General features: G+C 35.2%; 5 protein-coding genes across 7 annotated transcripts; 3 read left to right on the forward strand and 2 right to left on the reverse strand.

Moving 5' to 3' along the window:
• Positions 1-13,034: 13,034 nt before the first annotated feature.
• LOC108332841 (disease resistance protein RUN1) lies at positions 13,035-19,972 on the forward strand. 3 transcript variants are annotated; one of them, XR_008246195.1, is made up of 6 exons: positions 13,035-13,822; positions 14,201-15,302; positions 17,386-17,658; positions 17,786-18,004; positions 18,481-18,658; positions 19,338-19,476. XR_008246195.1 is itself a non-coding variant. In XM_052871025.1 (6 exons), exons 2-6 carry the CDS (start codon positions 13,605-13,607, stop codon positions 19,935-19,937), a joined length of 3,066 nt encoding a protein of 1,021 aa, XP_052726985.1. In that variant the 5' UTR covers positions 13,242-13,378; positions 13,461-13,604; the 3' UTR covers positions 19,938-19,972. The 3 variants fall into 3 exon arrangements, 2 of the variants coding, with proteins under 2 accessions (XP_017423631.2, XP_052726985.1); XM_052871025.1 differs by having other exon boundaries at positions 13,242-13,378; positions 13,461-13,822; positions 17,786-18,658; positions 19,338-19,972; XM_017568142.2 differs by having other exon boundaries at positions 13,042-13,822; positions 17,786-18,658; positions 19,338-19,972.
• A 5,800-nt stretch (positions 19,973-25,772) lies between these two features.
• On the reverse strand, positions 25,773-33,359 carry LOC128194637 (uncharacterized). The gene is made up of 6 exons (XM_052870180.1): positions 32,657-33,359; positions 28,595-28,813; positions 28,475-28,531; positions 26,976-28,339; positions 26,432-26,858; positions 25,773-26,191 (listed from the first exon to the last, which is right to left on the reverse strand). Exons 1-6 carry the CDS (start codon positions 33,357-33,359, stop codon positions 25,773-25,775), a joined length of 3,189 nt encoding a protein of 1,062 aa, XP_052726140.1.
• Positions 33,360-41,298: 7,939 nt separating this feature from the next.
• On the forward strand, positions 41,299-42,491 carry LOC108332844 (uncharacterized). Its single transcript, XM_052870181.1, has 3 exons — positions 41,299-41,469; positions 41,544-41,741; positions 42,459-42,491. The coding sequence occupies exons 1-3, from the start codon at positions 41,299-41,301 to the stop codon at positions 42,489-42,491; spliced, it is 402 nt and encodes a 133-aa protein (XP_052726141.1).
• Positions 42,492-42,519: 28 nt separating this feature from the next.
• LOC128194638 (uncharacterized) lies at positions 42,520-44,760 on the reverse strand. The gene is made up of 2 exons (XM_052870182.1): positions 43,463-44,760; positions 42,520-43,021 (listed from the first exon to the last, which is right to left on the reverse strand). The coding sequence occupies exons 1-2, from the start codon at positions 44,758-44,760 to the stop codon at positions 42,520-42,522; spliced, it is 1,800 nt and encodes a 599-aa protein (XP_052726142.1).
• Positions 44,761-51,050: 6,290 nt separating this feature from the next.
• On the forward strand, positions 51,051-52,508 carry LOC108332845 (scopoletin glucosyltransferase). Its single transcript, XM_017568145.2, has one exon. The coding sequence runs from the start codon at positions 51,051-51,053 to the stop codon at positions 52,467-52,469; it is 1,419 nt and encodes a 472-aa protein (XP_017423634.1). The 3' UTR covers positions 52,470-52,508.
• The last annotated feature ends 14,737 nt before the right edge of the window (positions 52,509-67,245 follow it).

Below are 67,245 nucleotides of genomic sequence, written 5' to 3' on the forward strand. Positions count from 1 at the left end.
TCAGTTTTTAGGCTCTTCTCACACTTAAGCACTAAAAAGAAGTCTCATCCATTAAAAAAGAATGGAAAAATTACGTAAAATGTCTCGGCTACTTATGTGCCCACAGTTGGCTCCTGTAGCACAACTTTTTGTACAAAACCATATTTTTTTTCGTGTAATCGCTTACAAGATCCTTGTAATCGGTTACAATGGCCAAAATGGCTTGCACTAGATTACCAAGGCATAACTTGGGCAAAAATGGTCATAGACTTCACCTACCTTGGTTCAAACACATATACGGGCTTTGACATTTGCTGACTATTTTAATCATAACTTTTCCCACAGACCTCCAAATGATGTGATTCTTTTTTATTAGAAAATAGACTCAAAATTATTTCCTTAAAGTGTAATATTTGGAGTCTAGATTCCAAAAAAAACAAGAATAAACTCATTTGGAGTTCGGTGAAGAAAGTTATAAGCAAAACAATTAGCAAAGGTCAGGGGTGGCAGGAATGTGTAAAACGTTAACTTTAAGGAATTAACTGCACCTACTCAGATGTCCAAAAATCACAAATTAGTAGTCCTTGGAAAGAGTTTTGAGTCTATTTTCTAATAGAAAAAAGAATCACATCATTTGGAGATTTGTGGGAAAAGTTATGATTAAAATAGTTAGTAAAGGTCAAAGTTGACAACATGTTTTCTCACTCAAATTGCCTTTGGCTACTTATGTGCCCACAGCTGGCTTCTACGGTACAAGTGTTTGTACAAAACCCACTTTTTACTCGCGTAATCATTTACGAGCAAGTTGTAATCGATTACCGGTGTGTTTTTTGCCTGCACAACTTCCAGGACTTCACTTAAATTGGTCATCTCACAAACATTGTTTCTTTCCTCCATGATGGGGTTCCCAAACATGACTTCACAGCCTCTACTCACACGTTAACACTAAAATCAAGTGAAAAATATTGGATTTATGTAAAAAAAGTTATAAATATTGACTATGGTCACCCAGGTTACCACAATTGGCTCTTGCAGTACAAGTTTTTGTACAAAACCCACTTTTTACTCGCGTAATCATTTACGAGCAAGTTATAATCCATTACCAGTGTTATTTTTGGCTACACAACTTTCAGGACTTCACCTAAGTTGGTCATCTCACAAACATTATTTATTTCCTCCATCACAAACATGACTACTCAATCAAACTGGCCACTTCATTCACATTCCAAACTACACCTCATTTCACAATGACAATAACGAAGGGAATAACAATTCAATTAACATTAACAATAATTAATGGAAGCAAAGATGCATCTTTTATAACTTTGAACAAAAATGGGTAAATTATACTTATTTGTTCATCTATGTACAATGTTGTATGACTTTCTATAAAAAATCAATACAAAAATCAATCACTCTATTTCTAGTGTACGGAGTCCTAAGTGCTCTGTTCTTGTAACGCTTTCGTGATCCGCTAAAGTGATAACTTTTTGGCAAGTATACCAAATCGTTCAAGTAATACAGTGAATTAAGTTAAGATTATCGTTCTCCCCAAGCAATTTGAGTCACGTTATTCAATTAAAATTATTTATCAAAATCAATTACTGATGATAACATTTATGGTTTCAATTCGGAAATTAGCATGAAATTGACAACGTAAAATATTAAGATTGTAAAATACGATAAAAGATCACTGGAAATGGTCTTTGACTAACATTCCTGTAAAGTCATGGACAACATACATTCTTTGTTCAAGCATTCACAAAAGAGTATCCTGGTTTAATCAAGTTCTAAAATTATCTATTAAATTATTATTTCCTTAATTAATTCAACAAATAATTTTGCATGAAGTTCAGATGTTTAGAATGACCAAAAGCACAAAAGTTGTTCCTAGCGTAGTTACTTTTAGTTTTTTTTCTTACATTTCTGATTCTAAAAATACTTCCCAGTACAAAAGAACCTTTAAAGAGATTTATACTTCCGTATAATCAAAAGCAAGTCAAGAAAAGAACAAGAACAAAAACATATATTGCACAAGAAATTTACATTAACATGTCGTCATACAACCAATTCCAACGAACAGAAAATTTAGCCTATCCTAGAAATATCAAATGTACTCTTTATAGCAATTCCTTGCAAAAAGTGAAGTCTTGATGTCTTGGAAGGTCTCCTGACGTCTCCTGAGTTCTCCAGTATTTTTCTCGCTCTGTTCGTGTGTCAGAAGATGGTTATCTGCCTTTCTATCACGTCTTTTTAAGCCACTTAACTCAATTAATTCACTCAGCGCACATGTGTGTGTGTACTGTGTGAATTTCCTTTAACTGCTGCACTTCAACTGATGTTATTCGCTCAGCGCACAGGTACTGGTGCGCTATACGAATTTCCTTTATCTAGATGTGCGAATTTTGGCTTGCGCTATGCGAGAATTGGCTGACAGACTCCAAATTATACACCCTTTCCTGTACAATAATTTACATAACAATCTACTTCCTATTACAACTTTTCACTGAGTAATAACATGAATAGTTATAAGATTCAGATAATTTATAAGTGTAAAAACAACTCTTTTTCACACTTATCATAAAGCACGCATAAAACTTTCTCTACGTTTTCTTTTTTGTATGTTTTTTGGTGTTGGTTGGTCCTCCTTCTTATCCTCTCCAACTTTAGTAGCTGGTGTCTTCACAAAAGAAGAAAAGGTTTCCTTGCTTGAAGTACCAACATCATTATCAACCTGAAATTTAACAATATATATCATAGTATACAACCATTGATATTCTCATCAAAGATCACTGAATATATCATAACATACAAAACTCAAACAAGAAACCATATACCAATCGAAAATGCAATCAACAAAATCGAAAATCCAAATACAAATTGAAACAAAACCAACAAAATGGAGAAACCCATGTACCTTGCTCGAAGGACCATGGTTACCGGACATTGACATTGCGCACGAAAATGGAGGGAGAACGAAGAACAACACCTTCAGCAAAGCTTCGACGATGAAAATGGAGAGAGAGCGAACACGAAATGAGAGAGAACGAAATCTGAAGAGAGAACAATGGGAAATATGACAGAATGGAGAGAGATGAAACAAGGCAAGGGGTATTTTTGGAAGTTAAAAAATCTGAACCAGAAGCCCCTTTCCACGTCACAATTATACATTAAAATTTATTTAAGAACGCATCAATCCTGTGCCGCCACGTGGCGTTGTCAAAAAGTTGGCAAACCAGCGTTGTCAAAAAGTTGGCAAACCAGCGTTGTCAAAAAGTTGGCAAACCAGCATTGTCAAAATAGCGGGATCCTATTGAAAAAGAGCAAAAATTTGTGGTAAATGATTAGAAGTGATATGATTCTTGTTACGAATGACTTGTTACGATTGATAATATATATATATATATATATATATATATATATATATATATATATATATATATATTATAAAATCTTATTAAAAGGATAATGACATTATAAATTTATTTTTTAATAATATTTTGACTCAAGCATGTCTTAAGTGATTAATGGTTCTGACCAAAATAAAGAAAAAGAAATATGAGGTGGAAAATCTAAAATTAGGGATTTTAGAAGTATCAGATTTGTCCTTTTTTTTTATTTAGATTCGAAATTTCATTTTAGAAATTGCGAGAGAGATCGTTGATAACGATTGAAAAACTGTTATTTTTATACTTAATTTTGATATTAAAAACACCCTTTTTGACTTAGAAGCTTGCTTGAACTCATGTTTTTGCTTTAGTTTTGTGAATAAGAGAGTTGAAGGTGAATTTAATGGTTGTGCTAGATTCCCTTGATTTTATAGGTTATTGGAATGATTTGAAAGAAGAGTTAAAGTACTGAATGGTGGGAATACAGAAAAGTCAACCAGAAACCAGAAAAGTCAACCAATCAACCAGAAAAGTCAACCAATCAACCAGAATGCAAAAAAGTCAATCAGAGTGCAGAAAAAGTTGCGCTGAGCGGTAATTTCCGCTGAACGCCAGTTTTCAGATGCCGAAATCACCCAGAGGGGCAAAAACAACAGCTGAGGGGCAAATTTGAAGACCCGCACTTACCGTTGAGCGACGTTTTTATGGGCCTTGGGCCATTTTTCTATAATTTTTATGGGCTTTGACCTGATTCCTGTTATTTTTATGTTCTATTTAAGGACTTGCACGTCCTAGGGATTGTATCTTTTGATGGCTTGAGCACAGAAACACATTTTTCACCTTTTGGGGGTAGATTTGGGGATGATGACGGCTCTCCTATTCTCTTTCTCGGGTTTTTCTATCTCTTTCATTCTTTCATTCCATTATTCATCTAGTTCTTCCATGACGATGGAGGGCTAAACCTTATTGTTGTTGGGAAAGATGTAACCTTCTTAAACTCTCATGTATTGAATTTGTTCTTCAAGATCTTCTATAAGATACATGCTTTCTTTCATTAATTGTTAGGGTTTTTCCTCTTTGCTCAAAGCATGCATTGTTTAACTCATTCGATGTCATGATTATTGGTTTTGTCAATATGGACACATACAGGGAAATCTAGATCTGGGGAATCTCTTCCAATAGTAGTATAAACCTAGACATAGGAGTATGATGATTGGTTTCCTGTAAGCTTCTATTCACTATAATGCATTATTAATTGTTAGGGAGACAAGACATTGTAAACTAGTGATTATGATTAGGCCTTCTTCGCCGAGACATCGGGTTTAAGGTAATTTAGAGAGTGACATTAACATTAATGAAAAGACGAATTCATAAATGCATGAGAGTAAATTAGGTGAAATCTAAACCCCAACAACAATATCATCAACTTCATTCATTCATTCTTGTGTTTAGCCTCAATTGATCAAATTGCATTCATGTTTATTTTATTGCATTTGCATTCAAAAACCCCAAAATATTTTCTTTAGAGTCTTAATTAGTTGAATAATCACATAATTGTTTAGTGTCGTGAGTCTCTTGGGAAACGATACTTGGTTTTACCATTTATTATTACTTGATACGATTCGGTTACACTTGCCGAGGGAAAAACAAGTTTTTCACTCCATTTTTGGGGATTGAAAATTTGTTCATCAATCGTGCGAGAGAGAACCATCATCGTTGCAATTGTAGTTTATCGTCATTGGAATTGCAATTGTCATTTTTCATCACTGGAATTATTGTCCGTCTCGTTTATTTCATTGAAGGATGAAACCATCATTGACATGACTTTTGAAGGTTTCCGCCGTTCGTTTCAGAGTTCACAATCCTTTACGGTTGCTGCCATTTGTTGAAGCATTAAACCACTGTTCATCTTTGTTTTCTTCTTATTGTTCAGTTATTTGGTTTTCTTTTCAATTTTTTCATTTATTTTATCATTTTGGGATTGTTGTTGGGTCTGTTTTTTGGCTCTTTCTCTAATTTTGGATTCGTTATTTCGTGTACTGTAGTATTCTTACAACGGAGGATGTTGGTAAACAAATTGAACTTTATCATGGTAGAATGAATCTGAAAATGTTAATTATAATATTAATCTAAAAATGTTAATTATAATGTTAATATAAAAATGTTTATTATAATGTTAATCTATAATATTAATGGACTCACTTTTACGTGAATGTTTGAATCTAAAAATGTTAATTACAATGTTAATATACCCCAAGTTATGATAACCAAAACATACATTAAAAAATCAAAAATAAATCTACAGTATTGGTTGGGGACCAATGGTCAAATAAGTGGCGACTTATGTTAAATGTTTTGTATAGGAAGGTATACTGACTTCTACAGAAATATTTCAAACTTGAAAAATTCATTACCAGGTCCGTACACCCTTATGTTAAACAACTTTGGTATATCATGACCAAATCATACACCCTATGTCACAAAATTACAATAAAAAATAAAAAATAAACCTATGGTATTCGTTGGGGACGAGTGCTAAAATAAGTAGGGACTTAGGTTACTAGTTTTTCACAAGAAGGTAGATTGACTTATGCAGAAATGTTTTAAACTTTAAAAATTGATTATCATGTCCATACACCCTTAAGACAAACAAGGGTGGTATATCATGACCAAAACATACACTCTATGTCACAAAATTACATTAAAAAATAAAAAAAATAAACCTGCAGTATTTGTTGGTAACTAGTGCTCAAATAAGTGGGAACTTAGGTTGCTGGTTTTGCACAAGAAATTGAAATGTTTTAAACTGAAATGTTTTGCACAAGGTTTATTTGAGCAACCTAAGTCCTCATTTATTTGAGCATTGGTCTCCAACTAATATTGCAGGTTTATTTTTTATTTTTTTTATGTAATTTTGTGACATTGGGTGTATGTTTTGGTCATGATATACCAAACTTGGTGTATGGACCTGGTAATGAATTTTTTAAGTTTGAAATATTTCTGTACAACTTAGTGTACTTTTCTGTACAAAAGAACTAACATAAGTCTCCACTTCTTTGACCTCTGGTCTCCAACCTAAACTGCAGATTTATTTTTGATTTTTTTAATGTATGTTTTGGTGATCATAACTTGGGGTGTATTAACATTGTAATTAACATTTTTAGATTCAAACATTCCTATAGAAGTGAGTTCATTAATATTGTAGATTAACATTAAAATAAACATTTTTAGATTAACATTATAATTAACATTTTTGAATTAATATTATAATTAACATTGTTAGATTCATCCTACCATGATAAAGTTCACTATGTTCACAACTTCCTCATTTGCAAGAATAACTACATTACACAAAATAACAAATCCAAAATTAGAAAAAGAGCAAAACAAAAACAGACCCAACAACAACCCAAAATGATAAATTAAATGAAAAAAATTAATAAAAAAAAACACAAATAACCTAACAAGAAGAAGAAAGCAAAGACAAAAGGCGGAAACCTCTAAAACCCACATCAATGGTGATTTCGTCCTTCAACCGTGCTTCGAAACCAACAGTGGTTGCAGAGATGGCAAACGGCGGTTGCAACGACAGTGGTTCTCTCTTGCACTATTGCACAACCCTTTCTCTCACAACTTCCAAAATGAAATTTCAAATCCAAGCAGAACAAAGATAAAGCACAACTTGAAACCCCTAAAACCTCTAATTTTGGACTTTTCACATCATATTTCTTGTTTTTTTTTGCCATATGGATCAATCATCACTTAACATGTGACAGAGTCAAAATATCATTATTCTATTAAAAAAGAGCATAAATTTATGATTAATGATTAATACACAAAATACGTTTAAAACATTAAGTACATATATATTGTACTGTAATTTTTCATCTGTTGTGCTTTGTTAATTTTATTTTATAGATATTACAATATCAACCTTTGTTCAAAAGTTTTTTATTAGATTTGAAAAATATTAAGAGATAGGAAAATATTCTGATAATTTTTCCTTAAAGATTTATATTTTAAACAAGTCATACAAACTAGCATTGATAAAGCATTGTTGTAATTTTCAAGACACAGTCTAGTGCATATCTTCGTACCTAAAGGTCACTTACTTTCACTAAGGTCAAATGTCTCAGTAATGAATATTTCTAAGAAGATGACTATGTAAAGAAGATTGGATGAAGAGAAGATAACAAGAATAATTATATGATTCTTACGTTGTTATTATCTCTCTAAGCTTATATTGTCTAAAGCTTTCTTTGGAAAAGAAAAGGTTTCACAAGTCTTCAAATTTCTTTATATTGAAAGTATCCTTTCTTCGAGAGTTTTGAATCTATACTTGTTTTCAAAAACACCCTTATTGTGTTTATAAATTCTAAAGAGAATAAAAATACTTGATTGTTTAGTTCAGTTGAGCTAAATGGTATAGTAAAGAAGACTAGTATGCAATCAGGAGTAGGTAAACTCGTCTATCCAGATTGGATAGTTTGTAACTAAAAATGGTTTAAATCGTTGTAATTTGAAAAGATTAGTGGAACCCCTTAAGAGTACTTAAAAGGGAGAACAAGATGTAGCTTAGTTAGAGTGAACCAGTATAAAAATACACTTTCCTTTTTTAATGTATTCCTAAACGTTGTCTGAAAACTTAAGTGTTTAAATATTTATTGCAAACTGTCTAACTCCTACAAAAGAGCTTAAACACTTATTTACGAAAAGTTTTAAAAACTTTATTCAACCCTTCACTAAAGTTTTGCATGTCTTTCACCTTGACCAAATGGTTAATGAACTAACTTTGTGTGTGGTAAGATGAAATCAATTAGTAATGGATCTATATAGCAGTAGAGACCACTACAAGTGCAAGACATTAGGGATTTCACATTAATGTTTTATCCGAATAATTGAGCCTAGAATGAGTGTTTATATGTGATATGGTTGTTTTTATGAATGAGTCATGTATGATAATATTTATATGCATTATGAAAACTGATGACTTGAGCCCAAGCCCAATTATCTTAGTTTAGTATTTCTTTTATTTGATTAAAGCATGTGTAAAATGTGTTAGACATGTGGTAGATAAGAGGAACTTTTAGACCTATATATATAGACATGCCACCACCTTTTGTAGATAACTTTTGAGCATAATGAATTGTTATTCTGTTGAGAAAGTAATTCTCTTTGAAAGTCCAGGCTAGAGAATCCCAAAGGATCTTTTCCACCAATCTGTGTCAGCCTTGTGGTTTGCTTAAGCTATCGCTGCCACGCGAGCTTATCTTCTCGCGAGATTCCCTAAGCATAGCAACACGTCTTCATTTCGCGTCTTCATCCGCGTTCTCTCTCTCGAGAGTTCTTCAAACACGAACCACATCATCACAAAATCTTCACCGTAAGCCAGTTCCACTGAACCTCGCCTCAGATCCTTTTGCTCCTTGCTATTTCACACTTTCGCTCCGATTGAACGCCCATACACTGAACCTCAGCTCATTATCTAAGGTTTCTCCCAATTTCCACCGATTAAACCTTCGCTTCAAACCTTTTACACTGTTTAATCGAACCATTTCACCGATTAAACCACCATACAACACCCGATCTTGAACCTCCACCGAACAAACCGCGATCCTAGGGTTTTCCTAAGTTTACTCGTTGTTTCGGTCTTCGTCATCCTTCAACTCTATTTCTGCTGCGTCTCCAGTTACTTCCGTGATTTGCTCTAGATTCTCCGACTCTTCTCCGATCTGCCATGACCAGGGGGTCATAAAAAGCTCTTTCATATTAGTTTATCCTATTGTTTCTTTTGATGTTTGTTTGTTTCTTTTGTGATAATCCCTTATTGGTGCCAACGAGATAGATGTTGAAGGATATCTAATGAAGGACATTGTTGTTTTAGAATATTCTTTCTGATCGTCTAGTAGTTTTCCTTAATCGTGATACTTCATACTAGTAATTTTCTTTAGTTGTCTTAAATATATATTATTATTACAGTTATTTTTTTAAAATTACATTAATACTATATTTATAATTTGAGATAATATATTTTATTTTATCAATTTTATAACATTTGAGATAATTTGAGATAATATATTTGAGTTAATATAAAAGTATTGAAGGGAGAATTAAATATAACTCAATTGGAATGAACCAATATAAAAATATGCTTGTCTTATTCGCTTTCCCTTTTGAACGATTTTCTAAACACTATTTGAAAACTTAAGTATTTAAAACCTTATTTGTTTTCCTTTCTGAACGTTTTCCTAAACACTATTTGAAAACTTAAGTGTTTAAATATTTATCGGAAACCGTCTAACCTCTACAAAAGAGTTTAAACACTTATTTGTGAAAAGTTCTAAAAACTTTATTCAAGCCCCTTTTAGAGTTTTTAATGTGTCTCACCTCTACCAAAGATGCTAACATGCTAACGAACTAACTTTGTGTGAGATAGGATGAAATTCATTAGTAATGGATGTGTATAGCAATAGAAACCACTACAAGTGTAAGACCCCCAAAATTTCACATTAATGCTTTATCCAAAATAATTGATGTCAACAAATGAGAGATAGATATTGAAGAATTTCTAGTAGACTTGTTTTTTATACCACTCTAAAAGGCCTATCTTACCATGAAAGGACGTACTTATCTAAGCCCAAACATCAAAGTTAAGTCCTCACAGATTTATTTTTTATATAACTCTAAAAGGCCTCTTATCTAGAGTTTCACCTTACCATGGAATGATGTACTTATCTAATCCCGAACACGAGAATCAAGTTCATTTCTTTTTTTATCTTATAGGAGACTTTGTTTATATCCTAACAGAGACTACATCTAATTATTTTCTTTAATTGTCTTAAATATATATTTTTATTACAGTTATATTTTTATAATTATATTAATATTATATCTATAATTTGAGATAAATTTGCTTTATTTTAATAATTTTATAATATCTTATTTCATCGATGTTAAATAGAATAATCAAATTATATATATATATATATATATATATATATATATTGTCAGAACCATTTAAAATGTACCCAAAATCCCTCTGAACGGACGCCAGGTGTCAAGCGAAGAGGATCCGGAAATCAGATAGTGGAAGACAGGTGTTGGTAGATGAGCGGACGCTCGTTTTGACGTGGGAAGGAAAACTTGATTTTCAGAAATTCACGTCACACTCTCTGCATGCACCCTTCTTCCCTAGATTCTGAAAATTCTCATTTTCTCCTCCTTCTCATTACATCTCCTTCATCTTCTCTCTAAGAAATCTTCATTGTTTCTTCTTCGATCTCCGTTCAGACACCGTAGAAGCACTTCCAGCGTCAAGAGCTTCCAGATAAATCGTTCGGTTTGTGAAGCTGAGCTGGTAAGTCCTTCTCTTCACCCAATCGTTCGTTTTCCTAGACATGCAAACCCAGTTCTGGTTTCATGTGTTGATCACCATTCTCCAAATGAGTGGTTCTGAGAGTGTTTTGGTTTTACTTGGTTTAGTTGGAAAATTGTCGAGCGTTGAGGGTAGAAGAACTGGTAGTGGTGAACTGTATTTTGCCTCTGTGAACGTCCGATCACGCTAAGAGGTAAGGGAAGCTTATTAATTTAATTTGTATGTTACTTGTATTGCATGAACGTTCGTTGAATTGACTAAATTAATATGAAATATGATGGTTGCTATGTTTTGATTGTATGAAGTAAGGAAATTTACTATGATATGAATGTATGAAATTATGAAGATATATGTTGAGAAATGAGTTGAAGATAAATAATTCTAGTATGAAATTTCCCCTATGAAAGTGTACGTTCGTCACTGAACGGTCCTTGACCGTTTGGTTTTTCTAGTGAACTTGGTTGGAATTGGATTCTTTCATTTGGGAAGAATTCTAGTTGAGGACGAGCGTCTTCATTTCGAAATACTGGGCATGAGCGTTCGGCCAAGCATAGTTGTTTCTTGGTATTTAGTTATAAACTTAAGTATATATATATATATATATATATATATATATATATGTAATTGTATATTTTCGTTTATTCTTAAGCACTACTCCAAATGGTATCTTATTATATTTATCAAGCCTTCTACTATAAGTTAGTAGTGCTCGGTCCTACACCAAGTGCTCGTACTGAGTAGTGCTCGGTCTTACACCAAGCGCTCATTCTCTTTTCTTTTATAATCTATCTCGATGAAAATAGCGTTCGTCCAACTTCAATAGAGTTTTTCTCTACCGTGCTCGGTCATTGACTTGCATTAGGTTTTCTTGATTTCTAAATTCAAATAAGTTAAGTATTTAGCGTACGGTTTCATCATGTGAATTCTTCTAAGTTTTATTCTTGGAAGTGTTCGTATTCATTGGTTTCAGCCTAGAGTCTTAGCACTTGTAATGGTCTTTGCGGTGTTCGGTTTGAGCTCTCAAGAGTCAATTCATTTAATTGGCTCACTTTGTAAGTAATGTTCGTTCTAGTCGTTCTTGTGATATATGATTGTACTCGGTTTCTTTCTCAACCCGATAGTAACCCTCTCGGTCTTAATCTGTTCTGGAACTGGAGACCTCTCTGTCTCGCTCCAAGTGTTCGTTCTTGTTCTGAGTTAGGATTGAACGTTCGGTATTTGGTGTCCTTAATAATCTTTGTATGAAGGTGAAATTGAGATGATTAATAATGAAAGATGAAGAGAATATGATATGGATGAAATGTTCTAGATTATGGACGAGCTTTCTGAGGAGGAATGACTCATGAATGTATATTGGAATTGGTAAAGTATGAATGTGGGCATGCTAAGCTGGAGGTTCATCCTGATGTTCCGTGATTACTCGTCCTCACGTAGAGGAGGGTAAGTCATGAGTGGGAACGACAAGAGGTCCTAGTCCTTATGGTTAATTTGGACAGATATGACTAACCTCGGGTGGCAACTGTTGAGGGTATCCCAATTACTACATCACCCTGGTGCACGAACATCGTAGCTACACAGATTTCATACAGTCCGGACAGTTAGTCTAGTATTAGGCTTTGCATGAACGAATGATGAATTATCTTGTTGGTTGATTGTGTGAAATATATGTTTATGCATGAATTAAATTACATAAGCTTACCCTATGTTTCCTGTCTTGTCTGTTTTGTACGTTCGGTTGTCCTTCTGTTGCAATGATCATCCATGTGGATGTGAGCAGAAGGAGACGAGCTGCTGGAAGAGGCGCTGGAAGAAGAAAACTTAGTCGAGGTAGAAGTTAAGGCCGAACAATAGAACCGTTCGGTCAGTAGTATAGTCTGATAGTAAGGTGATCGCTCGATCACCTTTTCCCTTTGCTTTTGTATGACCGTTCGGTATAGGTTTTTGTAAACCGTTCGGTCATAATTACACACTGTACAGCTTTAAATTTCTTGTTCTTCTTTGTAAGGTCGTTCGATCACAACCGTACATTCTCTTTTAATATGAGATTGATCTGTAATAATATTTAATGTGATTATTCTATTATATAGTTTTACACTATATTTTCGGGATGTTATATATATATATATATATATATATATATATATATATATATATAACATCCCGAAAATACAGTCTAAAACTATATAATAGAATAATCACATTAAATAATATATATCCGTAAAATTAACGTTTGGGTATATTATTATATTAATAAAATTATATGATAAGATATTTTTTTTAACATAATATTGGTGTCCTTATGATGTAAATTAACTAACTGGATTAAAAATAAAATGTTTGAAACTAATTTGAAGAAGAAAAAAAACTACAGCAAATACAGATAATATTCAAAGTTAAAAGGGAAAATGACTTGAAAAAAAAATGTGTCGTTTTGACTTCTTCTCCTCCCAATAGTGAGAGCTATTCTTCCACTGTTTTCCACTACCATGATGATGATGATGACAGACAAATTAGGGTTTAGAAGGTTTTGGGGCCTGTTGGGTCGTAGATCATCCTCTACCGATGTTATCTCATCAGAATCAGCTTCTTCTTCTTCCGGTCATTCCTCGGACACCATCCAAAACCAAGACCACAGGTACGATGTGTTCATCAGTTTCAGAGGTTCTGACACCCGCAACTCTTTCGTTGATCATCTCTACTCTCATCTTCTCCGAAAGGGTATTTTTGTCTTTAAAGATGAACACAAGCTCCGCAAAGGAGAATCCATTTCATCACAGCTTCTGCAAGCAATCAGAGGTTCTCGAATTTCTATCATCGTCTTCTCCCCAGATTATCCTTCCTCGTCGTGGTGTTTGGACGAAATGGCCACTATAGCTGATTGCAAACAGCAATCTAACCAAACTGTTTTCCCTGTTTTCTACGATGTTGATCCATCTCACGTTAGACGTCAGAGTGGAGCGTATGAGAATGCTTTTGTTTTACACAGATCGAAATTTAAAGAAGAGCCAAACAAGGTCCTTCGATGGGAGAAAGCTATGACGGATTTGGCCAATTCAGCTGGTTGGGATATCAGAAACAAGTATGTGTTATAATTAAGGTTTTTTCTTGGCTTACATTTTGACTTTGAATTGAGTTTTTCTTTATTTCTTTTGGAAAATATATTTCTTTTCTTTAGGTTAAAAGGGAAGCATAAGAATGTTAATAAAAATTTTATACCATTTTAATTTTATCTTTCATTTTTACATCATAATATATATAGAAATCAATTAAAGATTAATAGTATTGATAATGGAATAATTAATGTTACTTTAGGCAGTAATATTTTTTTAAAAATTCTCGTTTAGAGGTAATTTAGGAAACACTCTTTTAAGTTTTCTTTTTCCGAAATTTAAAAATAAAAATAAATGTATCATTTATTAAAGTTTTTTACTCTGTTAATAATTCTTTTCATCTCCAGGGCAGAATTTGGTGAAATTGAAAATATTGTTCAAGCTGTAATACAAACACTGGGTCATAAATTCTCTGGGTTTGTTAATGATCTTATTGGGATACAACCACGCGTACAAACATTAGAAGATAAATTAAGGTTAAGTTCAAAAAGTGATGATGTTCAAGTTTTAGGAATTTGGGGAATGGGTGGAATAGGAAAGACGACTCATGCAGCTGTGCTATATGACAAAATGTCTCATAGGTTTGATGCTTCTTGTTTCATTGAGGATGTGAGCAAACTTTACAGAGATGGTGGCCATACCGCTGTTCAAAAGCAAATTATTCATCAAACTTTGGGTGAAAAATGTCTAGATGCATACAGTCCTATTGAAATATCAGGGATTGTAAGAAATCGGCTACATAAGATAAAGGTTCTTTTAGTTCTTGACAATGTTGATGAATTAGAGCAATTGCAGGAACTGGCAATAAATTCTAAATTGCTTTTCGGAGGAAGTAGAATGATTATTATCAGTAGGGATGAGCATATTCTAAAAGTGTATGGAGCTGATGTAATACACAAAGTATCATTAATGAGTGATAAAGATGCTCGTGAATTGTTTTATACAAAAGCGTTCAAAAGTGAAGAGCAAAACAGTAGTTGTGTGGAGTTGATTCCTGAGGTACTCAAATATGCCCAATGTCTTCCATTAGCAGTTAGAGTGATAGGGTGTTTCTTGTGTAGAAGAAATTCTAGAGAATGGAGAGATACTTTGGATAGATTTGAGAACAATCCAGATAATAATAAAATCATGGATGTACTTCAAATAAGTTTTGATGGGCTACACTATATGGAAAAAGAAATATTTTTACACATTGCTTGTTTCTTTAAAGAAGAGAGGGAGGATTATGTTAAGCGAATTCTGGAGTGTTGTACATTACACCCTCACATTGGAATTCGAAGAATGATTGAGAAATCGCTCATAACAATTAAAGATCAACAAATTCATATGCATGATATGTTGCAAGAATTGGGGAAGAAGATTGTTCGCAACGAATATCCCGAAGAACCACAATCATGGAGTAGAATATGGCTTTATGAAGATTTCTTTCATGTGTTGACGACCCAAACGGTAACAAATTACATTATCCAAGTTAGTGAATATTGAAAATAATGTTCTTGTTTTCAACATGCAACATATTTAGGTATTAGGGAGGAATATTAATAGTACTTCCATCATTTTACTTTGTGTCATTTAAGCTTTTTTTATAACTTTTAAAATTATGTCATTAATTTCTTTCAATTTAATAACTATATTTTCTCTTTGTAATTTGAGGGAAAAAAGATCATGGACGAGAGCGATTGAAATCTAATGGTTTGAGGAAAAAGCTATGGTTGGAATTCACTAAACCAAATTTCACATGTGCAGTTAAATATTAGTTGTGTTTTAAGAAAATAACTCAAAATTGACAAAAATCCTCCGTAACTATTTATATAGAGAAATAATTGTGTAACTAACTTTTGTAAAACATGTCAAAACAGTTGGAAATGATAAGTGAACAATGCCTTGCATATGCTCGAAACGTCAGTCCAAGTGAACTATGATATCAAACGAGGAAGCTATAACTAATGTAAGGTAGACAATTTGATACCCTCCTATGCTCCAAAGACAGAAGCATGAAGAAGTCAGACAATTTGTTTAAGAAAGACGATCTTGTACCATTAGATGCCCTTAAACTATTAGACGATCTACTACTTCTTATAGTCAAGGACCTTTAGTCAAGATTTTACTAAACTAATCTTCACATTTTTTTCGTTAGCATAAACATTATATAGCTTGGGGCAATTCAACCCATTCTGGGCACCTCTCTACTCGATTCAATTTGGATTCTGGACGATTCAACTCAACCTAGATTTTGATTGATTTGATTTGACTTGAACTTAGGTTGACTCGGCCTAACCTGGACCTAGGCCGACTTAGCTTAACCTAGATCTAATTGAACTTAACTCGACATTGGCCTACCTCAACATGGTTGAACATGCTCCTCTTCAGTTCCAAATCAACTTGGGCACATGCCAACTTGGCTCAACTCAACCCGAGTCCAAGCATTTAGGCTTGACCTAGGCCTAGGCATCTCAGCTCAGCCTTGGCCCAGGAAACGCAGCTCGACTTAGACTCAGACTACTTGACTCGATCTTGGTGTGAGGCAACTAGACTTGACGTACTTGTGTCGTCTCAACTCAACTTGTGCCCAGGGAGACTTGACCTAGGCTTGACTCATCTCAAGTTAACACGGGTCCAAGTCTTCTTGACTTAACATGGGCTCGAACTCGATCAACTTGACATGGTCTGAGCCACCTCGGCTATACCTTTTACTAGGCTAACTGGTGCCCAAGCCGACTCAGGTTGACTTGGGTTTGGGTCGACTTGGCTCTGCCTAGGTCTGACCTAACTTGACACTGATCAACTTGTTCTTTTCTTGATTAGTCTAGGTCCGACTTGATCTTGATCGAACTAGGACCGATTTAGGCTTAGGCCAACTCAACTAAACGTGGGTTGATCAACATGAACTTGGGTAAACGTCAACTCATCCTAAGTCGAGTGAATATGGGCTCACCTAGATTTTGCTTGACCTGGATTGATTTGGCCCAACTTTGCATGAGTCTGACTTGATGTTACCTTACTTGAGTTTGACCCGACCTAACATTTCAATATTTGAATAGAACTTAAGCTAATCTTGATTTTGAATTTTCAAAATCTAGTTAATTATCAAATTTATATCTCATTCAATTCCAATTAAAAGTAAAGTGTACTAGAAATCTAAAACATGTAAATTTAGATTTGAGATAAATTTATTACATACTTTGTTCAATAATCTTTGTAGGAACAACAATTATAAGTGGTAATATGTATCAAAAGATAAAATTGAAGATGATTATGAAAGGTTTTGAAGATAAAAGAGAAATTAAATGAGAAAAGGATTAAAAGAGAGAATAATTATCCTATACATTTCTAATCTAACTCTCAGTATAACCAATATGAAAGATTGTATCATATCATTATATAAAACAATTGATTACATCAAATAAATTTTATCCCATCCTATAATTTTTCTGCGACATTGATATTATTAAAGATCTTATATTTGGAACAAAATAATACTGTTATTGAGATGATTGACTGCTTATACACATGTTTATTCCATGTTTTCCAGGGAACAAATGATGTTAAAGCCATAGTTCTAAATAAAAAGGAGGCTATTTCAGAATTTAGCATTGATGGATTGTCAAAAATGAAGAACCTTAGATTACTCATATTATATCATAAAAGCTTTTCGGGAAGCCTTAGTTTTCTTTCTCAAAAGCTGCGGTATCTTTTGTGGCATGATTATCCTTTTTCTTCTTTGCCATCAAGTTTTGCAGCTCCTGGCCTTGTGGAACTGAACATGCCTAATAGTAGCATCAATTGCTTATGGGAAGGCCGCACGGTATTTTAATGTCTTCTTATTCATTTTTATTAAAAAGAGATGTTAATATGTGGTTGTTTAAAGTGACATAATGAAATGTATGTTTTAGAAAGAGATGCTAATATCTGGTTGTTTTAATTCACCACAGCATTTCCCATGTCTGAAAAGAATGGATTTGAGTAACTCCAAATATCTTACGGAGACTCCTGATTTTACTGGGGTCCCAAACCTTGAGCGTCTGGATCTTTCAGGATGCACAGATTTATCATTTGTCCACCCATCAATTGGGCTTCTTCAACAGCTTGCTTTCTTGAGTTTAAGAAATTGCAGCAATCTCATCAGCATCAAATTTGGCAATGGATTTAATGTAAGTTCCTTGAGAATTCTACATTTCTCTGGTTGCACTAAACTTGAAAACACGCCAGATTTTACATGGACAACAAATCTTGAGTACCTTGACTTCAATGGATGTACAAGTTTGTCCTCGGTTCATGAATCTATTGGAGTCCTGGCAAAGCTTACATTCTTGAGTTTGAGAAACTGCACAAGCCTTGTTAGTATACCTAGCAACAATAATATCATGAAATCTCTTCAGACTCTAGATTTCTCTGGCTGTTTTCAGCTTACTGATTATTCCTTAGGGAGATCTTTCATTTCTTTATCCATGATCTCTTTGATTCTTTTGGACATAGGCTTCTGCAACCTTCTTAAAGTACCCGATGCTATTGGAGACTTGTTGTATTTAGAAAGACTGAATCTGCAGGGAAACAATTTTGTTTTTATACCATCTTCAATTAGCAAGCTTTGTAGTCTAGCGTATTTAAACGTGTCCCATTGCCATAGGCTTCAACGTTTGCCTTACCTTTCAACAAGAAGTTCTTCATCAACGGGAAGGTACTTCAAAACGGTATCTGGATCTCGTGATCATAGATCAGGCCTATATTTTTTCGATTGTCCGGAGATAAATTGGATTGATCCACCCTATTACCAAGAACTTACATGGCTTTTAAGACTAGCTAAGGTTCGCACTCTGCTCACCTCCCGTTTCTCCATCTTTGGATGAAATTTCAGTTTATTTACTAAAATGGTGCTGTTTTCATTGATTTTTATTGGATACATTTTCTAAAAAAATTACGAGATTAGTTAAGTTGTATGGGGAGATATGACTTTAAAATGAAAAAATCGTGTTTTATTAGCATGTTTTTAATTACTCTTTTTTACACAACTGCAGTTGTACATGAAATGGTGACTTTAGTGCAATATATATATATATATATATATATATATATATATATATATATATATATATATATTTCAAAGTATGTATGTATTCACAAGGTATGGCTTTTACACAACAAAAAAAGAAATTGTATTGCACTCATCATTCTAAGCACAACATCAATTATTCAAAGAAAAGTGAAAATGTATTAACAAGAACAACTTTTTGAGTTCTTTATTTCAAAGTCGTATCTCCTTATACAACTTAACCAATATAGTTTTTTTTTTTTAAAAATCAACCATATAAAAGCCTATTAAATCTGCACCATTTTAGTAAATAAACCTGAAATATTACCTAATCTTTTCATTCAGATTTAGAGTATCTTTAGAGATTAAATGTAAAAATCACTTTTACTTAAGCCTGCTTATTGTTATAATTGACTATAATTAAATTTGTGTTTTTAATTTTCCTTTTGTTGCAGAATCCATGTTATTTTCGGTGTGGCTTTGACATTGTTGTTCCTTGGGGTTTGGAACTTCCAGGTTGGTTAAAACAGAGATTTAAAGGGGATTCGGTTATAAGGATAGTGGAATTTAATGAGGATGACGACTGGATTGGGTTTGTTTTTGGTGTTATATTTGAGCGAAAGAATGGTCATGTGGTTGCGAGGTCTTCATCACATCCATTTTATCTGTCTTTTGAAAGTGAAGAGACAGAAGAATACTTCGACATGCAACTGAATTTGGAGCGGGACAAAGTGGATGGATCAAAGCATCTTTGGATTATTTACATCTCTCGAAAACACTGTCACTTTCTGAAAACAGGATCACATATCTCATTTAAAGTGCATCCAAGTCTTGAGATTAATGCATGGGGGATGAGTAGTATATTCCGGGAAGATGAAGAAATTAACTTTGAGTGTAAAGGCCGCCATGTGAACTTTGATTTTGTAGAAAAAAGCAGCACCAAGTCTGGTCCTAAATTCAAGCTTTCTTACAATTGGTTGGTCACAGATGAAGATGAAGTTGAGAATATTAATGCAAAGGCAAAAGAAAACAATTTGTCTTATGCAGGCCTTTAATAAAGGACAATGGAAAATTATTTTTTGATACCAAATAGCCACTTCACAATTCACTTTTAGAGGTAAAATAGTTATTAAAAGAATAATTTTTGTATTTGTAAAGAAAGAAAAATTAAAGAGTAAAATAATTTATTTCCAGTGGGTGTAAAAATTTACGAGTTTCAAAATAATAGTGTGCTTAATAAATACCCTAGCAAACACACCGGAGGCTTACAAGCATCTTTTCTTTTCTGTTTAATAATTATTGATTCAATATATTTTCATTCATAATTTATTATTAAAATTATTGATTCAATTTTTATGATGAAACCTTTTCAAGCTAAAACCAATGTTAACCTAACTATGATTTCATTTAAAAATTTGTCTTTTGAATTTGAAACATAAAATTTCTTGTTAAATTATCATAATCTTTTTTGTTTAACCTTTTTTCTTTTTTTCAATTGATTTTAGAGTGTATTGGTCTTTCGTGAAACATTACTAATTTTAGATGCCTCCCCAGATTTAAAATTTATGTCATTTGACAATATACTTATTTGAGGAAATTTATTTCTGATTATTATAATAAAATAATCATTTTATTTTGAAACACCATATTACAAGTGTTAATTGTAGATATTGAAATATGATTTTGAAAAAAAAAGGTTAATGGCTTCCAATTTTCTATTTTGACATTTGAAGTGAAATCATAAAACTCTCTCCCTAAAAAATGTGTAAGTTATGGTTGTTAATTTTTTATTTTGTATTGTTTTTAACTATCATTTTCGAGAAAATGTCACAGATCTTCACAAAAATATAATATGATAGTTTAAGAGGAATTGTCCGTCATTTTGTACCATGTATAAGGGCGTATTAAATAAGTAAATAACATCAATTAAAACTGTTGTAATTTTTTATTAAAAATCAAATCCAATGAAAAACACATAAAAATGCATTACTGTCATTGTATTACAACAATTAAAAAAAAATTATTATACTTATGATATTTTCTGCAATAGACATAAATTTATGTATGAATTTATTTGAGTGAACATATAAAAAACATAAATTTACACATATTGCATTATAGTATGTTTGTTTTCTATATATTTTTAAGCATGGAAAATTTCTATACAATAAAAAAAATACATCACAAAAAGTTTTGGAATTTTTTTTGTATAATATAGGTATATCAAATAAATAGGTAAAGCATAAAAATATAGGTAAAAAATACTAAAAAATAAAAAACATACGGAATCCCTTTTAGAATTGGTCATCTTCGTTTTTAACAACTTTAATTTTTAGATAAAAGATATTAATGGATTAATATTGTGTGATAAGCTCAAATCCATTAACAATGACTTTGTAAAATAGTAAAAATCATTACAAGTGTAAAATCTCGTAAATTTCACATTATTGATTTATTCATATAATTGAGTTTAAATAATTTTAGATGCCTCTCGATTTAAAATTTCTGTCATTTGATAATATACTTATATGAAGAATGAAGAAATTTATTAATTACTCTGATTATTATAATAAAATAACCATTTTATGTTGAAACACCATATTACAATATTGAAATATGTTTTTGAAAAAAAAAAAAGAGGTTAATGGCTTTCAATTTTCTATTTTGACATTTGAAGTGAAATCTTAAAACGACAATTAATTCTATCTCACTAAAAAATTGTGTAAGTTGTGATGGTTAATTTGTATTTTGTATTGTTTTTAACTATCATTACATATGTGTGGTTTGGGAAAAATGTCATATCACAAAAATATAATATGGTGGTTTAAGAGAAATCGTCGCAACATCCCTCATTTTGTATAATGTATAAAGTGGTGTATTAAATAAGTAAATAATGTTATAATTTTTTTTATTAGAAATCAAATTCAATGAAAAACACATAAAAATGTCATTATTGTCATTGTATTACAACCATTAATGTAACATCCCAAAAATACAGCAATAAACTATATAATAGAATAATCACATTTAATAATATTTCAGTTCAGTCTTACACTAAAGTGGAGCGAACGCTCATGGCCGAACGACCTTACATAACAGAGTTATAAAAGTAACTAAACAGGTTAAGAAAGTTTAACCGAACGGTTTACAAAACTCATACCGAACGATCAAAATGAAAACAAAAGGGGAAGTGATCGAACGACCACCTTTCTATACTAAACTACTGACCGAACGTCCTATTGTTCGGTCTTCACTTCTACCTCTACCAAATTTTCTTCCTTCAGCGCTTCTTCCAGCAGCTCGTCGCCTTCTGCTCACATCCATGCGGATGATCATTGCAATGAAAGGACGGACGTACAAAACAAGACATGACAAGAAAAACATAGGGTAAGCTTATGTAATTTAATTCATGCAAAAACATACATTTCAACCAATTCAACACACAAAGTACATTTCATCATACATATCATACGAAGCCTATTACTAGACTGACTGTCCGAACTGTATGAAATATGTGTAGCTACGACGTTCGTGCACCCGGGTGGTGTAGTAACTGGAATACCCTCATCAGCTGCCACCCGAAGTTAGTCCTATCTGTCCAAAGTAACTCTAAGGACTAGGACCTCGTGCCGTCCCTACACATGACCTATTCCCCTCTACGTGAGGACGAGTACTCACGGAACATCAGGATGAACTGCCAGCTTAGCATAACCACATTCATACTTTACAAATTTCAATATTCATTCATGAGTCGTTCCTCCCCGGAACGCTCGTCCAAAATCAACATTTTTCCATCCATATCATATTCTCTTTTATTTCATTAATTATCATCTCACTTAATATTTCACCCAAAATTTGTTCGGATACAATTTACCGAACGTTCAATCCTGACTCAGAACGAGATCGCACAATTGGAGCTAGACCGAGGGGTCTCCAGTTCCAGAATGGATTTAGACCAAGAGGTTTACTATCGGTTTGAGAAAGAAACCGAGTACAATCATACATCACGAGAAACGAATAGAACGATCGTAAATTACAAAATGAGCCAATTAGATGAACTAACTCTTAAGAGCTTCAACCGAACACCTAAATAACCTTCTTCAGTACTAAGGCTTTAGGCCGGAACCAATGGACACAGACACTTCAAGATATTCAAAGAATAGTACGTAGAGGAATTCCCATGAAAAAACCGAACGCTTATGAAAATTTAGATTATTTAGGTTTAGTATCAAGAAATACGAATGCCAGTTAAAGACTCAACACTATAGTGAGCGAACCCTAGTGGGCTTGAACGAACGCTCTTATTATGAAGTTTAGCTTGAGGAGTTAGAACGAGTACCTGGTGTAAGACCAAACACTTGTTTAGGACGAACACTTGGTATAATACCTAGTGCTACTAAACCTTAAAGAAAGGGTCTTGATAAATATACCAAAATACTATTGAAGTAGTGTTTAAGAATAACTAGAATATACAAATACATATATACATACATACATATATATATATATATATATATATATATATATATATATATATATATATATATATATATATATATATACACTTAAGCTTATCACGGAATATCGAGACATAACTATGCTTTGGCCGAACGCTCAAACATAGTATTACAACACGAAGACACTCGCACTTAACTAGGATTCTTCCCAATTGAAAGAATCCAATTCTAACCAAGTTCATTCAGAAAACCTAACGGTCAAAGACTTTTCAGTAACGAACATATACTATCTTAGGGGAATTTCATATTCAGAATTCATATATATTCAAACTCATTTCTTAACATATAACTTCATAACTTTACACATTATATCATAATCACTTTCATATTTCATATCATCCAAACATAGAGATTTCATACATTTCATGCATCATAACATAACTCAATCATTTTTCATATCAAATCATCTAGTCAACGAACGTTCACACAGTACATAATCATGTAAATTAAATTAATAAGCTTCCCTTACCTCTAGCGTGAACGAACGTCTTAAAGGCAGATTTTGGTTCAACATAAACCAAACAACATAAAATTAATAATGGTTTAGACCAGATGACAGCATGCAACCAGAACTTGGTTTGAATGTACCAGAAAACGATCGGCTAAGATAAGGAAACTTACCGGTTTCAGAACTCGAAACTATTCGTTTCAGAATGGAGCTTAGGACACCGGAAACGCTTCTACGGTGCCTGAATGGTGATCGGAGAAGAGAAAAGGTAAGATTTCTTAGAGAGAAGGGAGAACTTTTAGTGAGAAGGAGGAGAAAATGAGAAGTTCAGGGTTTTGGGGAAGAAGGTGCATGCAGAGAGAGTGTGACGTGATTTTCCAAGACTCAGTTTTCTCCTAAAACGGACGTCCGCTCATCTGCTGACACCTGCATTCCACTATCTGATTTTCGAATCCTCGTTGCTTGACACCTGGCGTCCGCTCAGAGGGGTTTTTGGGTGCGTTTTAATGGTTCTTACAATTAACACAAAAAAATTCTTTTACTAAAGATATTTTATACTTTTTACGTTTTATTTAACTCAAACGTGAGAGACTTAAATTGATATATGATATTTATTCGACTTAAATTTATGTGGGTGTATATATAGCATACGTAAATTTACATTGCATTATAGATTTTATATATATATATATATATATATATATATATATATATATATATATATATATATATATATATATATATATATATATATATATAAAATACTATAAAATAGTATTTTAAAACCGGTGGTAAGTTAAAAATAGTGAGACTCGGTTATTTTAATATTAAATAGGTTATTTATAAATAGTTTTGTTATAAATGAGTTTTATTATTTTTTAAAAGGTATCATCTATCTATAAATCTCTATCTTCTCTCTGAGTGTTCTAATTCGAATCTTTATCTTCTTTTTAAGTGTTTTAATTCCTGAGTCATCTTTTTGACGATTAGGAGGTGCCTAATCGACCACGACAACGATGTCTACATTTCTATCCAATCAGTTTATGCAATAGAGCAAGTAAGTTTCAGCTTCTTTTTGCTCTTCGCTCTTTAATCGAGTCAATGCATGAAAGTTTCCATTGCATGTGTCTTATGTTGTTCTTTGAACTTCTTGGTAAATTTAAGGTACTAAATTTTTTTTCCTTTTTCAATTTGCTTATTCACAAGTGTTTCTAGAAATTTCTTATGCAAGAAGTAATTGAGACGTTCTTAGAATTTTGTGTAATTGGTATAAGTAAAAGAAACTAGTTTTATTTAATTGATTTGATAGACGAATTCTAATTATAATCAGAATGTCGTCAATGATCTATATGACATAGGAAATGACTTACTCGAAAATAGGTGAGGATACAAGTCCCTCATGGCATCCTTCACTTCCCACGTAGAGTCGCTAGTCTTCTCGTCCCACACCACTCTCACCAACTTGATAGCTTTCCTCTTGTAGTATTTGGTGCGGCTGTCTTCAACACGGACTGGTTGCATCTCGAGCGTGCGGTCTTGACAAAGACAAACGTCCTTTAACTCCAGTACATGAGAAGGGTCTACTATGTACTTCCGAAGTTGAGAAACGTGGAAGACTGGATGAAGGTTGGACAGTTGAGGAGGCAAAGACAACGCGTATGCCATTGGTCCGATTCTCCTTAGGATTTGGTAAGGGCCAATGAATTTGGGAGACAACTTCTTAGGACGAACGACTCTGCCTACTCCAGTGGTTGGATTTAGTCTAAGGAAGACGTGCTCTCTTGAGTGAATTCCAAGGGCCTTCTCCTCTTGTCTGCATACGACTTCTGTCGGCTCCTTGATGTCTTCAATCTCTCTTGGATCAACTTCACCTTCTCAATTGTCTGCTGAATGAGCTCGGGTCCAGTCAACACCTTTTCTCCTTCCTAGAACCAACATAATGGCGTTCGGCACTTCCTCCCGTAGAGAGCTTCAAACGGAGTCATTCCGATGCTGGACTGGAAACTGTTGTTGTAGGTGAACTCCACTAGTGACAAGACTTCATCCCATACACCTACGTGATCTAGGACGCACGTCCTCAGCAAGTCTTCAAGCATTTGGATGGTCCTCTCAGATTGCCCGTCCGTTTGCGGATGATAAGCTGAACTCATTTGGAGTTTGCTACCCATCTCGCTTTGCAAGGATTGCCAAAACCGAGATGTAAACCTTGTGTCTCGGTCAGAGATGATGCTAGAAGGCACTCCATGTAAACGAACTATCTCGTTGATGTAGAGTTTAGCCAAGTTCGTCATAGACATCTTCAGGTTGACAGCTAGGAAGTGTGCGCTCTTCGTCAGCCGATCCACTATCACCCAGATGGAATCGTGATTCTTGACCGTACGGGGTAAGTGGGTCACGAAGTCCATGGAAATGTTGTTCCACTTCCATTCAGGAATCTCAAGTTGTTGTATTAGACCGCCCGGCCTTTGATGCTCCGCCTTCGCACGTTTGCAAGTTAGACATGATGCCACAAAACGAGCGACATCATTCTTCATTCCCGGCCACCAGAAAGACTTCTTGAGGTCTTGATACATCTTAGTCATGCCAGGATGCATGCTAAGACGGCTATGATGTTCTTCCTCAAGAATAATCCGCTTCAGCTCGCCATCGTTAGAAACGCACGTCCTATCTCTGTAGCGTAGGAGACCGTCCGTTCCAGTGTTGAAGCACTTTGCTTTGTCTGAACCGAGCGCGCCCAAGATCTTTACTAAGTCTTCATCCGCCGATTGCTTCTCTCTGATCTGGTCAAAGATATCAGTGGATACTCTAAGGTTGCAGCATCTAATACTGTTCGGTGCTAAATCGAACTGCAACTTTAAGTCTCTAAAGCTTTCCACCAAACTCAGCTCTTTGACCATCATTGCCGAGACATGAACTACCTTCCTACTCAAAGCGTCCGCTACAACGTTCGCCTTCCTTGGATGATAGAGTAGTTCAAAATCATAGTCGTTCAAGAACTCAAGCCACCTCCTCTGCCTCATATTCAACTCCTTCTGATCAAAGAGGTACTTGAGACTCTTGTAATCACTGAAGACTTGGAATGTAGATCCATACAAGTAATGCCTCCAAATCTTCAATGCGAAAACGACCGCTGCCAATTCCAAGTCGTGCGTCTGATAGTTCTTCTCGTGGATCTTCAGCTGCCGAGAAGCGTACACGACCGCCCTTCTTTCTTGCATAAGCACATAGCCCAAACCTTGATGAGAAGCATCGCAGTAGACTTTGAATGGTTTGGTCGTGTCAGGAATGACCAAAATTGGAGCGCTCGTCAACTTCTGCTTTAGTTCTTGGAAACTCAATTCACACCGATCGGTCCAGGCGAACGGGTGATCCTTTCGGGTCAGCTGTGTTAATGGCACTACTATCTTAGAAAATCCTTCAATGATACATCTATAGTAGCCCGCCAACCCCATGAAACTTCGGACTTCAGTGACCGAACGCGGACTCTCCCATTTCAACACCGCTTGTACCTTGGCCGGATCCATTAAGATCCCTCCAACAGAGACCACGTGCCCCAAGAACTGCACTTCCTTCATCCAAAACTCACACTTAGATAGCTTGGCGTACAACTCTTTCTCCCTCAATACGCTCAGCACCATCCTCAAGTGTTCTTTATGTTCTTCACAGCTCTTGGAGTAGATGAGGATATCATCAATGAAGACGACCACGAACTTGTCTAGGTACGGCCTGAAGATGCGATTCATGTAATCCATGAATATCGCTGGTGCGTTCGTTACACCGAACGACATCACTACATACTCGTAGTATCCGTAACGAGACCGGAAGGCTGTCTTCTGGACGTCCCCTTCCTTCACCCGAATTTGATGATACCCCGATCGCAAATCAATCTTCGAAAATACAGTAGCCCCATGCAATTGATCTAATAGGTCGTCAATCCTCGGCAAGGGGTACTTATTCTTGATGGTCAGCTTGTTTAACTGCCTGTAATCGATACAGAGCCGAGAGCTGTCATCCTTCTTCTTTACTAAGAGAACATGCGCTCCCCAAGGTGATGCACTCGGCCTGATGAACTGCTTATCCATTAATTCTTCAATCTGCTTCTTGAGTTCAACCAACTCTGCTAGTGACATTCGATACGGTGCAATAGAGATGAGCCCTACTGTCGACACCAAGTCAATTGTAAATTCTACCTCGTGTGGAGGAGGTAGTCCAGGTACTTCATCCGGAAAGACGTCCGGGAATTCATTCACCACCGATCGTCCTCCACTCAGCTTGCTACTAGACGATCTCTCGTTACTTAATTCTTCACAGTTCTCGTTCACATGCGTCATTATCAGATAACAGCTCGCGCCGTCCATAATATCTTCCCTTAATTGACCGAGCGTTACTGAAAACTCTTCTTCTTCATTCGGAAACACTAACTTCTTCTCACCACAATCTATGAGAATGCGATTGGCAGCCAACCAATCCTTTCCTATAATTACTTCTAAACCTTGAAGAGGTAAGCAAATGAGGTTCACCTTATATCTACGTCCCTCAACCTCAATAGGACATCTAACACAAACCGTAGACGTCCTAACCTCACCAGCTGCTGGGGTTGACACCACCAAGTCGAACTACATCTCACTCTCAGCTAACCCTAGTTTCTCAACGCACTTCTTCGAGATGAAGGAGTGTGTTGCCCCTGAATCATACAACACACAGCAAGACATTCCATACAACAAGCAAGTGCTGGTGATGAGTGTACCTGAGCTTGCTGCTTCAGCGCCCGTTATAGAATACACTCGTCCAACCGCTTGTGCTCGGCCACCTCTTCCTTGTTGACCTCTTCCAGCATTTGGTGGCCTCAACACTGCTCGTCCTCCCCTGTTGCACTCGTTCTCCACATGCCCGCTTCTCCTAATGCTAGTGCAATATTTTTCTCCCATCAGTTGAGGACACAACGACCGATAGTGGGGTCCCCACACTGAAAGCACTTCAACATTCCCTCACTACAAGAAAAGTTGTTATTACCGACGGTACATTACCGAAGGCTTAAAGGCCTTCGGTAAGTGGTTAATTACCGAAGGCCTATGCCCCTCGGTAAGTGGTTCAGGTATATGAAATAACATTTGGGTTTTCCCTCCTGTAATTGCATTTCGCGAAAACACTTCTTCCCCAAAACAGCAGAGCTCTCATTGCTAATCTCACTCTGTACTACCCCTACCCTAACCCCAATCGTGACCGGCGTTGTTCCCTAATCCACCATTGCATACCGCCGTTCCCCAATCTTCAGTGTACGGTTTCTTTTCAAACCCTTATTCTCCAATCCTCCATTATCGTTGCTCTTCAGTCGCGGTCCTCCATGGTAGTCGCATTGCGGGCTCGTGAGCAATCTGGTGGTTCAGGTGAGCTATTGTGGCGAGAGTATTGGAGGTGGTTGCCTGACGACGGGGCTATCGCCATTATCGCGAGACCAAGCGGCTGTCGGTGTGTGACGAGGGCATCCATTATCGTTGCGTGACTCCGTGCATGCTGCTACGCCGCGCCTGCTGCTACGTGAGGAGGTGTTCCATTATCTCTAGGGAGGCTATTGGAGGGGGCTGCCGTGGAGGTAAGTTGTAAATTGTGATTGTTGCAACGTTGTTAAATGATAATTTTATCATCTTTCTGGTTTTATTAGTTGGTTATTCTGTGTTTTCATACCGTCTCTGTAATCCAATGTGTGTTTGATTGTGTTGAGTTGAAGTTGATGATATAGTTATAGACAAGTTAAATACTATGGTAGATTTCCAGTAGCTTTGCTTTGGAACCCTCCATCAGATCCCTTTGATTTGGTTATTGGAAAATGTATGTTTAAGGGAAACTTTATTGCTAGCTTTTCCAATCCTGTGATGTACAATTTAGGAATCACCAAAATTGAAACCATGATTTCCAACTCTCTGGCTCATAATTTGAGTACTGCAAACTCAAATGACTTTTTTTGTTGTTGATGCTGGGAACTTGAATAGCTTCAGATGGAGTGCAAGAATAACACTTGTGCTCACAACTTGGTGGAATTGAAATAAACACATTAGTACTAGGAAGTTTGAAATAAACACATTAGTCCTCACTAGGTGCTCTAAGAGTAGCCTGTTTTCCACTCCCTTTCACCCTTAAGCCAAGCCAAGCTCAATAAAATCAGTGTCCTGTCTGTTGTTTAATGCATTCAGATTAGGCAAAATGGAATTTTCAGCACTTGAAATATAGTGCAGAATTGTCTTTAGGCCAAAGCTATTTTGACTTCATGTGCATCCACTCAAATCCATTTGTCTTAACTATTTCTGCAGATAGATCTAGATTTAGGACATTCATAATCACTTGTTTGATCAATCTAGCTTTGCTTCCAGTATTTTCCAAACTGCTGCAGTTTTCATTAATTTTCAACATAATTTGGCAACTTTTAAGAGTGATATTGAGACTCTGTGGGCTTCTGTGGTGTTTGAATGTTTGTGCACATACAATTGACCATTTCAAACTTGTTCTTACTGTTCAATTGGTCAATTTTCAGTCCATATGCAAAATCATCATTCCAAGCATCACATTTTGTTGAAATTGGAAGTGAACTACTCAATTTCTGCTGCTGCATATATCCTTGTTGTTTGACAGTTTAAACACCTTCAAATAATGCATACAAAGGTGCTCCAATCATCAAATTAGGTGTCTAACCATAGCTGTGAAAAATTGCCTCTCAAGTCATCCATAGCAGTAGGTTTATCTGTAGTTAGATGTAGTGTTTTTAGGCATTGTTTGAGTCTTTAATTGAGCTATCCAGCTTTGAATGCACTGCTTTCTCAAATCTGCAATAGTTTTATTTCATTTTTTTGCACGTTTACCAACTACAACCGTGTTTTGGTGACTCTGCCTATTTCAGACCAGTTTAAACATTTGTGCAAGTGTTTTAGACCATTTGAAACTTGTTTCAACTGTTTCCTTGGTCCATTTTCATTAAATCTGCCAAATCATAGTTTGACTTCCCATTTTTGCTTGAAATTTGGAACTCAACAAGTGATAGTGTGATTCAGTAGATTTTGGCACAATTTGGTTGTTTCTATACATATATTTGGTGCATCAAAGTTCATCTTAACTGTTCCTTTGGTCAATTTTGCACCATTTCACCAAATTACATCTTACTACTTAGTTTTCATTGCTGTGGTCCTATCCTATTTTACTGTGGCAGTTTTCATTGCTGTTTCACAGTTTGAATCCCTTCAATTTAAGCATATAAAGTTGCTTGAAGTGGTTTCAAACAATTTTGAATGATTCTACAAGTGAAAACAAATCATAAACTCAACCAAATACACCCCTGCAATCCAGTTTTGAAAAGTCCAAAACCAGAAAAACCCAAAAAAACCAGAAAAACCCAATTTTATGTGCAGGTTTATGTTTCCAAATTTAAGGATATGACTAAAACATTGTAAAAAATCCATAAAAAGCAAAACAATAACCTAAAACTCAAAGTTTGAGTATTTAGTACCTAAAAAGTGTACTTATAAGGTGACAAATTGTCATTTCACCTAATGTAGACTCATTCTAAGGTATGTGAACATCCTAACATGTCTAAACTAGTGGAATGAAGCTAGGAAACTTGTCAAAAGCAAAGAATTACCTAGCCAGCAAAGGTCAAAGTTGACAACATGTTATCTCACCCAAGTTGCTCATCTCATAAACATTGTTTCTTTCCTCCATCATGGGGTGCCAAAACATCACTTTCCTCCACTAAAACACCAGGACCAGCCTAAGACAAGATCAAAAGTGCTTAAAACTCACTTCTTTTAACAATGGTGACCCCTGTTCACCTGACTGAGTAGCTGTGTTGGACTTTCTGTACAAAATCCAATTTTCTCTCGGGTAATCGTTTACAGTGTCCTTGTAATCGATTACAGTGTCAAAGAAGGTGTAAATTTGATTTCTAAGGCATAATTTGAAAGGTCTTTGAGTATAGATTCCAACAAAACAAGAATCAACTCATTTGGAGTTCGGTGGAGAAAGTTATGAGCAAAAGAACAAGCAAAGGTCAGAGTTGCAAAAATATATGAAACGCTAACTTGAAACAATAAACTGTACCAACTCAAATGTCCAAAAATTACAAATTAGTAGTCATTGGAAATATTTTTGAGTCTAGTTTCTAATAAAAAAAAGAATCACATCATTTGGAGGTCGGTGGGAAAAGTTATCAGTAAAATAGCCAGCAAAGGTCAAAGTTGACAGCATGTTATCTCACTCAAGTTGCTCATCTCATAAACATTATTTCTTTCCTCCATCATGGGGTGCCAAAACATCACTTTCCTCCATCATTGGGACATAATCACATCACTAACCTCCCTCTCCCACCACTGAAACACAAGGAACAGCCTAAGACAAGTGCAAAAGTGCCTAAAAGTCACTTTTTTTTCAATGGTGACCCCTGTTCACCTGACTGAGTAACTGTGTTGGACTTTCTGTACAAATTCCAATTTTCTCTCGGGTAATCGTTTACAGGGTTGGTGTAAACGATTACTAGACCCTTGACTGAGTACCCTCCATTATACTTTTTTTTTTCAGCTATTCGGTAATTACCGAAGGCTTTTGGCCCTCGGTAATTACCGAAGGTCAAAAGCCCTCGGTAAATGTTAGCGACAAGCGATTTACCGAGGGCTCTTTGGCCGTCGATAAGCCTTCGGTAATTACCTTTTACCGACGGTTTTGGGCTGTTTCCGAGGGCTTCTGGCCTTCGGTAATGCCCTTCTTTTTTGTAGTGCCTGCTGCCCAGACTGTCCGACAACACTCGCTGTTTGAGTGTGAGACCCACCAGCATTTGAAGGCAATGTTGGACGAGCGTACGACGTTCCCCTTCGATTAACATTGTTCCTTGAAGATATGGGTCCTCTTACTGCTTGTTGTTGTTGCTTCTTCTGTTGTTCCACCTTTGCCACATTCTTCTCCAATACCTTAGCTCTCTCAACCATGGCAGGAAATGACCTAATACATAGGCTGGATATCAGTAGCTTCAAATCAGTCCTCAGTCCATTTTCAAACTTCCTACACTGCCATTCTTCACTGGTCGCCATAGTGTTAAATCTCACCAAGTGTTTGAATTTGTTGGTGTATTCCGACACGGACATTCCACCTTGAACCAACTGTAGAAACTCTACTTCTTTGGCAAAACGAATGCTATCTGGGAAGTATTCTTCATAAAACATACTTCTGAATACTTCCCATGAAATGGCACTTTGAGCATCCGCTAATATCGCCTTCATACTTGTCCACCAATGACTGGCTTCCCTAGTCAGCAGATACTCAGTGAATGCCAAACGATTGTCGTCCGAACACCTTTTGGCATTGTAGATTCTTTCCATGTCGCGCAGCCATTGATCTGCCTCGTCAGGAAGGCACTTTCCGTTGAATTTGGATGGGTGATGCTGTAAGAAACTCTCTAAGCTCCACTCGATCGGATGAGTAGCATTGGAAGTGGACGCTCTGGACGTGTTCCTTGTGGTTGCGATAATTTTCATTAGTTGTCGCTAGGTCACTTCAGAGTTTGCACGAGCGGCTTTCCAGACTCTGCAAAGCGGCCGTGTTCTGTTGTACCAAGGCAGCGTTCTGCTGCTGTAGAGCCTCTATTACTGATTCCAACAACTTGGTGTTGTCGGATGCTTCACGTTCGGTAGGTTGAGGAGGAGGTCTTGGTGCTATTTGTTCTCTGAGAAGCAGAGAAAGCAATCGTTAGTTAAGTTCAAAGAGTTTAAAATTAACTCATCAAACGAACGTTAAGCACACAGCAAAAACATAGTGTACTCATAACCTACAGTGTTCCTTAAGGAACAAAACTGCTCTGATACCACTAATGTAACATCCCAAAAATACAGCAATAAATTATATAATAGAATAATCACATTTAATAATTGTCGCAACCGGAATCGCGACGGGACGACGATCCAAAGAGAAACAGGTTTTGAAAAGAGATTTTGGAGTCGCCACCATAGTTTATTTTGGAAAACTACGGAAAAACCATAAAATGATAAGACATGGTCCGCAAAAACCAGATTCTGGGTTCGGGAGTCGGTTACGCGTAGGGAAGGTGTTAGCACCCTACAACGCCTGCCCTAAGGCAGTACCTTTAACTAAATGCATGAATATGATGTGGTTTTCAAAATGTTTAACTATTCCCTAAAATAAAATTCTAAATAAAAAATATATATTTTTTTAGTTTTTTTGGGAAGTGAATGAGTTTAATATCTGGGTTATGCGAGACCGGTGTGATAGTGATTGTGTGTGAATTTCTACATAGTGATATTTTTTGTTGGTTACAGGGTGAATGGAGGTATTAAGGGGTGTTGATGATAGGGGAACTCATGATGTTCAGAGGAAAAGCATTCATGATGGAATAAGCATAAGAGGCAGTTATGCAATAAGCGTTCATGATGAGTCTGGATGCACAGGTGAACCAGAGACTTACCTGCTGCTACGGCTGCTGCTATCGTTCGCTGTGTATCCGGTGACCTCTTCTCGCCCTTCTCTTTCTCTGCCGGTGCCGGTGCCAATGATGAATCTGGATGATGATCCCCGATGAAGGTTCCCCGTGTCTCCTCTTTCTCCCTTTTTCTCTCTCTTATCCAACCAAATCCTCCCCCCCCAAAATCTTGGAAAATATTCTCTTCTAACCACCTAGTCTCCCTCACCCTAGACATGCCTCCCATACGCCACTTCCCACGTTTTCTATTTTTTTTTATTTCAATTTTATTTTATTATTTTTTTTACATTAATTTTAATTTTAATTTTATTTTTCAATTTTTTAATTATTTTGATTAGTTAACTATATTGAAACAAATTGAAGATAAGAAATAAAATAGAAATTGAATTAAAAGCATAGATCTAAATACATAAAAATAGAATAAAACAAAAAGGTAAAATAAAATAAAAGAAAAAATAATAAAAAAACCAATAAAAACACATTTTTTACAACCCGGACAAAATTGAGTGTTGACAATAATATTTCAGTTCAGTCTTACACTAAAGTGGAGCGAACGCTCATGGCCGAACGACCTTACATAACAGAGTTATAAAAGTAACTAAACAGGTTAAGAAAGTTTAACCGAACGGTTTACAAAACTCATATCGAACGATCAAAATGAAAACAAAAGGGGAGGTGATCGAACGACCACCTTTCTATACTAAACTACTGACCGAACGTCCTATTGTTAGGTCTTCACTTCTACCTCTACCAAATTTTCTTCTTCCAGCAGCTCGTCGCCTTCTGCTCACATCCATGCAGATGATCATTGCAATGAAAGGACGGACGTACAAAACAAGACATGACAAGAAAAACATAGGGTAAGCTTATGTAATTTAATTCATGCAAAAACATACATTTCAACCAATTCAACACACAAAGTACATTTCATCATACATATCATACGAAGCCTATTACTAGACTGACTGTCCGGACTGTATGGAATCTGTGTAGCTACAACGTTCGTCCACCTGGGTGGTGTAGTAACTGGAATACCCTCATCAGCTGCCACCCGAAGTTAGTCCTATCTGTCCAAAGTAACTCTAAGGACTAGGACCTCCTGCCGTCCCCACACATGACCTACTCCCCTCTACGTGAGGACGAGTACTCACGGAACATCAGGATGAACTGCCAGCTTAGCATAACCACATTCATACTTTACAAATTTCAATATTCATTCATGAGTCATTCCTCCCCGGAACGATCGTCCAAAATCAACATTTTTCCATCCGTATCATATTCTCTTTTATTTCAATAATTATCATCTCACTTAATATTTCACCCAAAAATCTGTTCGGATACAATTTACCGAGCGTTCAATCCTGACTCAGAACGAGATCACACAATTGGAGCTAGACCGAGGGGTCTCCAGTTCCAGAATGGATTTAGACCAAGAGGTTTACTATCGGTTTGAGAAAGAAACCGAGTACAATCATACATCATGAGAAACGAATAGAACGATCGTAAATTACAAAATGAGCTAATTAGATGAACTGACTCTTAAGAGCTTCAACCGAACACCTAAATAACCTTGTTCAGTACTAAGGCTTTAGGCCGGAACCAATGGACACAGACACTTCAAGATATTCAAAGAATAGTACGTAGAGGAATTCCCATGAAGAAACCGAACGCTTATGAAAACTTAGATTATTTAGGTTTAGTAAGAAATACGAATGCCAGTTAAAGACTCAAATGTATAGTGAGCGAACCCTAGTGGGCTTGAACGAACGCTCTTATTATGAAGTTTAGCTTGAGGAGTTAGAACGAGTGCCTGGTGTAAGACCAAACACTTGTTTAGGACTAACACTTGGTATAATACCTAGTGCTACTAAACCTTAAAGAAAGGGTCTTGATAAATATACCAAAATACTATTGAAGTAGTGTTTAAGAATAACTAGAATATACAAATACATATATACATATACATATATATATATATATATATATACAAATACATATATACATATACATATATATATATATATATACATATATATATATATACTTAAGCTTATCACGGAATATCGAGACATAGTATTACAACACGAAGACACACGCCCTTAACTAGGATTCTTCCAAATTGAAAGAATCCAATTCTAACCAAGTTCATTCAGAAAACCTAACGGTCAAAGACTGTTCAGTAACGAACATATACTATCTTAGGGGAATTTCATATTCAGAATTCATATATATTCAAACTCATTTCTTAACATATAACTTCATAACTTTACACATTATATCATAATCACTTTCATATTTCATACCATCCAAACATAGAGATTTCATACATTTCATGCATCATAACATAACTCAATCATTTTTCATATCAAATCATCTAGTTAACGAACGTTCATACAGTACATAATCATGTAAATTAAATTAATAAGCTTCCCTTACCTCTAGCGTGAACGAACGTCCTAAAGACAGATTTTGGTTCGCCTGACTACAGATCTTTCTACTCTCATCGCTCAACAACTCTTCAAACTAAACCAAACAACATAAAATTAATAATGGTTTAGACTAGATGATAGCATGCAACCAGAACTTGGTTTGAATGTACCAGAAAACGATCGGCTAAGATAAGGAAACTTACCGGTTTCAGAACTCGAAACTGTTCGTTTCAGAATGGAGCTTAGGACGCCGGAAACGCTTCTACGGTGTCTGAATGGTGATCGGAGAAGAGAAAAGGTAAGATTTCTTAGAGAGAAGGAAGAACTTTTAGTGAGAAGGAGGAGAAAATGAGAAGTTTAGGGTTTTGGGGAAGAAGGTGCATGCAGAGAGAGTGTGACGTGATTTTCCAAGACTCAGTTTTCTCCTAAAACGGACGTCCGCTCATCTGCTGACACCTGCATTCCACTATCTGATTTTTCGAATCCTCGTTGCTTGACACCTGGCGTCCGCTCAGAGGGGTTTTTGGGTACGTTTTAATAGTTCTGACACTGAGGGGTTTGTGGGTGCGTTTTAATGGTTCTGACAATTAACACAAAAAATTCTTTTACTAAAGATATTTTATACTTTTTACGTTTTATTTAACTCAAACGTGAGAGACTTAAATTTATATATGATATTTATTCGACTTAAATTTATGTGGGTGTATATATAGCATACGTAAATTTACATTGCATTATAGATTTTATATTTATATATATATATATATATATATATATATATATATATATATATATATATATATATATATGTAAAATACTATAAAATAGTATTTTAAAACCGGTGGTAAGATAAAAATAATGAGACTCGGTTATTTTAATATTAAATAGGTTATTTATAAATAGTTTTGTTATAAATGAGTTTTATTATTTTTTAAAAGGTATCATCTATCTATAAATCTCTATCTTCTCTCTAAGTGTTCTAATTCGAATCTTTATCTTCTTTTTAAGTGTTTTAATTCCTGAGTCATCTTTTTGACGATTAGGAGGTGCCTAATCGACCACGACAACGATGTCTACATTTTTATCCAATCAGTTTATGCATTAGAGCAAGTAAGTTTCAGCTTCTTTTTGCTCTTCGCTCTTTAATCGAATCAATGCATGAAAGTTTCCATTGCATGTGTCTTATGTTGTTGTTTGAACTTCTTGGTAAATTTAAGGTACTAAAATTTTTTTCCTTTTTCATTATGTTTATTCACAAGTGTTTCTAGAAATTTCTTTTTTGCAAGAAGTAATTGAAACGTTCTTAGAATTTTGTATAATTGGTATAAGTAAAAGAAACTAGTTTTACTTAATTGATTTGATAGACGAATTCTAATTATAATCAGAATGTCTTCAATGATCTATATGACATAGGAAATGACTTAATTTTTAGAGTGTTATAATATACTATTTTAAAAGTTTGTTCTTGGAATGACGTGAGAATTAACTTGTGTTTTTTTTTCATACATAGATAATTATTTAAATTTACATTAAAGACAGCTAGAAATTTGAAGTTGAATTTAGACATTATTTTTTTAAATTGTGTCTATATTTAAGTTAAATTATTAGTATGTGTTTGAGAAAATAAAGGAAAAGATGGAGCGTGGAAAACGGAATAATCTGCGATGTTAAGAAATGTCTCCGGCAGTGACTTTAATGTTAAAGTCGGATACTATTGTAATGAAAGTAAATTATATTTTATTTAATAAGAAAGCTGCATTGGTAGTAAAATAAAAGAAGGTCCCTCAGTTTTATAGGGTATATTGAAAGTTATCTTTTCTTTTTTTCAAAAGTTTACTAACGTCCTATATTTTGAAAAAATGGTTCAACGTTAACTAATAATAAATAATGTGTCAAGTTATGTGGCAACTGATAAATCGATTTAGCAATTAAGTATAATTTTCTGAATCCAAACACGCTTCTGTACATCTCAATCCAGGATAGATTCTATCTATGAAGAACCCTCAGCGCCAACAACAGTTCCATCAAGTTCTCAATCATAAATCATAAATCCTCTTTTTCTTCTGCAGTTCCATCCAGTTCTCAATCCTCTTCCTCTAGTTCCCCTCCCTCCACCGCACCAAATCCATCACCATCACTCCGGTGTTGAAATCCATCACCATCACATTAACTCAATAGATATGTCTGTTACTAAAAAATTTAATGAAATAAACTAATTAGTAACTTATTTTGTTTCAGTAAACATACCTTTAATCTATCCTAGTTAAATAAAGAGGGAATAGCATATCTAAATAACGTGTAGATTTGGTTACTTAGATTACTAACAAAGCTAGTAATAAATTAAAATGAAAGGATCCACTTACTCAACCAAAAAAATTAAACATTTACATGCACAAACCTACTTTCACCTTCGACATCTTTCGAAGACTGGATTAAGTGTTTCAAGAATCTGTTATAAAATGAAAAAGAAATAATTAAACGAAATAAATTATGGTATTTTAATAAGAATTTAATATACCAATACATAAAATTAAATTAAATATATACTTATATATAAATATGAAAAGATGTCTTTGTCAACAAATTTTACTGCACAACAATTAGATTAAGTATATTATTTAAAGAATGAAACAGAGAAAGCCAATAAAAGCGAAAAAAAATATAAAGGATACATAATATTAGAATGTCAATGTATTTGCTAATGAAGTTTCAAAATATTATGCTAATTTAGTCTTAGATTCACTAAATTATGTATGGATAGATTATAAGTTTAAATATATTTTTTTGTGAAAATAAAAATATTTGATCAATAATTAATTATGAATAATTGTTTGGGAGAAGATCATTACCATATGTCCGGAAAAGACGTGTGAGCTTCCATTTTCATATCTCTGAGAAGCAACTTAAAGCCCTGCATTGGAGAGATTATTTTCTTTGGCCTTTGCATCAATATTCTCAACTTGCTCTTCTTCTGTGACATACCAATTGTAAGGAAGCTGGATTTTCGGTCCTGAACCACTGTTGCTCTTTTCTACATACTCAAAGTCCACACGATTATCATTTGAATGAGAAAAAGCTATGTATTTCTTCCCTCCAATGTCACGTATATCTTGTTTGAGTATAGGTCTCATTCCCCACGTATCGATCTTAACATTTGGTTGCGCTTTAAATGTGATATGCGCCCCTGTTTTCACAAAATGACAGTGTTCTCGACTGATGTAAATTATCCAAATATGCCTAGACATAAAGCATTCATCTCTCTCCGAATTAAATCGCATATCAAAGTATTCTTCTGTGTATTCACTTTCAAAAGAAAGATAAAGTGGATGCGATGAATAAGGTGAAGAAAATGAAGAGTGAGGACTAAATATAACATAAAAGCCAAAGCCAATTGATGAATGGACATAAGATAAACTTGAACATCCAGAAAGATCTAGCCTTTCAAGTTTTATGATTCTGGAAAAATCTGGAGTCTCACTCAGGTACTTGGAGTTGCTTAAATCAATCCTTTTCAAGTTGGGACAGCTCTGTGACAAAAAAGGTAAAAACAATCACCTATTACCATATAATCTTAAAACTTCAATTTCATCAATTCATTCAGTTTGGTATGCTTTCAGAATTAAAGAAATATAGGTGAAAAAAAGTTTCATTTTTGTTCATTAGGTGAAAACACAATAGAATGTCATACAAAAGGATACTGATGATAGTTACTCAAATTAATAAAACTTTTACAATTCATACTATCTTAGTAATTAAATGGTAGAGAAAATTACACCCAAAATAATCAAATAATATTAAAAAAAATTAACTTTTAAGTAAATGTTTATTCGAATTATAATTTCAAAATTATTACCATAACATTCAAGCAAAAGTTACTTTAATTAAAGAAAAAAGTGTTCTCTATTTATAAGTGTTAGATGAAATTTCACCAAATTATTTAACTAGCTTATAAGTTAATGTAATTAAGACAAAAGTGTTTGGTAAATACATCAAAATAGTTTAATTTTTAATAGTTTATAGTTGGTAAAATATAAATGGTTTAATACCCAATTTTGTCCTTAGTTTGGTTCGAAAATCTCAATATAGTCCCTCTTTAGAAAAGTAATTGTAATGGATCCTTACTTGTAATTACGTGAGTCAAGTTAGTCCCTTCCGTTAAATATAAGCAAACGGAGTTAATGGGTTGATGATGTGGCAGTAGTGAGTGGTTAGGTGTCAACATGCAATTTTGTGCGTGCTTACGTAGTGTTAGGGCAACTGATTTTAAAATTGGGTTTTAATTAGAAATTTGGTTTATTTAATTGGGGATAAATTGGCAGCAGTTAGGGTTTGTAATTAATTTTGTGCAATTGAATAGAAAGAAAGTTAGGGCAACTGGAGTTCTTCACGTACATCGCCAACACAGAACAGTTGTGGGTGTTCTTCTTGTTCATGATTTTCTCATTTGTGTTGTTGTTGTTTACGGGTTGTGCTTAAGTCAGTGGTTGTTGGTGGTTCGTGGTTGGCGAGTTGTTCTTCCTTCTTAGTGGTTGTCTCGGTTTGGGCTTTGCAATGTCTTCGAATCACGATTGTTCGTCTTGCTCATGGGGGAGCTGTCGTGGTGGTTCATCCAGAGGATTGGTTGGAAGGCAAATATGCCATTGTGGGGAGGCTGCTGTGTTGAGAGTGGCAAAAACAGTTAAGAACGAGGGGAAACAATTCTGGGGCTGCCCTAACTACAAGGTTTGTAGTTTAATGTTTGTGATAAATTATTTTTATTTATTAATGAAATTTTTGTGGTTGGATACTTTGAACAGCGGACAAGAAATGAAGAACTTCAAGGATGCAATTTCTTTAAATGGCTTAATGAAGATTATGTAGATGATGCTGCTAGTACTATTGGTAGGCAAAGGAGGAAGATTAATAGCCTGGAGAAATGTGTTAGGGATTGTCAGAAAAGGGAGAAGATGTTAATATCAATGATGTGTTTTCTGGGATTCATTAACATCATTGTTGTATGTATTTTGTTTAAAAGTCCATGATGTGTTCTATTAGATAGTTTATGTGAAGAGCACTTTGGGCAAATTGTAATATGATGTTTTCAAATGAAGGTGAAATTTGAATTCAAGCATCTGAAATTATGGTTTCAATTTACATTTTGTTTGATATATACAACATAAAATGAGGAAGTGGTGTGTAACTGCCAATAAAATGAGGAAGTGGCTTCTGTAATCCAAAAAGAGAGTTCTGTATAAGAAGGGACTTTTTAGACAAGAAGAAGTATATGTGCATTCTTTTAATCCAAAAAGAGAGTTGTGTAACAGAGGTATTACACACTGTCAGTGTTTGTAATATAATTGAACAACAAATCCACTTTCAGTGTTTGTAATATACAGGACTCTATTGAACTTCATAATGCACATCCATTCATAATGACATCATAATCAAAGGAGAAGCTGTGATGACAATATAATGAGAAATTGGACTTGTGAAATGCACATCCAAAAGAAAATCTGTCATTGAAATTCATATTATAATCATCCAAACATCATTCATAATTACATCATAATGAAAACAAAATCTGTCATTGAAATTACAAAGTGGACTTCAAATGCACGTCTGACAGTTTACAAAATACATGTCAAGGTTTACAAAATAGCCATCACTTAAGCTAAACATACTTAACCTAAACATACTGTCAGTCCTAAATCACTTTTAAACTTGTGTTGTAGATGGCTGAGTTTGTTCCAAAATGCATTGAGTAAGCTGACTTGGTCCAGTAGTTGGCTGACTTTATTCAGCTTGTGTTTCAGGTTGCTGAGTTGATTGATATTGACTTTGGTTTGCTGGAGGAGCTTGTGGACAACTATTTCTTTTATGACCAAGCTGTCTACATATGGAACATCTCTTACGAGTTCCATTTTGCTTGAGTTGTGTGTCATCCTTCTTTAGCTCCCAAGCCTCTAGCCTTCTCTTCTTTTTTGGTCTACCAGGCAACACTCTTTTAGTTGAAGGCAAAACATCAGGCTGAGAAGTCTTTTCCCATAGCTGAGGACCATTGACAGGGTAGATGATTGGAATGTATGTTTCTTGGTAGGTTGACTTTGTAAACCAATGTGGGACGTAGTCTTCTCCATTGATGTTGATAAATGTCATGGCAGATAGTGCATGACAGCATGGGATGGCTGTTAAAGTCCACTTTCTGCAACTGCATTCCAGTTTATCTCTGTCAACCACATACTTGTCACTCATCATTGAAATGTGTCTGACCTCAAAAATTTTTTGTCCTGACCAACTGCAATGATTAAAAGACAAATCAGGATTTATAGTACAAAATTGAATACATAAAGAAGTCAAATGGTAATGTAGTGATGTCAACATACCTAGGTATCCAGTATTTAGTCAAGTGCAATTCCTTGTCAAATCTTTTTTTAATCTTTGGACAAAGACTACCTTCATATGTACTTATTTTGTTTCTATTTGTTGCCCATCTCTTCATGAGGTACAAACGAATGTCTTCCATCATTGTGATGATGGGCTTACCTCTTGCATGTAATATTACACTATTAAATGCTTCGGACATATTATTCACTAAGGTGTCACAAACAACATTACTTGTAAACCTTGACCGTGACCAAAATCTACTTACACAAATAAGAAGTGTAAAATATCAGCTACGAAAACAAAGAACAATTAATAGGAACAATGAATTTTAAAGGCATGTGGATTGACATACCTTGGTGGAATGGCTAATTTTCTACCATTCTCTACTCGATACGATCTTATAGCTTCTGTAAAATCTTTTTTGTCACTGAAGTACGTGCCCACTTCCCATTTATATTGTTCCATAGTTTTGGGCATTGAAAAAACACCAAAATCCCCATACCCATCCTTGTCATCATCTGTGTTATCACTTTCCACAACACTGTTCAAACTCTCGGATTCCCAATCACTATCAGATAAACGCCTAGGTCCACCAAATTCAACTTCATTAGTAGCTTCAAATATATCAAATCCCACTTCATCTCCATGGTCAGTCAATACATCCTCTTCGGACCCATTCCAACTTCTAACATCATACTCATCAGCTTCTACTCCATTACCCTCTACCTCACCCTCTACCTCACCCTCTACTTCTGCCTGCCCCTCCACATCAGACTGCCCGTCCCCATTCACACCAACAGCCATGTTTCCCTCAGCATTTGAATCACTCTCTACCTCAACCTGTGCCTCCACACCATCATCCTGTACCTCAACCTGTGCCTCCACACCAACATCCTCCACTGGCTCTGATTGTAATTCTACGACATCCTCTACATCAGCCACTACATCAACCCCAACTTCAATCATTTCTGGGGCTACTTCTGATTCAGGTTCTACCTCAGGTTGTACATCAATCACTGCCTCTGTCTGAACTTCTACCATAGCCTCTACATCAGCCACTACATCAACCTCAACTTCTATCATTTCTGGCTCAACTTCTGATTCAGGTTCTACCTCAGGTGCTACTGTCTCAACCTCTGCTTCACCCACTGCCTCAACATGTGCTTCACCAACCTCTATCTCAACTTGCTTTTCAGCACTCTCTCTCTCAACTTCTCCTTCACCACTAGGTCTATCAACTTGAAAATCACCACTCTCTCTTTCAACTTGTCCTTCACCACTAGGTCTATCAATTTGGGGTTCAGAAATGTATTCCAACTGCAGAAGATACTCAGGTTCACACACCCTATGTATAACATAAAGGTGAGCTTCACCATTCAACATAGCAATATTGATCAGATGACAAGCACCCTTGTCATCTAATAAAGGTTCCAAACAATCTTCTAATACAGGACCACAACCCAATGAATACCATAAGTCCTTTACATTCCTATAACCCATCTCCTTTAGAATGCTTAATATTTCAAAATAACTCCATCGATCAGGGTCTATTTTTAAAGTTGTGGTTTCACCATAGTGATATCCAAATGTCCCATTATTCTCAAATTTCCCTCCATGGTGAAACACGACTTCAATGTCTGAGTTGGCCATATTATCTAATATAAAAATTGTTCACAGTTAATCTATGCTTAACCCTTAACCCAAATGATATCTAAGCAAAAAACAAAGCATAAACATACCACTGTACAGACCATAAACAACTCAAACAAAGCAAAACCACATTTACCACAGTAAACAAAGCAAATGCCACAACACAGTACCACACACTATCAGGGGGGACCACAACCACAATGTCGCCACAGAAACAAAGCAAATGCACTGACAATGGGGCACACAACACAGACAAACCATACAAAAATCAAAAGTTTTGGGGGGACCACACCGAAAGCAACCAAACACAAAACAAAACCTACCATAAACGCACCTTCGAATGTCGCTTTTCGTTCTTTACCCCACCAACACGATCTCCACGAATGCTCGTCCACTGACAAATGCTTTGTCTTAAAGTTGATGGTTCTCGCGATCACTGCCTCTGTCTTGTTTCGCACAAACCAAAATGCCCTAATCTCCAACAAATCACCCCCAAATCAATTTATCCCCAATTTGTAATAAAACCAGATTTCAAAATCAGCTGCCCTAACACCACGTAAGCACGCACACAATTGCGTTTTGACACCTAATCACTAACTACTGCCACATCATCAACCCATGAACTCTGTTTGCTTATATTTAACGGAAGGGATTAACTTGACTCACATAATTACAAGTAAGGATCCATTACAATTACTTTTCTAAAGAGGGACTAAATTGAGATTTTCCAACTAAACTGGAGACAAAATTGGGTATTAAACCAATATAAATTAATTTATATTTCATTATTATCTTAAATTTTTCTTTATTTATTATTATCTATTTTAATTCTATTGAGATAATTAATTATTGTACTATTATTAGTATTTGTTAGATTGTCTTTAAATGTTTATGTAGTTAAAATTTTAAAAAATATATCATTACAAATTGAAGTAACAAATATTTTATTTTGCGATGAAATTAAAAATTACACACAATACTAATTATAAAAAAGGATAAAAGATTAAAGTTTAAATAAATAAATAAAGAATAAATGTTGAATAATACTCATTATAACACTCATTTAAATTAAATGATTTTTCCAAATGAAATAAACTTATACAACTTTTAAAACATAAATAGATTATAGATTTTAGTCCTGAAGAAAAAATTGAAATTTGTTGTTTTTTAAAATTTTGATACATTTTTGTTTCAAACTTTAAAAATAGATAAATATAACTTTTTTAAATTAATTATATTAAATTTTTTGACATATTAAATATGTTAAAGCAAAAACGTGTTGTTAACATAAAACTATATTCCTTATTATGTGTAAAGTTTGAGGACGTGTATCAAAATTTTAGATAAAGATTATTTTCAATTTTACATTAGAATTCATAAATTAAAAATATATTTAATCTATATCTAAAAGTATTAAATAAAGATTTAATAAAAATTAATTATTTAAAAAATATATAAAATTATAATTATATAATAATATATTTTTTATAAAACATATTTCCCTTAAATAATTAGACTTATAAAATGATATTCTTATTATAAATGATATTCTTATAATGTTATTTTATATTTATTAACTAGACTTTTTAAATTTACCTACACTTTTAATTAAAAAGATAGTTTATTAGCCTGAATTTAGAAATTAGGAATTTGCTTTTCGGATAGTCTTATCAAATATATCTTTTCTTTTAGGTTTAAACCTTCGGATAATCATCATATTTAGATGAGAATCTCAAGTAGGTCCTTGTATTTGTAACTGTCTCAATTGAGTCTTAATATTTGTAAAATTAAGCCAATTTTGTTAGTTAAGTTCTCACATACAGCATTAAACTTTGATGACATGTTTATACTGATGTGCATTGTTTGATTAGGTGAAATTTTTATTTAAATTAAAGAATTATGACATGACAAATTTGAGTTTTTCATTCTGGAGAGGGGAGGAAAAGGTTGTGTCGTTAAACGTAGTGGAGTCGCGAAGGAGATTAATTTTAAGGTGGAATCGATCTCGCTTGACATTACTTACACGGATGCTGGCGACGAAACTGAACTCACGTCGGAATGACTATCTGTTCACGGTGGTCTCTTGCGATAATGGTGAAGTGCGAAGGATCGTTGCAATTTGGTTGGTTCTTGGGGGTTTCTCTGTTTTGATTATTTGTAGGTCTGTGTGTCAAGTGATGACAGACTTATGACGGAAGGGTTCCCTACTTTGCGGGATTCTTGTTAATTCCATGGAAGAGGCTCGTAGAGATTTGCGAATAGCAACTGCCATGACAATTGCCATGGAGACACTACACGAAGAAGACGAACTAATGAAATTGATTTGGGGTTTCTACTATTTCTGATTTTTCTTAGTGCAGGTTTGGTAGTGGTGCCACCGTCGCGTGAGCTCACCGGCTCCGCCTTCCGGCCACCGTGCATTATGGTACTCGCCACAGGTGCGCGTGGTGCACAATGGCGACACCGGGGAGCCCAGATCGAGTTCTCGAAAGTCAGGCTTGTTAATGTTGCTGGCATCGTTGTTGTAGCTGAGTGCGTGGCGAAATCGATTCGTGAAGGCGTCCAAGCCGGAGGAATGCGACATTGTTTGGGAGCAAAAGGGTGGAATGCGACATTGTTTGGGAGCAAAAGGGTGGGCTCAAAATTGAAGCTTGGGATGAAAAGGAATCAAATTCCCAGGCTGTTTCCTGCCTCGTAGAATGCTGAAGCTTGTTCTTTTTTCTGGTCTCTAACAGACCCTCTACTTGCATTGTTTTTAATATCTGTTTGAGTGCTCTGAGATCCCTTCGAGATTGTTTAAATTTAAGCTCCTTTAATCTATTCTCAATCTCACTATAAACTGCATTTATTCCTCCAACTACAAGTGTAAACCCAGTCACAATAAACCCAATCACGACCATGAAGAACACAGAGTCTAGGAGTGACTGCTGCTGGCGAGGCCCATGGCCTAACTGAATTAAGAATGTGCGGTGATTAAACCAATTCAATTTTGTCATATCATAATTCTTTAATTTAAATAAAAATTCCATCAAATCAAATAATGCACATCGACATAAAAACATCATCAAAATTTAACACTATCTATAAAAACTTAAACGAATAAAGTAAAATTGACTCAATTTTATAAATATCAAAACCTAATTGAAACGGTTACAAATGTTATTATTGTCATTGTATTACAACCATTAAAACACATAAAAATGGTATTATTGTCATTGTATTACAACCATTAAAAAAAAAGGTTCTTTTCTTATGTTTTCCCTAAGTGAGACGTAATGTTTAATATTTTACTATAATTTATGTTAGTGGATATATAATATATGTAAATTTACATATATTAATTAATGTCTATTTTTTTTTATATTTTAAAACATGAAAAATCTCTATATAAGAATACCACAAAAAATTTTAAAATCTTTTGTGATTTTGGTATATTAAATAAATATGTAAAGTATAAAAAAAAAGTTAAAAAACACTAAAAAAACATAACGTAAATGATGGAATTTTTAAAATTACATACCCAAATCCTTTTGAGGATTCGTCATTTCCATTTTTAACCACTTTAATTTTTGAAACGTTTTAATCAAAGCAAAAGTTATAACTATTGAAAAATTTTAACCACTAAATCTTAATAACTTTGAATTTGTGACTAATAACTTTTATATTTGAATATAACCTAATGAAAGTTATTACTAAAATATTTAAGTTAAAAATAATTTAGTTATTATTATTATTATTATTATTATTATTATTATTATTATTGTTTTATTATTATTGCTATTATTATTATTTTTTTATTATTATTGCTGTTATCATTATTGTTATTATTATTATTCTTATTGTTATTCTTGTTATTATTATTTTTATTATTATTGTTATTATTGTTATTGTTATTATTATTATTAATATTTTTATTATTGTTATTATTATTTTTGTTATTATTATTATTCTTTTTATTGTTATTATTATTGTTATTATTATTGTTATTATTATTGTTATTATTATTGTTATTATTTGCATTTCATCTTAAATGAAAAAATAAAGTTTTTTATTTTCATCTCTTAAATCTCCGGCTACAGGAGAATACGCTGAAGTGAATAGAGGCTAAAGAAAATGAAACAAAACATGCAAAAAAAAAATTAGAAGTAAGTTATGGAGACATAGGCGTGAATTAAGGAGCTTGGTTCCTCTTTGATTAAGAATCGTCAAAACTTATAGGCTGTTGAAAACAAGGATAAACAAGAGACCAGACTTGACTCATGTCTTTCATATCAGAGCTGGAGTAATTTTTTATATAAACCGTAAATGGACTAAGGATGGTTTTGGTTCAACAAAACTTTTACTCATGATAATCGAATGGATAATCTCCTTTTATTATAAATATTGGCCACCATGAATCCCCAGTACTTTAGGTTCAATTAAAATAGTTTTCTTATACCCATTTATTTTTTCTGCTGGTGTCGTGAAAGACTAGACCACCAAAGGGAAATTTGACTCCTTGTAGATTTTAAAATTTTACCAATTTAATTCAAAGAGCTTTGGAAACATTTAAGAGACTCATACCTTACCTTTCTAATATGTTTTGGCCTTAAGTGTGAGATCTTAATTTTTTATTTGAATAGAGCTGTTAAAAAAAAGTTTATAATTAGTATAGTGATCCAAAAATCACGAGTTAGTAGTAATTTGAAAGCTCTTTGAGTTTAGATTCCAACAAAAGAAGAATCATTTCATTTCGAGTTTTGTAGAGAGTTATGAACAAAACACTAACAAAAGTTAAAACATTAACAAAAGTTAGAGCTGACAAAAATATATAAAACGTTAACAGGAATTAACTATACCTGTTCAGATGTCCAAAAATTATGAGTTAGTATTCATATGAAAGCCTTTTGAGTTTATTTTCAAATAAAAAAATAGAATCATCCAATTTAGAATAGTCTATAGACGACAGTCAGTGTATACAGAGACGTCCAATGAATTACAGAGGCCAAACTCGTTCTAGGATCTTAGACGTCCGACCTTTATAGGTCAGACGTCTATATAGACGTCCGACTAAACAGGTCGAACGTCCCATCAACGTCACCCTTATAAACGTCTGTTGGACGTAAAAAACTCAAAATAACGGATGTCTAAAGTGATTTCTGCACTAGTGTATGTTCCATTTTCTTAAGTGAAAGTTATTATTTTTGTTACGTATGTACTGGTGAATGCTTGTGAGAAGCTTGGAATATCGTGGAAATTACTAATGGTGCATTCTTTAAGTTGGTAATCTATTGCTAATCTTCTCAACTTGTTTACTGTAACATGTGTGATGTTTTAGCAATTATGTTGATTTGCTCTGATGTTTCTAAACTTGTTTTCATTAAAACTGATAGCATTATTATATATAAATATGAAATTTTTTTGGTATGTAATTATATAAGGATTTTTTTATATATAATTACTTATAAATTTTTTATTATGTTTATATATAGATTTTTCGTATGTAATTATAAAGATTTTTTCGTTTCATATGTAATTATACATAAATTGTTTTGTATATAATTATATAGATTACTTATAAATCGTTTCATATGTTTTGTATATAAAGATTTTTTATTATTCAACCAAATAATCTCATTTTTTGAATTAATAACGGTGCCGGCAGAGTGCTATTCGGTAAACCACGTGGCAACTTAACGTTGGATATCATCCACATTTTTCCAGTCATGTGGTGGAAAATTATGGGATGTGCCATGGAGATAAAACAAAATCACATTAGTTGTCAAACACAAACAAGAGTTGCTTAGTTCGATTTCAACAAGTATGACATTTTTTTTGTATATATATATATATATATATATATATATATATATGAAGGAGTTTGGGTGTGAAGAGGTTTAGAGAAGTTTGGTAAAGTCCAACTTGAAAACACCATTACATATTGTAATATAAATTCAACCATAAAACTTTCTAAATTTAGTGTCGCATGACGAAAGTAAGCATATATATGTTAGCTCCAACTTTCTTCACAAACTTACCAAAGATGGAACGTTCAAGTTGGATCATTGCAATTCTCAAAATCAAGTATCATTATTAAAATTGAAGCACTCGAGAAACTACGAAAATTACTAGGAATGTTCTATGTGGCGTGATGTGTATTCGCATCTATGTTATGATGATTACAAATGTTGGTTGTTGTATGTTTTTCCTTTGGACCACTCTCACGAGAAACATATTCTCTAGCGGTGTTGTGAGAGTATAAAATGGTAGTGATATAGGAGGAAGACACGACATTGAGACAGCAAAAGGCCATGGAGGAAACGAGGCCACTGAAACTGCACTTCATTCATTTCCTAGCAGCAGGTCACATGATCCCTCTATGCGACATAGCCACCCTCTTCGCCTCTCGTGGCCACCATGTCACCATCATCACCACCCCTTCCAACGCCCTAACTCTCCGCAAATCCATCCCCTCCCACCCCTTCCTCCGCTTCCACACCGTTCAATTTCCCTCCCAAGAAGTCGGTCTCCCCGACGGCATCGAAAACATCTCCTCCGTCACCGATACTGACCACCTCGCTAAGGTCTTCAACGCCACCACCATGCTCCAAACCCCCATCCAGAATTTCGTGGAGGAGAATCCACCTGATTGCATCGTCGCGGACTTTCTATTCCCCTGGGTTGATGACTTGGCCAACAACCTTAACATCCCTAGACTTGCCTTCAACGGCTTCTCCCTCTTCACCATCTGCGCCCTACACTCCTCCTCCAACTCTTCCAATTCTCTTCTCAGTCCGACCCTCCCTCACCCCATAACCCTCAACGCATCACCGCCGAAGGAGTTGACGGAATTCCTTGATAAGATGCTGGAGACGGAGCTCAGAAGCTACGGCCTAATCGTGAACAACTTCGCGGAGCTCGACGGAGAAGAATACATCCGCTACTACGAGAAAACGACAGGGCACAAGGCTTGGCATCTTGGGCCGGCCTCTCTCATACCCAGAACCCTTGAAGAGAAAGCAGAGAGGGGCATGAAGAGCGTGGTGAGTATGCATGAGTGCTTGAGTTGGCTTGACTCCAAAGCGAAAAACTCGGTGGTGTACATATGCTTTGGGAGCCTTTGTCATTTCCCGGATAAACAGCTTTACGAGATTGCATGCGGGATTGAAGCGTCGGGTCATGGGTTCATATGGGTGGTGCCGGAAAAGAAAGGGAAGGAGGAGAGTGAGGAAGAGAAGGAGAAGTGGATGCCCGAGGGGTTTAAAGAGAGGAATGCAGAGAAGGGGATGGTTATCAGGGGGTGGGCTCCACAGTTGGTTATCCTGAACCACCGTGCCGTTGGAGCATTCTTGAGCCATTGCGGGTGGAATTCCACCGTGGAGGCTGTGAGTGGTGGCGTGCCCATGATTACGTGGCCGGTGCACGGAGAACAGTTCTACAACGAGAAGCTGATAAGCGAGGTGCGGGGAATTGGGTTGGAGGTGGGCGCAGCAGAGTGGAGCAGCATAGGGTTTGGTGAGAGACAGACGTTGGTGTGCAGAGACAGCATTGAGAGAGGTGTGAGGCGGATAATGGACGGTGGTGATGAAGCGCAAGAAGTGAGACGGCGTGCACAAGAGTATGGGGAAAAGGCGCGAGAAGCTGTTGGAGAAGGAGGTTCATCTCACAAGAATTTAACAGCCCTCATTCATGATCTTATGCGGCTTAGGGATGCCAAGCTTCTCTCTTAGCTTAATAGCCATTAAAAAAAAAAATAAAAAAAAAGGAAAAAACCCAATATGTTTTACGCATGAATTCAACACGTATTTTCAACCACAACTGGGGTATATCCCCATCTTTGTAAGAAAAAGCTTATTTGATAACATTTCACTATTATTTTTGACAATTTTTATCGAGCTAAAATAGTCTTATCAAAATTAACTTTTGTAATTTAAAAAGAAAGAATAAATGAATAATAACGAGTAAGAGTATTAAATTGGTAGTAGAAAAATTATGCTGTCCAAATACCAATGTTTTATTTTTATTTTCTACTATAATATGTTTATTTACAGGGATAATAAAAATACTCCAGTAAACGAGACAGTAAGAAGATACATAAAATGGATATGTGCGAGAGAATAAATAATGAATAATTTAATATTTATTTATAAATTGGTGAAATACGGATATAATATTATTTGTATTTGCGAGATTTATTATTTATAAAAATAAAAATAAAAATTTAATTTATATTTTATTAAGTTCAATTTGTAATTTTGAGTTGTTGAGATATTGGGTTATTGGATTATAATAAAAAAATGTTTGTCTTGAGTTTAGGAAGTTTATAAATACAGTACTTTAATACAAGGAATACTCAATCAATGTTTAATACTTAATTAACACTCAATTATGAGATTCAATTTATACCTTTTACTAATTTAAGTATTAGATAACCTTTGTAAATGAATCTTTCACTTTTTTTTCTTTAGAACTTGGAATTGTCACTAAAATATAATAACTTCTTGAGAGTCCAATACTCCATCCCAGAGTCACTCGACAAATTTCGGTAAGAACAACTTCAAATTGTTAAAGCATAAGTTAAGATAAATTATTTTTTAATACTTAACTTGTATAAATTATTTTTTGCAAGAATACTGAATATAATGTAACTCAAAATTACATTATATTTAGAATTCTTCTTACCCAGTATTGCCTTATTATTTAAAGTTAATTAAGAGCCCCTTTAAGATATAATACCATGATATCAGTTAAAAGCTTTTATTGCTAAGAAAAAAACATAATTATATGACTAACATGAATGTGGTTAAGTTTACGAAAATAACTTCTTACAGCAAATTTATACAGAAAAATTCACATGTATTTTTAATGGAAAAATTAAAAAAAATATATGAATATATATATATATATATAATATTTGTAGAAAATATTTAAAAAAACTAGATATATAGTTTTTTAACAAGAAAGTTTGAGTAATAAATATTTTTTAGACGAGAATTCATATTTTTAGGTAAATAAGCATGGAGACTTTATTTGGGCATGCAAAGCTAACTTAGCTTTAGGTAAAAACTGCAATATGTTAACAACGAGATTTTAACAATATTTTGACAATGACCACGTGTCAAAATTTTATTGGATTGTTACAACAAAAGTTTTTTGATGTTGGCTTATGTGGAAATAGGTGTTTCCGAAATACCAAATATTTTGAAAAGTTTTTCATGTCCTCTCTATTTATCTTTCCTTTCTCGAACAAAAATTTATTCTCTCTATTCTTTGTGTTGTGGTTCAACTTCTCTCCTTTCTCTCGTTGAAGTTCTCTTAATTCTCTGCGTTGAAGCTCTCTCCCTTCTCACATTGAAGCTCTCTCCCTTCTCTCATTAAAGTTCTCGTCTTTCTCTATTCAACATCAATTTTAAGTGCATGAACTACATCTTATTCTATTTCAATGTGGAGGAAAAAGGCCATATGGGTAATAGAAGCACGATAGGTGAAGTCCAAAAATTGGAAAATTGGGTAATAGGACCATCATTGCACTTAAACACCACCCTTTCATTTTTGAACTCACTCACATCTCTCAAAAAATGGAAAAATTGACCCAAAACAGACCAAAAACTATCGTGGAGAGTGTTACCGTTCCAACTGGGGAGTCACGTTGAAATTTTTGTACAAATGGCCCTCAGGCCCCTGGTAATCGATTACATGACCCCTATAATCGATTACCAAACCTTCATAAAGGGAACAACGATCAAGCACCTCACCTCAGTTGGAGAAAACCACCTAAATGGACATTTTCTTGAAGAAATCAATGACCTAACCTCATCATTGGTGCAGGGAGCACTTCTAATAGCATTGAATTCACTCATCCATATCAAAAAATGGAAAAATTCAACAAAAACAAAGTAAAAACCATCATGAAGAGCGTTGTTGTTCCAGCTGGAGTCTCTTCGACCGAGGGAACGTTCTAAGTGAACTCCTAGAGTACGTCGCTCGGTGAGGAACGTTTTTTGTGAACTCTCATCCAAGCCTCTACGACTTAGGGAAAGTTCTAAGTGAACTCCTAAAGTTCGTCGCTCGGTGAGGAATATTCTTCGTGAACTCTCACCTGAGTCTCTTCGACCTAGGAAATGTGCTAAGTGAACTCCTAGAGTCCTCCGCTCGATGCAAAGAGGAATGAAGACTTAAAGTGCATCGAAAACATATTCCCTAAAACCATGTGAACGACCTCTCTTAGGCTCACAATAATCCCTACGCACCTCTTCCAATAAAGAGTTTGGTTGGACTTGGGGGGCTTGTATACTCTATGGATACCTGTAAAGCCAATGGACCAGGCAGGAAATTAACAACTCAGTAAATGATCAGTAAAGAAAGTCGTTGATGTAGTTAAAGGGTAATCAATAATAATAACCGTTATTGATTGACGGTTAATAGAATAATGAAATTCGTTTATTGGTAATGGGTGAGACCTAAGGGTAAGTCCATTTTAATATATATAAATATATGTTTACTGTTCGGTAATACCGGTTCGGCAGCGCTATATCGAACGGTCTTGTACTATTCAATATACCATTCAGTGTCCTCACTCGCACACTTTCCGGGAAAACTTCCCAAAAGGTCACCCATCCCTAAATTACTCCAAGCTAAGCACGTTTAACCATGGAGTTCTTATGGGTTAGGCTACTGAAAAGCAAATGCATTTTGGTGATATGAGTAGCCAAATCAATCCCTTTAAGCTATCCTTCAACTGTATAGTCCCATACCTATACAGTCTCTAGATAACTCTCATTTCGGTGTATGTTCGATTCATCCATGTGTCCCTTCCACTAGAAGCCTGCTAGGAGCCGCTCCTTGTTTGTGCCCCTTGCACTTCGTGCCTTTTGCACCGACGATCACTCCCCGTCCTCAATAGTGCCCGAGTGTCACACGTGTCATCGAGCTAAACAAAAGAAACCCCCTTACACTGCTAGTACATCTCATTCATTGTGTTCTTTTGATTTACTGCATACATATTGATATATGGGGTCCCTGTACTGCTTCTATGAATGGTTTTAAATACTTGTTAACCATAATTGATGATTTTTCTCGCTACACCTGAATTATACCTATGTTAGATAAATCTTTTGTTAAAAATCACATTCTTACTTTTCTTTGCAATATAGAAACTCAATTCAATAAAAAAGGTAAAAACTATACGAACTGACAATGGCATTGAGTTCACTATGCATGATCTTTTCTCCAACAAGGGATTAATCATCAAACTACTTGTGTTGAAACTCCTGAACATAATGGTGTTGTCGAACATAAACACCAATACATCTTAAATATCACTCGTGCCTTACTTTTTCACTCACATCTTTCAACTGTTTTATGGTGTTATGCAGCCCAACATGTTTTTCTGTTCAATCAGATGTCCACACCTGTCTACAGAATGATACACCACATAAACATCTTCATGGATCTCCTTGTGACCTCTCAATGTTGTGTATCTTTGGTTGTCTCTGCTATGCCAACACCATTACTGCTCACAGAAAGAAGTTTGATGATCGTGTTGTCCCTGACATTTTCTTAGGTTTTAAACAGCACATGAAAGGTTATCTCTTTTTAAATCTCAAAAACCATAAGGTTGATATATCCTGTAATGTTATTTTCCATGAAAATATTTTCCCATATAAAAATACTCATAAAACCAACAACTCTTTATCTCTACCTTTTCCTACTAATTACACCAATAACTATGATGATCTTTTACCGATCGGTTATACTGCTGTTGACACTTTATTTAATCCAACTATTCATTGCACTAATGACATTCCTCATAGCACATCCACAGATACACTCAAATTGATATTACTGGTAATGATACTTCTGCTAGTATAAGACGATCTTCTAGACTAGTAAGATTCCTACTTATTTAAAGGATTTTAAAACTAACAGCATTGTTCGCTATCCTATCAAGAATTATCTTAATTATGATTGTCTTTCTACTCATTTTAAGCATACTATTTTATCTATTTCATCTAATATTGAACCAACATCTTATTCTACTACTTCAAAACAACCCCAATGGGTTACTACCATGCGTGTTGAGCTTGATGTTCTACAGGCTAACAATACTTGGGTCCTAACCACTTTACCACCTAATAATACTGCTATTGGTTGTCGGTGGGTTTATAAAATCAAATACAACTCTGATGGCTCGGTCGACCAGTATAAAGCACTTCTGGTCGCCAAAAGATATAACTAGATTGAAGGGTTAAATTACCTCGATACTTTTGCACCTGTCGCCAAACTTACTACCATTCGGCTTCTTCTTGCCATTGCTGCTTCCAAGAGTTGGTCACTCAAACAATTGGATGTTAACAATGCTTTTCTATATGGTGATCTTCATGAAGATGTCTATATGAAAGTTCCTTCTGACCTTACCACTTCAACTACGAATCAGGTTTGCAAATTGCAAAGGTCTTTATATGGTCTTAAACAAGCTGGCCGACAATGGTATGCTAAGCTACATCATTTCTTACTCTCAAATAATTATACTTGTTCCACTTTTGACAATTCTCTTTTTCTGCAACATGATGATGATTACATTATGAGACTTCTCATTTATGTTGATGATATCATCATAACCGACAACAATAATGGAGAAATACAATGTATTACCAACCTCCTACATTCTACCTTTCGCATAAAGAATCTTGGTGATTTAACTTACTTTCTCGGTCTTGAGGTTGCATGCAACTCCAAAGGAATCCATCTTAGCCAACAAAAGTATGTTCTGGATCTCCTTATTGAAACCGGCCTGCTTGACTGCTCCCATGTCCCTACTTTCATGGTTCACAAACAACCATCTATACCTTTCGATCGGTCATTGGATGATGCTGCCACTGCTTCCTATCGTCGACTCATTGGAAAACTCATTACCTTACCACCACCTGTCCAGATATTACTTTTGTTGTCAATCACCTCAGTCAGTTCATGTCTGGTCCAACATCTGCTCATCAATAAGCTACTACTCATATTCTACGATATCTCAAAGGTACACCTGGTGCTAGCATTTTTCTCCCACATAATTCTACCGTTCAGCTAAAAGCCTTCTGTGACTCTGATTGGGCCACCTGTCCCGATACTCGCCGATCGGTCACTGGATTCGCTGTCTACCTTGGAAGTTCACTCATTTCATGGCGCTCCAAGAAACAACCAATCGTTTCTCGTAGCTCTTCTGAGGCTGAATACCGCTCGCTAGCCAACACAATGTGTGAACTTCAGTGGCTCACTTACTTGCTTCATGATCTACATGTTCCTTACATTTCTCCTGCTCTTGTCTACTGTGACAATCAATCTGCAATACAAATCGCCTCTAATCAAGTTTTTCATGAACGCACAAAGCATATTGATATTGACTGCCACCTTGTTCATGAAAAGGTTACTGCTGGATTGATCAAATTACTTCCCATCTCCACAACCATGCAGATAGCTGACATATTAACTAAACCTTTACCCCCTCCTGCTTTTCGACTTTTGCGTTCCAAGCTGGGTCTTCAAAATATTTACGCCCAGCTTGAGGGGGGTTGATAATAGATATATCATTCGGTTATACTACTGTTCGACAGTGCTATACCGAACGGTCTTGTACTGTTTAGTATACCATTCGATCTCACTGTGTTGATCAGTGAACCGTTCGGTTATACGACTATTCAGCAGCGCTATACCGAACGGTCTTGTACTGTTTAGTATACTGTTCGATCTCACTGTGTTGATCAGTGAACTGTTCGGTTATACTACTATTCGGCAGCGCTATACCGAACAGTCTTGTACTATTCAGTATATCGTTCGGTCTGACCGTGTTGCTCAGTGAACTATTCGGTCTTACTGACCTCCTTTTGGGCCTGCATTGGGCCTATTCTTTTTCTGTTATTCAATTTTCTCTATTATTTAGTTTTCTCTGTTTCTGTTCTTCCCCTTATATATTTCTTCTCCTGTATCACTTTTGTACTATGAATAAGATTTTAGGTTTAATACCCAATTTTGTCCCCAGTTTTGTTGACAAATCTCAATTTAATCCCTCGTTACAAAAGTGTTTGAAATAGGTTCTTACTTTTAAATTTTTGAGTCAAATTAGTCCCTTCCGTTAAATATAACCAAACGGAGTTAAGAGAGTGATTATCTGGCATAATGCATAGTAACGTGTCATTTTTATATTATTTTTATATTTGTCAAAGGTTGAGCTGGATATTATCATTTTTAAATTGTGAAAAATTATATTGTTTGTTACTCCATTCGCCCCACTTTCATCACACTGCAGCCACCACCCACTCCTTTTCGCCTTTGCTTCCGTTCGGCCTCGCTTACATGACGTTCACTAAATTTGTCCTGGGAAGATGGGGCAGCCAAATTTTGTCTTTGATTCACTTCCGAATTTGGGAACCTCCTCTTTCAGCTTCCCCTAAATCCAAAACTAGAAAATTTCTGAACCTAGACAGATCTTCTTCCCACCGAAAGTATAGTAGCCCTGGGTGAGGTGGCCGCCGGAGGGGAGATCCAAACCCATGATGCGGTCGTGGGGCTGGAGCAGTGCAGTGTAGGCGGCGAAGTTGGCCGGAGAACCAGAGTGGGGTTGGACGTTGATGCCCCACCAGGAGGGATCGAGATGGAAGGCCTCGAGGGCGCGGGAACGACACAGGTTCTCAATTTAATTTGCAGCTTTGATTGGTGGCTATGGAGGTGCTCTTTGAGTTTGGGGTTTGGGTGAACGGAGGTGATGAAGTATTTGTATGTGGAGTGATGAATGAGTTTGGAATTTGTGGAGGTGGGGGAGACATACGGAGGGAGAAGGGAGAGAACTTCCCGCCTGCGACGAACGACGGAGGAGGAGAGATTTCGCCTCGACTGGCGACGGCTCCGGTGGCTCGCGGCTGCCAGTCGGGTGGAGGTTTGGACGTGCGATGAAGACGAACCCCTCCCTGGGTTGCCGGTGTCGGAGAGAGCAGATGGGATCGGAGAAGCAGTGGCACGGTGGCTGGAGTTGACGAAGCAGTGGCGCGGAAGAGGCGCGGTGGCTGGTTTGGCGGAGGGCTTTTCGCGGTAGACAGAAGGAGAGTATGTCGGCCTCGCGCGTGAAGAAGAGAAGGCAGCGGAAGAGGCGCGGTGGCCGGTTTGGCAGAGGGCTGGATCTGGATCTGTTCCCCAATTAAAAAATCATTTCTGAATAAAATCCTTTCTTCCCTAATTTATTTCCTAATTAACCAACACACGTAAGCACATTTTTTGACACGTAATCAATAAGTAGTGCCACATCATTAATCTATTAACTCCGTTTAGTTATACTTAACGGAAGGGACTATTTTGACTCAAAAATTTAAAAGTAAGAACCAATTTCAAACATTTTTTTAAAGAGGGACTAAATTGAGATTTGCAAACCAAACTAGGGACAAAATTGGGTATTAAATCAAGATTTTACTACTTTCTCAGCCTGTATTTTATGGCTTCTTACTTCTCTTTTCTCTCCTTCTTTTTCCTTTCTCTTCATCACCGCATATTAAATCTATGATTATCCACTATTCATGAATCTATTGGAGTCCTTTCAAGTCTTTTACTTTCTTGGGTTTGAGAGGTTACACAAAGCTTGTCAGTATATCAAATGATATTACACAAATCTGTTCCCAAGACAAGCTTCTAAATCCCATTTGGAATGTTTGATTTTTCTATACCTAAGTTTTTGCAATCTGCTAAAAGTTGTGATGTTATTGGAGAGTTAAGATGTCTGGAAAGACTGAATCTACAGGAAAACAAGTTTGTTTCCGGTTCTTTAGGGAGCTTAGAAAACCAATTTATTTCATTGAAGAAAATGATACGATAGAAATAGAGTTTACTTCAAAAATTATTCTAGCGTTCTCTGACCATTTAAACAAATACACAAACGATGAGATAATTTTAAAAAAGGAAGAAAGATCTAGAAGTAATGTTTAGAAAGATGATGTGAAATGCTTAGGTAAAAAAGTCCACAGAAATTAATTAAAAAAAATGGAATTACATAAATCCAAAAACCCATATATATATATATATATATATATATATATATATATATATATATATATATATATATATATATATATATATATATATATAGTATGTACAAAATGCAAATTCAATTAGTTCACACATTAAAAGAATTAAATTTCATTCCGGTGATCGCGTTCAACTAATTAAAGTTTTAACTCATTTAAACTCATCAAGTTTATCCAATTATTTTGCAAGTAGTTTCAAAACCTTTTTTGACCGATTAAGTTCACTACAAACCCTAAATTCATTAAAGTGTGTGTAATTGGGGATAGAGACATCCAATATGACCTTGTTCAAAGAAAATTTAGAAGAAAAAACTTTCTTTCTAATACTATTTTTTTGAAAAAGGTTTTTGGTCAATCTTCAGGAGCCAATATTGAGTTCAATATATTTTTAAATGACAATCCCAGTAACCTAAAACGATAACTAATAAGACAAGTAAAACAAGATTATAACATTTAATAACCTATTGTCGTCGGTCATTTTAAATAAAACTAAGATTTTATAAGTTTTACAAAGTATTGAATCTTTAACATTATTTCTTTTACACATTAAATTGGGATTTTGATTTTGAAAACAAAAAACAAAAATCAAGAACAATACCAAAAATTGAAAAGCAGTACTAGAATTAAAGTTGCTGGAAAGGTAAAACAGTGTTGGAATGTAACCTGTATAGAATTGGAATGCAAGAAATTAAAGTGTAAGAAAAGTAAGGACAAGAGCACTAAAGAGCAAGAATCTCAAGAACAGAAAACTAAAGAGCAAGAAAGAAGATAGTAAGAACATAACAACAAAATATGTACTAAGATCAATAACACTCTAAATTGATTTTGAACTTCTTAATCGATCCCCCATACTATGAATGAAAATCTAGCACTGTAGAGAAGAAAACTTGACACTGAAAAAGAGAATGAAAAGACAGAAATAATAGAGAAAAGAGAGAAAATAAATTAAACTATAAAATTCTAAAATTGTATAAATGAATTCTCCACACAGTAATTTACAGGATTCTCTTTCCAACTTGTTACTATGGGCTCATAGCTGACCGAACAGTAAAGGTGCAGAAGAGTCGGTCGACCGATGATACTTCTCATGTTAATGAACCGATTGATAAAAATTCGTTAAGGTAATCAATAGTAATAATTGTCGGGGAGTTAATGAAAATAATTGTCATTTATTGACAATTAATATTGTCATTCATTGGTGGTTAATGAGTCAGACCACCTAACGTTAAGCTCATTATAATTTATAAATATTTGTGTGGCAAAGGAGACAGAGAACTTTTAACTTGAACTGAACTTAGAGCTCTGATAACTAATCTTGATTACAAGATTACTATGCGACGTCACTGACTTGGGTCTTTTGTAGGCACCCTCCCCCGCGGCTTGGACAAGGAGAAGAGAGAAAACAGCACAACTGGACATCGAAGCAGACAACTTTGAATGTTTTGAATTAGGGTTCTAAATCCTGCCGAAACATTTTGACGCCCACCGTGGGGCCGAGCGACATCCCACTAAAACTGCAAGAAATCAAGACGAGCGTTTGGTCTCGACATTGCTACTTTGGATCAACACCAGAAACTTTGAGTAAAGTAAAAGCTACACTACATGAATCATCATCCCTAAGTGAAATTTCATCACCAAGATAAGTATTTTTGTCTTGTACGAAACAATTACAATAAAAATTCAATGGTCAAATTGATAAATACAAATTTCATTTTAGTAATGTTTACGTCGCATTTTCCACTGAGAGATATTGCCAATATATGGTTCTTTATCATCATACAAGGCCAAACCGATTGGAACTTTCAAAATATACAAAATAATGATCCGGTATCAGGATATACCCTATTATTTCACTTTTGTTTAACTCCTTTATTTGATTCCAGCTTTCTCAAATCAAACCCTTTATTTATCAAATAAATAATTAAACGTAGCATAATGCTATTCTACCACTGGTGTTTCATGTATTTGTATTTTTATATATAATATTATGTTATTCTTTGAGCCTTAGCTTTTGGGCTAAATAATTTTTTAGGCTTTGCCACCAAAGTTTCTGTCGATTCTACAGGTTGCTCTCTAGTGACCAAAGTCATGAACGTGGTGACAGGTCGTTCCCTCCGTAGTTGGTACCACCAAGCCAGACATGACACATTTTTTATTCACAAAGGATGTGCTCAGGGGCAACCACCTCAATCGCCACCGCGAGAAAAACCCTCCATCATGAATTAACAGAAAACCCAAAGAACCTGAAACCCTAAATTGCTATTCTGGAAGAAAGAGGAGAAGGAAGCTTGTGCCGCGAATTAGAACGACCATCCGGTCATGGCTACTAAAGCTCGATGAAGGCGTTTAGATGGAGAGCTCCATCAACCGGGCTACCATTCTCACAATTTGAAGATGTGAAAATCTGATGTGCTGGAGATATTGAAATTCTCCAAGTGAAGTTCCTTCACACATATACATATTACAGACGATTCAGAGCACGATTCCAAATTCCTTTCTCTCTTTCTTCAATGGCAGGAATCCGCTTGCAGCAGGAGGGCTCCGACGTCTCCTTATCCTAAATTTATTTTATTATTCTTTATTGAATAATTTAATTCAATATCCGATTGAATGCTTTGATTACCCCAGTTCCGGCAGGGACCAGCGTAGCCGGCGACTTCGGACAACGCCTCATCTTCGCACACAACTGCTACAGTCAGTTCAGCGAGCAACCCTAATTTGGCTATGCGTCCAAGGCAACACCATAGCAACACATTTGGTTCACAACCTTCAAATCCACATAACACGTACATGCATCATATAACACATATTGCTTTTCTCCGCATTGTTGAATTCGATGCTCTTTGTGGTTTGACCCCTGAAGAATCAATGAGTGAAAGTCTTTCTCTACACCATTTTGACCATATTTGTTAGCCAAAACTCCATGAAATACATAATTCGTTATGCGAATTGTCAAAGTTTCCAGACGCCGCTGGTGAACCCCAGAGAAGCGCGGCCCTCGACCGCGACTCGACCACCACCACCCTGTTGCTCGGAGCCAAGCCGCTCCTTGAAGGCTCCAACCGGATCCTTGTCGTCGCCGACTCTTGTTAGGGTTTTGATGAAATTCATTCAGTTAGTCAAATGCATTTTTACTGCCAAAGCTCATATTCAAGGCTGTTTGATGAAAAGCCAATATATCTTCGACAATATGCTTCTTGAGAGGAAAGGCATACGAAATCGCGCCCAGGCACACTTTTATTGTTGTGACTTATTACTGATCCAGAAAAAGACGGTAGAACTTTATCTTATACAGGAACTTAACTCTTCAAAGCAATTGCAAAGTCAAAGAAGTCCGGTATATTGGTTGATGGATTTAAATTAATACTTCCGACAGGCTGAAATGTACAAACTATCAAAGAATTGTTTTACTTACTTGGCCATCCGACGTCATAACCAATCAAGTTAATGTCAAAATAACTTTCTGCGAACCAAGAGCTAAAAAGCCAAGCTGATTCCCAACCGAGCATCGAGCACCTTGTCTTTTCTTTAACATCTTCCGAGTGATGTCATACAATACAATCATTTTATTTTGCAGGTCTCAAGACAATAGGGCACCTATAGCTATGACACATCCTCATGAATACTTCAAATGTCCAATCAAAGATCGAACGATCTAACAAAGACCGAATGGTCTAGCATATATTTTGAGATTATCTTATAGGTCACAAGGCACTAAGGCATTGGCAAATTCATCTTACCGATCGGTCTCAATTATATCTTTGATATTATATAGCAGATTACAAGACATTTAGCACAGACATTCAATCGAAGACCGAACGGTCTCACTTGCTCGGTCGACTGGCCTCAACTCAAAGTAGCTTAATTTTATCCGCTATATTTTTCTCACCGTTCAAAATTCGTGTGTTATTTTTTCTTCGATGCAGATAACAGGACTTTGTATACAGACTACTTGGCCAACTCTGAGCAACTGGTCGGCAGGGAACATTTTTCAACTAGGTGAGACAGATTTCTTTTGTGAACCCTCACCTTGGTCTTAGGGCACGCTTTTAGAGAGCTCCTAAGACCTAAACCGAGCGGGTGAGGCAGATTTCTGTCGTGAACTCTCACCTTGGTCTTAGGGACGCTTCTAGTGAACCCCTAAGACCTAAACCAAGCGGGTGAGGCAAATTTTTTTCGTGAACTCTCACCTTGGTCCTAGGGCATGCTCCTAGAGAGCTCCTAAGACCTAAAATCGAGCGTCAAAGCAAGCTCTTTCGTGAACTCTCGCCTTGGTCTGACAACACTTCAAAGGAACTCTTAGCGCAAAACTCGCTCGGACGATAAAGAACGCATGCTAATATGAATTGAAACTCAGGTAAAATCCTCTACCAATCGATATAACTTTATAAACCCAACGCAATATCAAAAATTTTGCGTCAATGAACCGATCGGTAAAAAGAGTCGCTAAGGTAATCAATAGTAATAACTGTCGGGAAGTTAATGAAAATAATTGTCATATATTGACAATTATTGTCATTCATTGGTGGTTAATGAGTCAGACCTAACGGTAAGCTCATTATAATTTATAAATATTTGTGTGGCAAAGGAGACAGAGAACTTTTAACTTGAACTGAACTTAAAGCTCTGATAACTAATCTTGATTACAAGATTACTACGCGAGGTCACTGACTTGAGCGTCGGAGTGTCTTTTGTAGGCACCCTCCCCCGCGGCTTGGACAAGGAGAAGAGAGAACACAACACAATTGGACATCGAAGTAGACAATTTTGAATATTTTGGATTAAAGTTCTAAATCCTACCGAAACACAACTCTTTAGCAAGTCTGTCTCAACTTCTAAAATCCATAAAAGTTAACATAAGAATCCAAATCCACCAAATCATATATATCCAAATTTGAAGCTTTGGAAGTATAGAATTAAATACAAATAGAATAATTCCAAAATAATATCTCCGAAAAATAAGTATGACCAAAACATTAAACGGATGTCAGATAAGCTAAATATGCAAAATTAAAGGAAATTTATAACAAAATCCAATTTATTACTAAAATATGGAAATGAGTTAAAAATAGAAAATAAAACATTTAGAAAATCCAATGACTATACAATAAATTTAAAAAAGTGTGTACAAAATTTTTGTAACGAGTATTAAACCCATTAATCAATCAATAGTAGATTGCTAGGGTTTATGAATCATGTTAATAGAAATTCATCAGGATAAATAAATGTATAAATAGATTGACATTTTGCATGTTTGTATCACATTTAATAATAGTAATTACTCACAAATACTTTACACTGACTTGTATCGGTGGAGTGGAGTGTCTTTTGCAATACCTAATCTCTAGTCGAATAATCAAGACCTTGACAATGCAATAATAGAACTTAGAAGAATACATTATATGGACTCCTGAAATAACACTATGTATTAATACACTATTAATTTCAATATCCTTTCTTTTTTGTAAGAAAATGAAATCATTTTATTAATAATTAATCATGAACAATCATTTTATATCTCAGAAAGGGAACTCAGTCCTGCATTGGAGATATTATTTTCTTTTACCTTTGCATCAATGTTCTCAACTTCCTCTTCTTCCGTGACATACCAATTGTAAGGAAGTTGGATTTTAGGCCGTGAGCCACTGTTGCTCTCTTTTACACAGTCAAAGGGGACATGATTATGATTTAAAGGAGAAAATAATCCCTGTCTGAACTTTCCAAAGTCATGGATATCTTCCTTGAGTATTCTTCTCATCCACCATTTACTGATCTTAACATTTGGTTGCGCTTTAAATGTGATATGGGCCCCGGTTTTCACAAAATGACAGTGTTCTCGACTGATGTAGATTAATATGTGCAGATCCATCTGTCCAATCCGCCTCCAAATTAAGTTGCATGTCAAACCTCTCTTCACTATATTCACTTTCAAAAGAAAGACAAAACGGGCGTAATGAAGAAATCGAACCGTGTCGATATCTAAGAATTACATTATCACTGTTTCTCTCAAATATAACACAAAAGGCAAAGCCAATCCAGTTGTCATATGTATCACATTCAAGTATCCTTATAATTGAATCCTCGCTCAGCATTTCACCATCCCACCATCTATATCCCTTATTCCAAGGACGAACAATGTCAAAGCCACACCGAAAATTACAGGGTTCCTATTGGAAAAGCACAAAACAGGTTTTATTATAATCAATTGTACAACAATGAAATCGGTTGTTAATTAAAAGAAATTTTTACAATTAATCTCTAAAGACATTCCAAATGATGAATTAGGAAAATATGTTAGCTAAAGACAAGATGAGAAAGTTGTAGAATGTGAACCTTAATTAGCCTGAAAAGCCATGCAAGTTCCCAACCCCGTTGAGCCATATTGGGACAATCAAAAAGATGCAACCCTGACCTATGATCACGAGATCCAGATACTGATTTAAAATAC

Source organism: Vigna angularis, chromosome 11 (genome assembly GCF_016808095.1).
Source record: "Vigna angularis cultivar LongXiaoDou No.4 chromosome 11, ASM1680809v1, whole genome shotgun sequence".
Lineage (NCBI taxonomy): Eukaryota > Viridiplantae > Streptophyta > Magnoliopsida > Fabales > Fabaceae > Vigna > Vigna angularis.

Excerpts from the sequence above, each read along its gene's own strand:
- LOC108332841 (XM_017568142.2), top strand. The coding sequence starts at position 13,230 with ATGATGATGATGATGACAGACAAATTAGGGTTTAGAAGGTTTTGGGGC. Across the intron at positions 13,823-14,200 it reads GGTTGGGATATCAGAAACAA|GGCAGAATTTGGTGAAATTG; the intron begins GTATGTGTTATA and ends TTTCATCTCCAG. Across the intron at positions 17,659-17,785 it reads GCTTATGGGAAGGCCGCACG|CATTTCCCATGTCTGAAAAG; the intron begins GTATTTTAATGT and ends AATTCACCACAG.
- LOC128194637 (XM_052870180.1), bottom strand. The coding sequence starts at position 33,359 with ATGAAAATTATCGCAACCACAAGGAACACGTCCAGAGCGTCCACTTCC. Across the intron at positions 26,859-26,975 it reads ACGACTTGGAATTGGCAGCG|AGGAGGTGGCTTGAGTTCTT; the intron begins GTCGTTTTCGCA and ends AATATGAGGCAG. Across the intron at positions 26,192-26,431 it reads CCGTCTTAGCATGCATCCTG|TGGATCGGCTGACGAAGAGC; the intron begins GCATGACTAAGA and ends TCTGGGTGATAG.
- LOC108332844 (XM_052870181.1), top strand. The coding sequence starts at position 41,299 with ATGTCTTCGAATCACGATTGTTCGTCTTGCTCATGGGGGAGCTGTCGT. Across the intron at positions 41,470-41,543 it reads GGGGCTGCCCTAACTACAAG|CGGACAAGAAATGAAGAACT; the intron begins GTTTGTAGTTTA and ends TACTTTGAACAG. Across the intron at positions 41,742-42,458 it reads GATTCATTAACATCATTGTT|ATGGCTGAGTTTGTTCCAAA; the intron begins GTATGTATTTTG and ends CTTGTGTTGTAG.
- LOC128194638 (XM_052870182.1), bottom strand. The coding sequence starts at position 44,760 with ATGGCCAACTCAGACATTGAAGTCGTGTTTCACCATGGAGGGAAATTT. Across the intron at positions 43,022-43,462 it reads AAATTAGCCATTCCACCAAG|TTGGTCAGGACAAAAAATTT; the intron begins GTATGTCAATCC and ends TAATCATTGCAG.
- LOC108332845 (XM_017568145.2), top strand. The coding sequence starts at position 51,051 with ATGGAGGAAACGAGGCCACTGAAACTGCACTTCATTCATTTCCTAGCA.